The sequence below is a fragment of the Mchenga conophoros genome, linkage group LG12 (assembly GCF_057382185.1).
Source record: "Mchenga conophoros isolate Kocher_MC1m ecotype Shallow Benthic linkage group LG12, M_conophoros_male_GT1.1, whole genome shotgun sequence".
Lineage (NCBI taxonomy): Eukaryota > Metazoa > Chordata > Actinopteri > Cichliformes > Cichlidae > Mchenga > Mchenga conophoros.
The window spans coordinates 5,349,185-5,421,273 of NC_140537.1; the positions used below are offsets into that span (position 1 = coordinate 5,349,185).

General features: G+C 39.8%; 1 pseudogene; it reads left to right on the top strand.

Annotated features, from left to right (window-relative positions):
• Nucleotides 1–36,413: 36,413 nt before the first annotated feature.
• On the top strand, nucleotides 36,414–38,230 carry LOC146561971 (uncharacterized; annotated as a pseudogene).
• Nucleotides 38,231–72,089: the final 33,859 nt, after the last annotated feature.

Below are 72,089 nucleotides of genomic sequence, written 5' to 3' on the forward strand. Positions count from 1 at the left end.
CAGCAAGAAAGTTAGATATGGTTAGTTGTTTTGGCGACAATTATTCAAAGTCAGTTCATTATATTCATTGGCCTAAGAGAAGGAAAGCAAAGGCCCAGTTCATGGAAGATGCCAATACATCTCTCTCTGCCTCCTACTGATCCCCAGAAAGTTGTTTATGCAGTAATCATTGTCAGCTAGCAAGTTAGGCTAGAGTTCAAAACACAGCAAGATTTAGAAATGACTAAAAACCTTAAAAACTCAATATAAAGCTTGTTTAAACACTCGTTGTTAGAGTTTGTATTGTTGATTGTCATTTATGCTTAGAAATATTTAACCATAGATGCTTAGAGGTGTATAATCAATTGTGTAGTGATAAGTTGTGTGATCTTTAACAGGCTACAGAGGCTTGGTGTGTATTCCACACTAGAATGCACACCTATATCCTGGGAGCATGGGAAAGTTCGTACCTTGTCTTAATTGTTTTATGGTAGGATTAATGTAGCTACGTCTGTTCTAGTCTAAGTGCTTTTCTGTTTAGATGAACTGCTGGACTTCCTCACCGGGGGGGGGTCTAGTCTACCCTCTTCCTGACCAAGGATGTTTGACCCTTTGATCAGCCACACACACACACACACACACACACACACACACACACACACACACACACACACACACACACACACAGGCAAGGTACTCTTTGTTTGTATGTAGACGTCGTATGTTAATGAACCTATGCATATTCATGTAACCTCAATAAAAGGACAGTGTTACGGGAGGACGGACGAGAGCAACTGGGGTCAAGCGAAGGGACGGCGCTCTGTCCGGTCTCTCCCGTGCACGAGTAACATGAAGAACTTTGCCTATTTGTGTCTTGCTTAGCAGTGTAATTATATTGTCTTCAACGTTCCAGCGGATGGGTTCAAGCTACAAACCTATCACTACCCTATCATAGATGTCAGTTCTTTTCTAATGTGCACATCTGTGAATTTTATCCAGTTGTTGCTTTTTGGAATCTGGTGGAAACATTAGCAGCACAGTAGCAATGTGTCAGCAGCGTTTTTATTTTAGTGTAATAATGCCAACTAACAGGTAGATAAACTGCTTTTTACATTTTGGGGTCTGTCATGTTTTTGGCCACAGCGATGTGAAAAAGGGCCGTCTTTAATGACGTGGAAAAAGGGAAACTACTACTGCAAATCGGGTTGATCAGTGTCCCACACCTGACCTGATGCCTCAATCATAAATGTGATGTTCAGAATTCCACTGCTGCTTTAATAACAGTGGATTAAAGTGATGAGTAATTACAGCTTAAAATGTTATGCTCAGGCTGAGTACATTACACTACAAGAAGGGCCCTCATAAGTTATGTGACCTTAACTTCACACACTGCAGTTATTGCTGATCAAACAAAGGAGATGGTGATTGACTTCAGAAAACAGAGAGGTGAGAAAACTCACACCCCAATTCAGATCTATGGAACCCCTGTGGAGAGAGTCTCCAACTTCAAATACCTCGGTGTCCACATCAACGAGGACCTCACTTGGAGTACACACACGGACTTCCTCATTAGTAAAGGCAGACAGCGCCTCTATCACCTGAGGCGTCTAAAGAGGTTTAAGATCTCCAAGAATATACAGAGGAGATTCTACACTGGTGTCATTGAGAGCATCCTGTGCAACAACATCATGGTGTGGTACGGGAACTGCACAGTACAGCAACAGAAAGCCCTGCAGAGGGTTGTGCGCACAGCTGAACGCACTATGGGAACATCTCTACCAGCACTGCAGGACATCTATGCTGAAAGGTGCAGATCCAGGGCCATCAGGATCATTAGGGATTCTAGCCATCCCGCCCACAAACTGTTCAGGCCACTGAGGTCAGGGAAGCGCCTCTGTAGCCTGAAAACAAGAACAGAAAGGTTCAGGAGGAGTTTTTACCCACAAACTGTGAGACTCCTCAACCAAAACACAAACCGGACAACATGATGGACAATCTCACACACAGTACATAATTTGCACTTTACCTTTCTTCTCTGAACCTTATCCGTACCTTATTATATACATCTGTACTATGTAAATATGTATATTTTTATAGTTTTCTCATTCAAATCATTACAGTGCAATATCTTGCATGTCATGGATATATATTTATAAGCACAAACATATGGACTTTTACATTGTTTTTTTATATATATATATATATATTTTTTTACTTTTAACTTTTGTTTCTTTTCCTTTTTTTTCTTAGCTTATGTAAAATCCTTTTTAGCATGTTTGCACAGTCGGGGGGAGTACTTTTTTAGCCAGAAAAAACATTTCACTGTATGTTGTACCAGCTATAACTACATGTGACAAATAAATAAAGAATTGAATTGAATTGAATTGAATATTCAGGCGATTCTGTAAATCCAAATGTAACTGATGTCAAGTTTAAACCAATATAATTTATTAAAAGGCTAATAGGACGAAGCAGGGAATGAGTTTAGCAGATTGGATGGCCAAAGGGGAACTAGGGTTGAGCTTGCCCAAGGCAAGGGCAGGCAGCTGGAGGTCACCATGGAGGCTTGAGCAGGGAAGCCCGGAAGCCAAGCTAAGTTAGCCAGGCTGAATAATAAATTAAAAAATGGGTATCAGCTGCATCAGCAGGCCACAGCTAGCAGCTGTTTTTAGTTGGAAAACACCACGACTACAGAAGAATCTGTTTCCAAAGTATTTTGTTGGAAACAGAGACCTCTAGGATTCATATATAATGGTTTGCTGTTTAATTAAAAGGCCTATCAACTACATCTGTGCTCTGTTTAAAACTTTTTGCAATGCTCCCAAGCATTTACTATATTCACTTAGCAGCGCTTTAAAGTTTTAAATACGCTTGCTAAATATATAAACACATTCTGCCTTTAATTTAGCAACATCTTTTATTAAAAAGAGGTTTATTGAGCTTAAAAACTGAAGTTGAATCTTAAAATCCTTGCATGCTATGTTTATATATAATATATTATATATAATTTAGGGAAACAGCTGCTTAGCATCCAGAATCCGTACTGGACAGTTGTTTAAAGCTCAGTAATATAACATTTCAAAGCACCTGATAATATTTGAAAATGATAATTTTGTTTGGTGTTTTTTTTTCTAAAGGGAAAAGAAAAAATGATGGCAATAAAGTCAAAAGTAATGAAGATGGGAATATGCAAGAGTGTGTGTTATCTGCACAGACAGGAAGAGGCATGACTGAAAAAGTGGAAAGATGATGACTAAAGTGGTGCGAAAATGATAGCTACACCGAAGCATGAGTGAAATATATGAAGATAAAGAGAAATGTGAAGCTGAAACGGGAAGAGAGTATGACAGAATAAAAATTGAGAGGGATGAATCACAGCAGAGGTTCAGAACTGCATGTGGACTGCGCTTAAAAAGGAGCAAGAGGAATCGAAAAGAGCGCCGAACGGAGTCGGGTGATAAATGATTCGAGTGGTGCACGGGTCGCTCTTGCCTCCTCATCTTACGCAGCTGACCTTGGGCTTATGAGCTGTAATAAAACGTGGCCAAGCACTCCTGAAATTGGTCCACTCGACGTAATGCTCTGCAGCCTTCTGCTGCATTAGCATATGGCTTTTACAGAGTACAGTGCATCCAACACATACAAATATTGCGCCGAGAGAGCTGCGAGGGAGATGATGACGGCGACGACGAGGAGAATGAAGACAAGAAATGTAGTCAAGGATCAACAGCATTCATGGTGGAATGAAGAGAAAACGTAAGAGGAACGGTTAAGTGAGAAGGAGAGCACAGTAGTGATATCTGTGGAGGCAGGAGAGGCGGTGATGACAGAGAAGAGAAGGATGAAGTACTGTAATGGAGGGAGAGGAAATGATAAGGTGAGGGAAAAATACGAGACTGGGGCAAGTTAGATTGATGGTGACAAGGAGAAGGAAATGCAAAGGAAGGGTTGAGAAGGAGATGATAAATGGTGATGAAAATGGAGAGAAGGAGAAAATACACCCAGTGATGTTTGTGGCAGTAATAATATGGTCTGAGACATCTCCAGAATCATCTTAGCGCTCATAAAGTTAGCAGTACTTCGCTGCTGTTGCGTCACATGAAAGATGAATTTGAAATGTCACTTCTCAGCACAACACGTTCTGTTCCGGCAGTGGCGGCAGCTGTGAGTGGGAAGATGAGGATGAGGAAGACCAAGCGCAAGATTATTCCATCACTTTTTTAACACCTTCAAATTTCTCTTCTGTGGCCTCTTTACACCGAGACAGCATCTACCTCTCCATCATAATCACCCTCTTCTTCTCTTCACAGGCGCAAAAAAACACCCCTGACTTCTTTTGAGGCTCTAATAAGAGCGGAACAAACAGCGTGTCTCTCTCTGGGCCAGGTTGGTATTATCTTTAGGCGTTGTTATATTTTCTGCGAGGTCTCGATGCTCCTCTCCAGAGGCTCCCGAGGATTTAATGGAGCTGTGGGGGAACCAGTGCTTGCCCAGTACAGATTAATTGCTCTATTTGTAGGGTTTATTAAGGGTGTAGGGTTTATTAAGTGAGCAATGTGAAAACGGGAAAAAGCAAAGAGAGATCGATATAGAATGAAAACTGGACAAAGGAAGTGATGCAAAGTGGGATTGGGAACATTATTATCATGGTAAAAAAAAAAATATTGTAAAGATGCGGTGGAGTACGGGCATTCAGCAGTGAGTGTGCTGTAATCCATGTTTTTCTTTGCTCAGTGTCCTCAGGCTCAGGTCACACGCAGGCATGTTGGTGCATGTGAGCCCCTCCCTTTGAAATTGCTGTCTATTACTGCCTTTACTTAGTGCAATGATAACGTGCAGAGTTCAGGTCAGAGCATTCATCCATTTTCCAGAAAAAACACAGATTTTAGGAAAAGGGTATTTATGCAGTATACCTAATTTATGTGCATTTCATTTCAGCTAAGGGTGTCACTTTCAAGGACAGCAGAGTAATCACAGTGGAGAGCACAATGATAAAGATACAAATACAAATACAAATACAAATGTTGGACTCGACATCAACTGGTGAACTGTAGCACATCATTTTTTCCTAAATTAGATTTTAAGAGTGTGGCTGAGAAAAAGCTCAACTATTGGATGGATCATCAAGTTTGAACAGACATTTACCACAAACCCTGATTACTTTAACAGTATCCTATAACATTATTGTATTTTCTGTTCATTTCTAGGTTTTTTTAGACAAAGTCTAGATTATTTAATGTAATGTTTGCTTTAAGTTTGTGAAAAGTAGAGAAAGATAAGAAATGTGGGGAAAAAAGAGAGCATGGAAATGGCATGCAGTAGAGTTTCTGGAGGTGTGCTGTAAAGTCAATTCCCGTCTGCTGACTGGAGCAGACGGGAATTGAACCACCAACCTTGCGATTAGCAGATGACCTAACAGCATTACCAACAATATGGTTTCCAAAAAGTTGTTGGGCCCAGCAGCTGCCGGGTGATTTGTCTTTCAGCTGATTCACGTAGCACTAACCACCTGCTATAATCGCTGACTGTGCAGTGGCACAGAGAGAGCATGGGGGCTGTCTATGTGCAGTGCTGCTCATAAGAGGAGAGAGGAAGGAGACAGAGAGACACTGGAGAATTCATTTCCAACTTTAAGTCACATTGGAAACATCAGCCTTGTTTGGATACAGCTGTGAATGATTTTGCCAAAACACTATCACTTTTAAAAAAATTCCTCACAAGTCATTGTGATGTTATGAGCTAAATAATTACAAAAACAAGAATCTATGACTACTGAAAGTTTTGAAGCATGTGACTGGCATGACTCATCAGTTTTCAGTTTATAATAAAAATCACTTGTTATTTAATAAGCTGTAAGAGATGTAATGGGTTCTGAAATTTGTGTAGATGGGTCCCTATATTTTGTATATATTGTTTATGTTGCTTTTATTATTATCAGTTATTTCCTTTTATCTAATTAGAATCTCCAGGTTGCACTGCTAGCTAACAGTATATGTCAATGTGTGTGTTGGCTACAGTACGTGCCCCAATTAAGTTTCAGGGGTCTCTCCTCTTTTACCATTATTCCATATTTCAAAACTGCTTGCTCTGACTTGAAAATAAAGGATAGATTATAAAGTGGTTTGGCTTCAGTGTGAACCAGTGCTGTGTATAGACATGGACTTGGCAAGCAATGACATCATTCAAAGATGTTCAGGGCAAACTCTTTTTAAAAAAAAATTAAAACAACAACAACAACAAAACAGGTTAATGTGTTTCTATGTAACATGTTTTATATTTTTTTGTCAGTTAAATTAGTCACAAGTGACCACTTGTGGGTTTATTGCAATCACAGATGCGTTTATTACAAAGTACTATAACATACCTTGTGATTCCAAATTATGCAAATATTTAGTAGGACTGAAGGATAATTTGCCCAATCAGTATTTTGTTATTATTGATGCAACGATGATGTAGGATCCTGAAAATCAAACAGCTATTATTCAGTGGAAGCTGTATATACAAGTAAACCTTCTTCCCCACAGACATTTTGACTTGTCACAGTAAGGAAAGCATTGGTGGAAATAATGATGGATTAGTTCCATTAAGCATCGTAGTAAGCCATTATAGTGAACCAGCATGAACAAACGCAGGACTTCCCCTAAGTAAAATACAGCCATCATTAACACACCTCGGCTTTCTTTACTTTGACAAGACAAAATGTCTACCATGAAAAAGGTCTATAGTTCTTTCCAGCATGCAGCTTTTTCAAGCCGACTCCTAAATGGCATTACATCCTATATAATTGTCCAAATCAAACCTGGAAATAAATACCAGACTATAAACTGCAGGCGATGTAATGTGAGGACATTTCAGCTCCAGCAGAGATTTCTACTCTGGTGACTGCCTTCGAGGTCCTGTATAAATCATTACCACTGCTCTGGCTGTGTATAAATTCCACAATGCACAAATGTCTCATGTTCATATCACAGCTATGATTTATTTTGCATTTTCTGTTCTAAGGCTGTGTAAATGTTATTTCAGTGGCTGTTCCACACTGGCAAAATTAAGTTTTTAGAGAAAGCAGCGCTTCTCTGATGTATAAATGATTGGAGATTGTGAGAACAGCAGTGTCAACTCCCAAATCACTGCTATCTGCTTGTGAAAATTGAATATTTTGATTCAAAGTCTTTCTGGATAGACTGTAGTACTGCTGCTATAAACTGCATGTAACTAACACATAGGGCCTAACAACTCGTAAAGTGAGCAATCATGACAACACAGTCTGAAAGGCAATTAAAAAACATCACCATTAAGGGAAAAAAATAACTGAAAAGTTTAGAAGGAGGGTGACGCATCATTAGAGTCACGAAAAGCAATAATATGTCAAAAAGAAGTGAAAATAGATACATTTCAAAACCATGTTTTTCGAACTTAAAGATAAGTTTCTAGTTTGAAAATATCACGGTTCGCTGCAGGCACTCATAAAATAATTGCTTTACATTCACTCTGCTTTGGTGTTTCCAACATTGCATTGTTTCCATTACAGCTATTAGAGAAACAATGCATTCTCATACTCAGGGAACCACTGGGTAACTCTTATGATGCTAGTGTTGGAGAGCTACGCACGAGGTATTCTTTGGGTTGTGCCTTGATACATTGTGCACTATGCATCAGATAGCCAGACCATCAATCGAAGACGAAAATGATGTTTCCTAATGGGTCCTTCATGGCCGTCCATATGTGACGAGCTGGTGCTCAGACTCATGTCACTGTAAACTGTGTCACAGCAGTGGCTATGACAAAATGCCATTACTGTAATGGCTTGTGAATGAGAAGGAAAAATGGTGGCTCACCAGCATCACTGCTTGTATACAAGGAAGTCACTAGAAAGTCTTCATTTAACATGGTGGTTATTTAAATATGGGAATCCATCAAACTGCGATATAAGGAATTCTACTACCAACACAGCTCTGATGTGGCAATGAAAAAGAGAAAGTCAGGAGTTAATGGAAATAGATGAGCAGGGTGTGAAATGTAACAGCAAACCTGACGACATTCAAATAATTAAGACCAACACAGACAGATACTTTTTGCTAATCACACTAAGAAATGCTGCGAATTGCCTGAGCAAGCTTTTGGACAGTAGCATTTGTAAAATCATGCAAATGAACACACAAGGTTATGTTGAATTTTACTTTATGACTGTTAGATCCAAATAATAGGTGTTGGAAAATGTACAGTGGCTTGCAAAAGTATTCGGCCCCCTTGAACTTTTCCACATTTTGTCACATTACAGCCACAAACATGGATCGATTTTAGTGGAATTCCACGTGAAAGACCAACACAAATGACTTCCGGTTTGGCGGGTCGTGTGATGGCTGTGTAGGATAGTTGCTCCCGACATTTTTTCTACCCCAATTTACCTAACTCGAAACATAAAAAGTTTGGATTTATCTTTGTGGGGTACTATACCAAGGAATAGAAATGCCCAGAAAATCCAAGAAAAAGGATGTAGGAGAACGTACTGAAGCGGAAGAAGATGCTTCGTCGCAAGCTAGCAGCAATATGGAAGAAGACCAGCAACCCGATGCTAACGCCACAGCGAAGGACCACCCAGCTACGATGGACATGATATTAAAAGAATTACGTGCTTTTAGAAAAGACACAAATGATCAGTTTAATGCTATAAGGGAGAAGGTCGTCGGCATTGGTATAAGACTCGACGAAGCAGAGGGACGCATAGACGTAATGGAGACTCGAATCCAGGCCTCGGAGGAGCTGCTAATTGAAATGGCAAATTTTCAGTTGCGATGCGAATCTAAGCTACTGGAATTAGAGGGACGGTCACGTCGCAAGAATCTTAGAATATATGGCGTGAGGGAAGGGGAAGAGGACAAATTTCCATCCGTTGTCAATTTTGTAGAGGTTCTATTTGAAAAGACAATGAGTCTCTCCCGCCCCACGGTGTTGGGAATTGAAAGAGCACATCGAGCCGGTGGCAAAAAACCCCCGGAAGGAGCCCCTCCACGCTCAATTGTAGTTAAACTCGCAAGTTATCGTAACAAAGAAGACATTATTAAGAAGGCCTGGCAGGCTAAGGGCTTCAACTTTATGGATTCTAGGATATATGTGGACAATGACTATGCCCCGGAGATACAAAGAAGAAGAAAGGAATATGCGACAGCGAAGAAGGTGCTTAAAGAGAACAATATTCGCTTCCAGACGCCTTTCCCGGCCAAGCTAAGGGTGTTCTACAGAGAGGGAATTGTGACATACAACACGGCGCACGAAGCGACTACCGATATGGTGAAGAGGGGATTATCGGTAGAAGTTGTGAAAGACAGAGACTCATTCTTGGATCAAATAAAACAGCACACTTGGCAAACAAGTACGAAGAAGAAAGGTGGAAACTCGACTCCAAAGCTGGGTTTCAAGGAACGCCTTCAGATATTTAGGCACCAAGATGACAGTGGATAAACAGCAAGTGTGTGACGGAGCACTATACTAGAGGTAAACTCAAGAATATTGAGACCTAAGATGAACTGAGAATATGAATTTTATTTCTTGTTACTTGTTTTGTTATATAATTAGTTAATCTTATAAAGAGGGCATATAAAATTACATTAAAGTCGGGTCATTTATTTGCACAATAAGTTGGACCCTACAGACCACTGGGCTTTCGGCCTGTGTGCCGGAGAGGGCACTCTTCCACAAGTGGACAGAAGAGTTTTTCCCTCACCAAATATAGCTAATATAGCGATTATGTTTTTGGAAGTCAACATGATTATATGTTTTCGTTGTATAATGTTTTTTTTTGGGGGGGGGGGGGGGGGGTGTTTTCTTCTTCTTTTCTTTTTTCTCTTTTTTTCTGTTTTGGGGGAGTACCTTTCGATCTTTGGCTATGTACAGAGATTGGAATTATATAAGGTCGTACATCAATGCCCTGTAAGGTAACTAAAATAGTGTCATTTAATGTAAATGGTCTGGGGAGCCATATTAAAAGAAGTAAAATTATGTCAAAAATAAAAAGAGAACAAATAGAAGTTGCCTTTATACAGGAATCTCACTTATCGAAGCTCGAACATGATAAATTAAAGAAATGGAAATTTAATCAGTATTCCTCTTCCTGCCCTCAGAGTCCTAAAAGGGGTGTGGTAATTCTAATCTCTAGTAGGTTAAATTTTGAATGCATCCAAGAAATCAGTGATAAGGAGGGGAGGTTTGTGTTAGTCAAAGGGTACCTGGAGGGTATACTGATTACTCTTATAAATGTATATGCTCCCCCAGGATCAGAGATAAAATTTTTCAAAAGGTTTTTGAATTGATTGTTGGAGAGGCACAAGGTACTCTGATTTTGGGAGGAGATTGGAATGTTCGCCTCAACCCGTCCTTGGACTCATCAAACCCACACGCTCCAGGATTGAATAAAACAACCAAAAACATCAAATTAATCTTAAAGGACGTAGGGCTCATAGATGTATGGAGAGAACTAAACCCCAACAAGAAGGATTATACCTTTTTTTCTCACCCTCATTCATTTTATTCTAGATTGGATTATTTTTTTATGTACCAAAAAGATTTTAGCAGGGTGATCAATTGCAGGATAGGAGTGATGGATTTATCAGACCATGCCCCATTGTACCTGGAAGTAGTGCTTGGATACGAAAGAAGAGTTACATCCTGGAGATTAAATACAAGTATTCTAAGCACGATGAAAGAACAAATTAGTCAAGATATAATAGATTATATAGCGGAAAATAATAATGAAGAAGTTTCCCCAAGTATTCTATGGGACGCCCTAAAAGCAGTGATAAGAGGAAAACTCATAGGTTACAGCGCTAATTTAAAAAAGAAGAGAAATGAGCATTTAAGAAAACTCCAGACACAACTACAATATCTTGAAGATGCCCATAAAATAAGCGCAGTTACAAACTTACAATTAGAAATACAAAAGAAGAAAAACGAAATCGATGAAATTTTTTCAAGTGAAATACAAAAAAATATGGTTTTTTTTAAAACAAAGATACTATGAGGTAGGAGGCAAATCTGCTAAATTACTGGCTTATAAATTAAAAAAACAACAATTAGAAAATACAATATATAAAATAAAGGACCCTCAAACAAATAACATTGTGTATAAACTTGAAGATATACAGTCAGCCTTCCTAAAATTCTACAAAGAACTATATACACAACCTAGAGTGGATATTAAAGGTATGATATCTTTTTTAGATTCATTCGACTTACCAAAGTTGAATGAAAAACAGAATATAACCCTAATCAAGGACATATCTGAATTTGAAATTAAAAAAGCTATTACAAAATTGAAACCGAATAAATGCCCAGGCCCAGATGGATTCCCATCAGACTGGTATAAAGAAATGAAAGAGGTACTGATTCCTTTGATGAGAACATCATTCAACTATATTTTAAAGACGGGAGTAATTCCCCCATCTTGGAATGAGGCTTCTATCTCTATAATAGCTAAAGAAGGAAAGGACAGGCTTGACTGTGGAAATTACCGCCCCATTAGTGTTCTTAACCAGGACTTTAAGATATTTACATACATTCTTGCCAAAAGAATTGAAAATATTCTTGTTCAGATAATTAGTTTGGATCAGACTGGTTTTATTAAGCAGAGACAAACGCAAGATAATGTTCGCCGAACACTACACGTTATTGATTATGTTAGGAAAAATAAAATTCAGATGGTCCTTATGAGCTTAGATGCAGAAAAGGCCTTCGATCGGGTTAATTGGGAATTTGTATACAAAGTCATGGATAAATTCGGATTCCATCAATCGTTTATCAGGATTATACAAGCATTATATAAATCACCAAAGGCAAGAATCAAAGTTAACGGGGCGCTTTCAAATGTTTTTAACCTACAGAGAGGGACACGTCAGGGTTGTCCTCTAAGCCCCTCACTCTTTGCTCTCTTCATAGAGGCCCTGAGTCAAAGTGTAATACAAAGCAATACTATTACTGGAGTCAAGATTAGGGGTCGAGAGCATAAGATTTCCTTGTTTGCTGACGATATTTTGATTTATTTGACAAATCCAAACACTACTTTCCCCAAGCTATTGTCACTTCTGGAGATCTTTAGTTCAATATCAGGTTATAAACTAAATATATCGAAGACTCAGATATTAACTTTTAACTATGAGCCCAATTATGAAATTAAGGCTAAAGCCAATTTGAAATGGGAAACGGAGCAGATGAAGTATCTTGGAGTAAATATTACTAAAGATCTGTCTAAGATATACAATGCAAACTTTAATCCTTTAAGTTATAAAATAAATGAGGATATTAAAAGATGGAATTTATTACCATTTTTAAATTTTGAATCACGTATAGATACAGTTAAAATGAATATCTTGCCCAGGATGCTCTACCTATTCCAAACACTCCCTGTAGAAATAACTGACAAACAATTTCGGGAATGGGACAAAATAATCTCTAGGTTTATATGGCAGGGGAAAAAACCACGGATTAAGTACCAAACTATTCAGTTGGCTAAAGACAAAGGAGGGTTGGGGTTCCCATGTTTGAAAGACTATTATATTTCTGCTCAATTGAGGACATTAGTGTGTTGGTGTAATGTAGATTATCAAGCGAGATGGAAAGAACTAGAAACAGTGACCTTAAAAGATTCTCCAATTCAGGCAATTCTAGGGGATGTGACACTTATTAAAAAACAAATTCATCAAGGAAACCAATGGATTAACCTACCTTTAAAACTCTGGTTACAATTTCTTAATAAGAATGATTGGATTGAAGAGGTTAGGATTTTAAGATGGTGCGCTTTTGACAGTGATTTTTTACCTAATGAATTAGACGTAAGATATAAAAAATGGTCTGGACAAGGTTTAACGGCATATTGTATGTTTTACGATAAGGGAATTCTTAGGGACTTCCAATCAATAAAAGATCAATACCAGTTAAGTAAAACGGACTTTTTTAGGTTCTTACAAATTAGGCATGGTAAAATGGTAAATGGCCTGTATTTATATAGCGCTTTACTAGTCCCTAAGGACCCCAAAGCGCTTTACATATCCAGTCATCCACCCATTCACACACACATTCACACACTGGTGATGGCAAGCTACATTGTAGCCACAGCCACCCTGGGGCGCACTGACAGAGGCGAGGCTGCCTGACACTGGCGCCACCGGGCCCTCTGACCACCACCAGTAGGCAACGGGTGAAGTGTCTTGCCCAAGGACACAACGACCGAGACTGTCCAAGCCGGGGCTCGAACCGGCAACCTTCCGATTACAAGGCGAACTCCCAACTCTTGAGCCACGATCGCCCCATCATCTAGGCATCATCTATATAATTTTATACCTAAGAGAACAGATCTTTTTTCTTTACCTGTTCTGAGTATATTTGTCAAGGCTTATCAGGCTGACACAGGCCTTAAGGTGATTTCAAGATTGTACAAGGGTATACAAGAGGTTAAGAAGTGGAATACTACCTACATCAAAAAAAAAAAGGGAAAATGAAACAAATATAGCAATATCAGATAACATTTGGTATGAGCAGTGCGCTTTTCAGTGGAGAATTTCTAGTTCTAATACATGGAGATGTTACGGTTGGAAGAGTATCTGTAGGTTTTTTATTACCCCTGCACAAAGTAAACATTATTTTAATCACTCTAATTGCTGGAGAAATTGTGGGGCCCAAGGAGTAAAACATTTTCATCTGTTCTGGTCTTGCCCAAGGATCAACATTTTTTGGGTATTGATCCACTCTGAGTTGCAGATTATTTTTGGTATGCAGCTTCCCTTTAATTGGGACGAACTTTTGTTTGGATATTTATACTCAGTAAATGTAGATAAAATGTCTAAGCAGTTGTATGGTATCCTGAGTTTGGCTGCCCGTAAAATTATTACCAAGAAATGGCTTAGTGTGAAAATTCCATCACTGGGTGATTGGCATGAGACTGTACATGGGATGTTTAAAATGGAAAGAATTACCTTCATTAAAAGACTCCAGTTTGATATATTTAGTGAAATTTGGGGTAAATGGAAACACTACATCCGGTTAAGGAGACCTGATCTTGTTTGAATCTCTGTAACTATATATGCCACATTTCTGAATCGTTATGTGTTTATATGTATATGTTAGTATGTATGAGACTACAAGTGAACACATATGTAAGTAGGTATGTGTATGTATGCTTAAGAATATGGGTGTGTGAGTAAATATGTGTGTGCGAGTACATACACACTAGAGGTTACACCCGTCTGTTTTTCTTATTTTCATTTATTTATTTTTTATTATTTACGTCTGTTCTTGATTATATGTTTATTTTGGATTATTTGTGTTTATATAGGTTGTTTAATAAAAAGAGAATAACAAAAAAAGAAAGACCAACACAAAGTGGTGCACACGTGAGAAGTGGAACGAAAATCATACATGATTCCAAACATTTTCTACAAATAAATAACTGCAAAGTGGGGTGTGCGTAATTATTCAGCCCCTTGAGTCAATACTTTATAGAACCACCTTTTGCTGCAATTACAGCTGCCAATCTTTTAGGGTTTGTCTCTACCAGCTTTGCAGATCTACAGACTGAAATCCTTGCCCATTCTTCTTTGCAAAACAGCTCCAGCTCAGTCAGATTAGATGGACAGCGTTTGTGAACAGCAGTTTAAAACTAAACTGTAAAACTAAATTTTAGAGAACCCCAATCACTTGGAGGTTCTCTAAAACTTGTGCGATGTGCGATCGTGGCTCAAGAGTTAGTCAGAGGCGGCACCAGTGTCTGGCCGCCTCGGTTCTGTCAGTGTGTCCCAGGGCAGCCGTGGCTACAGTGTAGCTTGCCATCACCAGCGAGTGAATGACTGAATGTAGTAAAGTGCTTTGGGGTCCATAGGGACTAAGTAAAGCGCTATACAAATACAGGCCATTTACCATTTTTTGGAGCCTGCAGGACAATGACGGCTGGAGCAGCTATTAGTTGGACTGGGGAGTTAGCTGCCGAGTGCATCCTAACTACTCTATGATACTTTAAACCTGATGCTAAGACTTCTTTTGAAAAGGTGTGAAGTCTATGATAATAAATAGAAGCTTCTCGGTGTAATGGGCTCAACACTGCCAGAGCCAGTTTCACACCTTAAAAAGTGTTTAAGCTGAAATCGTATTAGTTACATATAAAAATGGTTGCAATGAACATGAAATGTACAAATGAAGCCAAAGCTATGAGAAGGTGTCAACACATGAGTGTGGATGTTACACTAATGCATGGCTTCTGCTCAACTTCCTGTGCTGTGATTTAACTTGTTGAGATCAACTGGTGTTTATTATTTACACTGTCAAACTCAAAATTACAAGTAATTAGAAGTAACACACACACACACACCTACACACACCCACACACACACACACAATGACTGTGATTGTGTTAAAATGGCATTTGACCAAGACAACACAGCACCAAGCTAGCAGGACATATGTGGAGGAGGCTCAGCATCTTTAGATCTCTCCACCTTCAGTCAGCCCTCGTTGACACAAACACATTAAGACACTGAGATCATTATAGTTAACTAAAACTAGATGTGAGGAAACAAACTAAAAAAAAGGACTGTTGAAAAAATTTATACATTTGAAAAGATTCTGTGAACTTTGAAAACTACGGTAAAATAAAAACATGAAGAAAGCCGTAGCTTTAGTATCTGTTGGAGATCGTTAAAGATTTGTGTTACAGCTTTCATTACTGATGAGGCATTGATGAGCATGCTTATTGATACTCTGTATGTCTAAAGGGCTGTGAGTCAACTGCTTTCAAAAGGTTTTGTGCTTTCATTGTAACGCCTGTACTGATTTTTCTGACTGTTGCCTCTGACACGTCTAAATATGACGCATGTTTATACAATAATACATTTACCGGAACAAATGCATGTGCTGCAGCAGCAATTATTGTGTTGTTTAGTTGTTTCAATTCTTTCTCTCACCTCCTGATTGTGCAAAATGTTTTATTAAGTTTTGAAAGTGTAATTTCACAATGTTTTGTGTTGTTTATGAGCCAAAGAGTCGCATTTTGTAGCTCTGTAGGGGTATACTCTTGCTGTGCAGCAGTTTGCTCCACAGCAGACCAATAAAGTTGAACTTAAACGCGACACAGCGTGCCCATGTGTGTGCTTGTATGTGTGTTTCGTCTGTGTTGGTGTTGGGTGTGTATGTGTTTTCTGAGTAAGTGTTGTTTGTGCTAAGTTCAGCTAAATAAGCAAGAGACGCACAGTCACAGTCACAGCTACACATGGCAGCTTGCCTTCCAGAAGGGGTGTGTGTCCATCACACTCTCCTCTCGGGCAGCCATTGCCAAAAGACGCACAATTTCACAGTGAAACAAATAAGTCCTATTTAGTATTCCTCCCAAAGTGCAGCAGAAACCGAGCATACACTGTACACCTACCTGTCAAGTGATACAGCCTGATTTTGTCAAAATCTCTTTGCATCAATGACTCCAGCATGGAAGAACTACATTAACTGCGATTATTCTGCCCCTCGTTTGTGGCTTGGTTGGGTTTCTTTGGCTGGCGAATTTCTCAGGTTCCCCAATAGTGGGCAGTATTACCCCTTCAGTTTGTGGCTTCTTCTTTGGTTATTTGGTGTGCACTACACTGCCCCCTTTGGTAATGGGTTGTAAGCAGCAGGCAAAGTTCACGCAGGCAGTGTGAGAAAATGCATGGAGCAGAAAACAAGCTGCACAACTTTAAGCCCAGTTTACATCGTTGGGGAGTTTGTTGAGCCATAATCTGTAAGTAAGCAATGTCTAGCTTCACTTTCTGTAAGATTTGTTACTTTCATGTTACTTAAAAGGTTATTTGAACGTATGGTAAATGGCCTGTATTTATATAGCGCTTTACTAGTCCCTAAGGACACCAAAGCGCTTTACACATCCAGTCATCCACCCATTCACACACAGGTGATGGCAAGCTAGATTGTAGCCACAGCCACCCTGGGGCGCACTGACAGAGGCGAGACTGCCGGACACTGGCGCCACCGGGCCCTCTGACCACCACCAGTAGGCAACGGGTGAAGTGTCTTGCCCAAGGACACAACGACCAAGACTGTCCAAGCCGGGGCTCAAACCGGCAACCTTCTGATTACAAGGCGAACTCCCAACTCTTGAGCCACGATCGTATAAGGAAAGATGTTAATGATGAATGTAAAGCATAAGGAAAGCTATGTTGCTAACTTCTGTTTTGTTTATAAAATATGTTGATACTGATGCTTACGTATTATTTTACTGTATGTTCACAGTCTTACAAATTAAAAGAGGAAAAAAGGGTCTTCAGTTAAAGACACAAAGACAAAGCGATGTGTCCTGTCGTTCCTGGAACCATCTCCTCTTATGTTAAGCTCGCTGCATAGGGTGAATAGCCATACATTCACCTGAGGGCAGCAGAGTAAGAAGATTATCTATCTATCAAGCACCCAAGATGTCTCAGCCTGAAGCGTCTCTCCCAGATGGTGGTCCGGTCAGAGTGCCACTCACGCTCTTCACGCTCTTCACGTCGTTCATCCACCAGTCAAGCTGCAGCCCGAGCCAGAGCAGAAGCAGAAGCCGCCCGCACCAGAGCACAGTACGCGAAACGCCAGATCGACATGGAGGTTGAGAAGGCACGCATCGAGGCAACACTAAACGCTCTAAAGAAGGAGGGTGAGGCTGAAGCCGCGCTCGCCGCAGCTCATGTCCTGGAAGCGGCAGCCGATGAGGAGCATGACGCCGTTGACCTCACAGAACAAGGAGTCTCCTCTAAGACACCTCCTTCCATCAGACGTGCTCAAGATTATGTGAACGCTCACTTCGCTAATCGCAGCTTGGTAGTTAATGAAGACGGAAAGCCTGATACAGGACAACTGGTTGGTAATAACAACGCTCAGCATCTACGACAGAGTCAACCACCAGTTGCCTCCTCTCCAGGTGAACATCTCACTGATTTTGTAGATCAGGAGCAACCAAAGTCCCCTCCTATAAACAGAAAAACTGACATTTCAATCCAGCCTAAACCTTCATTGCCTCCAAAGACTGAAATCTCAGATTTCACAGCCTATCTAGCACGTCGTGATCTGCTGACAGCGGGATTCAAGGTTTTCGACAACCGTCCTGAGTCTTACTTGTCCTGGAAGTCCATTTTCCGCAACGCCATAGAAGGCCTCAACCTCAAGTTAAGCGAAGAGCTTGACCTTCTCAACAAGTGGCTCAGCGGGGAGTCACTACAACATGCGCTGAGGATCAGGGCGGTCCATGTGAACAACCCACACGCAGGTCTTCAACGTTTGTGGCAACGTCTGGACAAAAGTTTTGGTTCTCCAGAGGTAGTCGAAGCATCACTTTTCCAACGCTTACAGTCTTTTCCAAAAATATCTAATAAGGACACTAACTTATTGCAGGATCTTGCAGATCTCCTGTTGGAGTTAGAGTATGCACAAAGTGAAAATTATCTACCTGGCCTTAGCTTTCTGGACACCCCAAGGGGGATAAACCCGATAGTGGAAAAGCTCCCCTACGGACTCCAGGAGTCCTGGGTGAAACAGGGGACAAAATACAAAAAAGGACAACGGTGCAGTTTACCCACCTTTCTCATATTTTGTTCAGTTTATAAATGATTATGCAGAAATGAAAACAGATCCTAGCTTTATGTTACAAAGTTCAAACATAGTAGCTCCAAAACCTGATAAGCCATTGTTGAAACCAACTAAATACAGAGGTGCGGTTGCAGTGAACAGAACAGATATTAGTCAAACAAATGTCACAGCTCGAACGTCAGTTCTCAACCCAGACAGACAATGTCCTATTCACCACAAGCCCCATTCACTTGCCAAATGCAGGGATTTTAGGTCAAAAAAACTAGATGAAAGGAAAAGCATCCTCAAAGAACATGCTATTTGTTATAAGTGTTGTTCTTCCACAGGTCACCGAGCTAACGATTGCAAAGCCATTATCCAATGCTCGGAACGTAACAGTGACGCTCACGTGTCTGCCATGCGTGCTGGCCCACCTCTGTGGGCAACCAAGGACTCTAACCTCCTGCCTCAAAGCCACGGCGGGAAGTCTGATCCTTCAAGCCCTGTAACCACAACTGCTTGCACAGAGGTGTGTGGCCCACGTCTAAAAGGCAAATCCTGCTCTAAGATTTGTTTAGTCGACGTGTATCCCCGCACAAATCCTGAAGAGAAAAAGAGGATGTACGCCATGTTGGATGATCAAAGCAACTCATCCTTAGCCAGGTCTGCTTTCTTCAACATGTTTAATGTGAAAGGCACTATGCTCCCATACACCATGAAAACATGTGCAGGTTTGTCAGAGGCTGGAGGACGCAGAGCAACTAATTTCGTTATTCAGGATGTAAATGGGGAAGTGTCCATGGTGCTGCCCACACTGACAGAATGTGATCACATTCCAGATAATAGAGATGAGATACCCACCAAGGAGGCTGTGTCGGCTCACCCTCATCTACACGCACTCGCTTCACAGATCCCTCCTCTGGACCCAGCCGCGGACATTCTCCTCCTCTTGGGCCTGGACATCATCCAAGCTCACAAGGTTCGCAGTCAGATAAATGGTCCAAACAGTGCACCTTATGCCCAACGCCTCGATCTGGGATGGGTGGTTGTAGGCGATGTCTGCCTCTCAGGTGCCCACAAACCCACAGTAAACTCTTTCAAGACAGACATTCTGAATAACGGGTGCCCTACCTCCCTTAGCCCCTGTGCAAGAAAAATCTATATAAAAGACAAATACACAGAAAGCTGTCCTAAATTCGAGAAGACACAAGCAGAAGTAGGCAGACACATTTTCCAGCAAACAGCAGATGATGACAAAACGGCTCTTTCAGTAGAAGATGCATTATTCCTGGAAATTATGCACAGAGACTTTACTAAAGATGAGGTGAACAATTGGGTAGCTCCACTCCCATTCCGCTCCCCCAGACAGCGTTTACCCAACAATAGGGACTAGGGGTGGGTTTTTATAATCGATTCATCGATTAAAATCGATTCTGGCTTGGATAACGTAAAATCGATTCATTAAAATCCTGAATCGATTTTTTAATATAAATTTATTTTGTCCGAAATGCCAGAATCTCTGGTGACATCTCACAAAATTTCAAGAACCACCAAACAGTAAATGAGAGCAGGTACAGGGATTCTGCACATAGACTTAAACACACAGCGCGACCCGCGGATCAGAATCAGTTAGATGTCGCCTTTCTCACAGTCGGGGCTGAAAGCCGACAGCTCGCTGATCCGGGTCCGCGCTTTGTGTTCACGCCCTTTATGCGCTGATTCTAAAGCTGTTAGTTTGATGTCTCTCCAAACAATATTGACCGAACCAGCAGCAAAAGAAGATCCAAACGCTTCACATAAACATCGTCATGAATTCACTCTTTTACTGTTTTGCTTCCATTGCGATGCGCAGCTCTCTCTCTCTCTCTCCCTCTCTCCCTCCCCCTCTCTCCCTCCCACCCTCTCTCTCTCTCTCGAACAGTTTCGCTTTCTTCATTATTCGCTTGCTTGTTATGCACAAGTCTACTGTTGTTTACAGGCTGTCGGCCGCTGTTTTTTTCCCTTTTACATTCTTCCGAAAAGAAAACCTCATTTCTGCTGTTCAATACTGAACAAATTTAAACTTTTTAATATTATTCAAAATGCAAAATGCTTAGCCGTGTGTCTAATAAAACCGCTGTAACGTCAGAGGTAATGTTCATTAATTAATGGTTTTCTTTCGTTTTTGATGTACTGCAGAATATTTTTATAAAATCCCAGGCCAGGAAAATCACCTTCATGTTTTTCTGTGTTTTATCTTCAGCTACTTTGACACAAAGGCATCTGCTGTGATGCTCACACCTTGGATAAAGTCTTGCGAGTGTCAGCTTCCTTTTTATAGATACAAAAATATGTAAATGTTCTGATCTGAATTATACTTCTGACTGTCAAAATTTCCCAGATTTAAATCAAATCGAATCGAATTAAATCGAATCGTGGATCGAATCGATTTGGGACCTTGTGAATCGGAATTGAATCGATTCTAGAAATCAGTGACGATACCCAGCCCTAATAGGGACCAAGCCCTTAGTTGCTTAATGACGCTCCGCAAAACACTGAAAAAGAAACCTGAAATGAAAGAACATTACATTGAGTTTTTAGACAAAACTTTCAGTAAGGGCCACGCTGAACCAGCTCCAGCTTTAGCTCCAGAACAAGACTGGTATCTCCCTAGTTTTGGCATTTATCACCCTCAGAAGCCAGGAAAAATTAGGGTGGTTTTTGATTCAAGTGCACAATGTTTCTCTCAGTGATGTGCTACTAAAAGGGCCAGATCTCAATAATACTCTTGTGGGAGTTCTGATGCGTTTTAGGTCCGACCCATACGCTGTCATGGCCGACGTGGAGCAAATGTTTTACAATTTTGTTGTCAGAGAAGACCACCGCAACTACCTTCGCTTCTTGTGGTTCAAAAACCATGATCTGGATGGAGAAGTACAGGAATTCAGGATGAGAGTCCACGTGTTCGGGAACTGCCCCTCCCCATCAGTGGCCATTTATGGACTGAAACGAACAGCGATGGAGGGAGAAAAAGAACACGGCAATGATGTAAGAGAGTTCATTGAACGCCACTATCCATTATGTGGATGATGGACTAAAATCATTTCGATCATGGTGCTGTTTTTTTTTTTCTACCAGCAGTTTTTTTCTCTTGTGCACTTGAACCATTTTTAAATAAATATACTGAGACAGTTTTTGCTGCAAAGTGTGTAAGGTTCCAGCTTAACTCGAATCAAAGCCACAAGTGTCAGAGACTGGTGCTGTTATTGGGAGTTCAGCTCGGTGCATCAGCAGCCTTACCGTACACCACACGACGTTTGATCACAGTTTCGACAAAAGCAAGTATAGATTGTCGGGTGTGCAGTAAGTAGGAGTGGGAAAATGTAGCACTGTAAAATGTTCACATGATTAGGCATTGTAGTTAAGAATTGTTGTCTTCCCCAAAGAGCTGAAAAGACATTGTGTCTGCATTAATTTTTTAAATGTAGAAAGTTAGGGAGCCTTCAGTAGGAAGATACAAAAAGCTGTTTTTTACAGCAACATATAATTCTCCATTTATAGTATTTTCCATTTACCTGCTTTCACAGAGTCATTTACTTGGACACAGTCAGTACTTGTTTCAGCAAAATTGCCACCAGTCTGGAGTCAAGTCGATGCTTTTGTGCCTATCGTCTCTCTTTCTCCTCTCTGTCTCTGTTCTTTAAAAGTATTACTTTCAAACAGCAAACTGTATTTTTGCATTTTTTAAATTCAGGCTCACAGCTTCCATTGACATCCCCAAGTACTATTAAAGATTTATATAAGCCTGTAGCCAAAAAAGTACTTTTCAAGGTAAAAGACAAGGCTTTCTGCGACAGTTAGTCCGGTTTGAAAAATTCCAAAATAACAACGTACTGTGGGATATAAAAAAGAACATTAAGTTTTAAAAAAAGCAAAAACTGAATCTGAGTTCAATGTTGCTACTGTCCACAACAAGGTTGTCTTATTTTGAAGTGCTGCAGTGCTATCACAGGCTACATAACTTTCTGCACCGACTCCATTGTTCCAGCTCAGACTGTTCATTGTTACCCAAATAACAAGCCGTGGGTGACTAAGGACATCAAAGCCCTCCTCAACAACAAGAAGAGGGCTTTCAGAGGGGGCAACAAAGAGGAGGTGAGGAAGATCCAGGTGTTACTAAAGGACAAGATCAGAGAGGCTAAGGACAATTACAGGAGGAAGCTGGAGTGGAAACTCCAGCAGAACAGCATGAGAGAGGTGTGGAGGGGCATGAAGACCATCACTGGATTCAGGCCAACCAACAGCAGGGGAGCTGAGGGAGGTGAGAATAGAGCCGACGAGTTGAATCTGTTTTTCAATAGATTCGACACCACAGTGTCTGCTCCCACCCCCACAACCTCACCTGCAGTCAGCCTGGAATCCAGAGCCACACCACTGTGCCAGCCTCTCTCTTCACATGTTGCCTCCTGTGAGATTCCTGACACCCCTCCCCCACCCATCACCTTCACTCAATACCAGGTTGAGATGCAAATGAGGAGACTTCACTCAGGCAAGTCTGCTGGACCAGACGGAGTGAGTCCCCTTGTCCTCAAGGCCTGTGCCCCCCAGCTGTGTGGAGTCTTTCATAAACTGTTTATGCTGAGTCTGAGTCTGCAGAGGGTCCCGGTGATGTGGAAGACATCATGCCTCGTCCCTGTACCAAAGACGCCTCGTCCCAGTGGCCCCCAGGATTACAGGCCCGTGGCACTGACCTCCCACATCATGAAGACCCTGGAAAGGCTCATCCTGGACCAGCTGCGACCCATAGTAAGACCACATCTGGATCCCCTTCAGTTCGCTTATCAGCCTCGTCTCGGAACAGAGGACGCCATCATCTACCTGCTCAATCGTGTCTACACCCATCTGGACCAGCCGGCGAGCACTGTGAGGGTCATGTTTTTTGACTTTTCCAGTGCTTTCAACACCATCAGGCCGACCCTCCTGGGTGATAAGTTAGCAGCGATGCAGGTGGATGCTTCTCTGGTGTCCTGGATTGTTGATTACCTGACAGGAAGACCACAATATGTACGTCTCCCACAGTGTGTGTCTGACAAGGTGATTAGCAACACAGGGGCACCACAGGGGACTGTCCTCTCCCCCTTCCTCTTCACCCTCTACACCACAGACTTCAGCCACTGCACAGAGACCTGCCATCTTCAGAAGTTTTCTGATGACTCTGCGGTGGTTGGATGCATCAGCAGGGATGATGAGACAGAGTACCGGGCTGTGGTCGACTCCTTTGTCACGTGGTGTGAGCAGAATCATCTGCAGCTCAACGTGGCAAAGACCAAGGAACTGATCGTGGACTTCAGGAAGACCAGGAAACACTTGACCCCTGTTTCAATCCAGGGGGTCAGTGTTGACATTGTGGAGGACTATAAATACCTTGGAGTACACATTGACAATAAACTGGACTGGGCTAAAAACACCACAGCACTTTACAGGAAGGGCCAGAGTCGTCTCTATTTTTTGAGGCGACTGAGGTCCTTCAACATCTGCCAGAAAATGCTGAGGATTTTCTATGAGTCTGTTGTGGCCAGTGCGATCCTCTATGCTGTTGCATGCTGGGGGAGCAGGCTGAGGGTCGCAGATGCCAACAGACTTAATAAACTGATCCGTAAGGCCAGCAATGTTGTGGGGATGGAGCTGGACTCCCTCAAGGTGGTGTCGGAGAGGCGGATGCTGTCCAAGATAAAGACAATGTTGGATAACACCTCCCACCCACTCCATGACATGTTGGTCAGTCACAGGAGCACGTTCAGTGAGAGACTGAGATTACAGAAAAGCACCACTGAACGACACAGGAAATCATTCCTGCCTGTGGCCATCTCCCTGTACAACGCATCCACTTAACACACTGTTTGCTGCTACAACTACACATGTTTCTTTTCCAAATATTTATTTATAAGTGACTTATGTATGTATGTATGTATGTATATATATGTATATATTGTACTATTCTTAGTTAGCGTATTGTCTGTCTTGTCTTAATGTTGGTTTAAAATGGAGCACTGTAACAAAAAATAATTTCCCCCAGGGATCAATAAAGTATTCTGATTCTGATTCTGATTGATTCTGATAGGGTTCTTGCTAAGCCAGCAAACATGGTAGAAACTCTAACGTCATCTCCAGGGTCATTCGACGTTCAGTCAGCTCTTTCTTAAAAATTGAGAAATATACATCAGATTATTGCAGTAAAAGAATTAAATTATAATTAAATTGTTATTTTATTTATTTTAGTGCATTTGCTTATCCACTAAAATAAATGCAATTAAATAAACTTCAAATTGGTGTCCACAACAACTTTTATTCTTTGACAACTTTTATTTTGAAACAACTTTTCAAATAGGACTAGATGTAGACAAAAAAATCAAATTCAAATTCAAATTCAAATTTTATTTGTCACGTACACAGTCATACACAGTACAATATGTAGTGAAATGCTTGGACAACTGCTCGTGACCTAAAGAAAACAAAAAAGGAAAAGGCTATGAATAAGATAGGAAATAAATATGAAAAATTAAAAAGGGTAAATTTAACTAGGAAGGAATAAAATATAAATTAAGGTTAAAAATGAAATAACTGTACAACACAAATTAGAATGAAGGGTAAATTTAACTGGGAAGAATAAGATAAAATATATAAATTAAAGTTGAAAATAAAATAACTGTACAACAAAATACACAATACACAATATAGAACTATATAAGAATGTATGAAGAAATCTAAATCTAAATAAATATATACACAATAACAGCAGCTGTACAAGTATTAACCGGAAATGAAGAATATAGTGACCAGTGTTGTGCAAAAACAAAGTCCAGAAAGTCCAGTGTGTGTCACAGGAAATTCTGCTATATTTGCCCTAAAATGAATGTCACACCTTTTACATAGATAAAAAAAATTATATTATAAGCACAGCAGCAATGAAGCACAGAACTAAAAGACAAAGTATAGTTGATTTTAAATTCTACAGCTTAGACTAAGTTGAAAAGAAGATAAGCCTGTGAGTCAACGACAGCTCCGACAGAAGAGAATGGGGCACCTCGTACGACCGGCAGATAAAAGATGTGCTGCGGACAGACAGACAGAAAGAAACGTGTCTATTAAAAACATCCATCATTGTCTAAAGATCTGCTTCATGGTTCGATCTCTCATAGTTTATTCAAAGATGGATTATTACAGGCACTGAAGGTGGGCTTACACTGAATAAATGTGATTAAACGATTTATATCTCTTGCTCTAACTTAGTTCTTGCAGCTCCGTCACCACAGCTCTTCTCTTTAATGAGAGCAATGTTTTTATAATGATTTTTAAATTACACTTTGGGATAATCAGCAGAATTATTGTCATAAATAAGCAAGATTTCAAAATCACAAAATAGCAGGTACTGTACGTTGTAGACATTTATTTTCTAAAATGTCCAATTTGTATTTCTTTTCTCCTTTTTTCTCTCCTAAAACTAATTGTGCCTTCATCTCCAACACAAAGCAATTAAATGAGGAAGAGGCTGAGGTTGGGAGATAATGGAAATTTATTCCACGCAGTAAATTGAGAATTACAAGTATATGCACTGTGCGTGAACGTGATGAAATAAAAATGGACATCTGCATTTTGGAAGTGAGTGCACAGTCACTTGAAGGACTGGATCTTACGCTCTAGTGATATACTGCTACTGTCAAGCCAACCCTCTGTTTTAACCTGTTTGAACAGCAGAAGACGCAGATCCAGCTCTTCTCCGCAAAAACACCGTGTTTTCAGTTTACTCTTTTCAAACCTAGAAGAAAGTATGAAAAGACAAAAGGAAATGCAGCTCAAACATTACTAATCCATCAGATGCAGCATATATCCTTAAGCAACACACTCAAATACTGCACAAGCACAAGTACATCTGTTTAATGTAAACCCGCAAAGAATGCACACGCATGTACACACATTGGGCAATACATCACTATGCAAAGAAAACAAGGATGTCCAGCCATGCATGTGCATTTAAATGAAGTGGCTCTCAGGCATGCACACAAACATACAGATCACTTAATATAAACTCTGCAACACGCACATAAACACAAGCTCGCAATAATACACAGTTAAGTACATAGACACACATCAGCTCATTTCTCTGGGAAATAAGATTGTGGAAGGTGTCACAGATGTCAGCAGTGACTGTCAGGCCCCAGGGGATTCTGGGAAATGAGAGCGATAAATGAAAAAAAAAAAATTGGGGGAGTCTGACTTTTGCAGGGGAGAGGGAGATGTGAGTACAAGCCAAGGAGATGAAGGCGAAGGAGGAACAATCAATTCTCTGACACCTCTAAATGTGCACTTGATGATGCATACCTAAACAGGCCTGAAACGGTCCACAGGGAGAGTGAAAGGGAGTGAAAGAGGTGAAGGAGGAAAAGGTGGGTATAGAGAAAGTGAGAGACTAGATTAATGAAGAGAAATTGGGAAGGAAGGAGATAAAGGAAGAACTAAGTTGGAGAGATTGTTACATACGTCCATTTGAGCCTTAAATGGCACTTGGTCCTCAAAGGACTCGGATCTAAGTGAAGCGGTCAGCCTTGTAGATTGTTCCTGGGTCTGTAGAGAATGAAGAGGGAGAGAGGAGTTGCATGAAGATGAGAGGGAGGTGAAGGAGCGGCCACAGATTGGCCGTGGGACTCGCAAGTGCTCTCACCCTAACCACAGTCCATTTACCGCAAACCCTCAAAAAGCTTTTGGTTAATCTGCATAAAGACTGAGATAAGAAACCTTGCATAAGCCTATTTTTCCTCACGATTATCTTCAGGGCATTTTCTACACTTTAGAAAGAGAAAGGCAATGTAATGATAATAAGTCACCTGAGTTAATTAGAAACATGCATGCAAAATCTGGCCGACTAAGGAAGAATTAATGTGCAATAGTCTTTAAAATGAGATGAGTGAACCTTTGTGTAACAAGTAAAACCTCTGTTGAGTGGATGATGGCTGTAATAATGTACTTTTTTAAGTACTCAATGGAATGTGTACCTGCCCTGTGACCTTGGGGTATGAACATGAGACCTAACAGAGTGTCCAGCCAAAAGGAAACCACATCACCAGTGGTTTCCTTTGGGTTGAACATTTTTTGAGTGTCCTGATTCTTGATTAGGAAATTTGTTGGGTGACGTCTTGGACTCTGTTTTGTTCATCGGGGTCAATCATGAGCAGAGTCTACAGTGTTTAGATCAGAATCAGCATGGCAAAGACTTCATTCCGGCCCACTGTCATGTTTTCCAAAGCCATCCAGAGAGCATAAATTTTGGAATTTTAACAGTATTTTTAAAGGTTTTAGTTTTTCCTGCCCATAAAAACCTCCCTCATGGTCATTCACAACACACCAATGTAATTCAGTTATACATTTTTGTGATTTTGAACAATACTTTTTCCAACCAAAGTTCAGAGGCAGATTTCTTTCATTTACTAGAGCAGCATTTCTTTACCATGTAGAAAAACGTAATGTGGAAATTGCTCTTCTTTGTCTTATATTAAGATAACTCATTAAATGCATAGTGAAACTTTTTACACTGATGGAAATTAAAGTTTCAACGCTCTGGCCCACTTCATGCCATAACATAAAGTGGGCTGTATGTTGCCTGTGATATAAAATGAGTTTGGCATCCCTGGTGTAGGTGACACATATAGCATACAAAGTAACAAGCAGAACATTGTGCTGTTAAAAGATAACCAATGTTATTCTCCTCATGTGGTTTATTAGTAAAACTGTACTTGTTGCTAAGCTGTTTAAGGCAGGACTGCACTATAATAGTTCTGCGTATTTTAAGAATACATAAAATCATAAAGAAACCCGGGTGGAAACGACTCACACTAGAATATGTGGAATGACCTGAAAATGACACTGGTGGGGCCATGTTTAATAGCCTGGAGGAGCTAAGAAAGAAAATGTCTTTCCTGCTTCAGAAAATGTGGATTGAGAAAACAGAAAGCTTTCAAAGCTTCCTTCTCTTTGTCCTTTCTATTGTTATTGTACAGTCAACTAGAGGCCACACCGACTTTCATACCGGCAGTAAATGCCTAACCAAGATCTATGAGATCATCAGCCTGTTTGAGGTTTATGATGGTCTCATTTAGGGCTGTTTGATATAACGATATATATCGGATGACGATATAAAAACGTCTATCGTTTCATTTTACGCTATCGTTTGTTTCGTGGTGTCGCAAAATAAACTGTTTACGGCAATATTTTTTCATCGTTTTGATGGTCACTGTAGTGGCTATATTAATTTCTTAAAGTTCTGTCTTTTTCTTATGTTTAGTATGACCTCACTATGGACAGACAAGCAACTGTTTTTACTCGTTGTCGTTAGCAACCACGACGGTAAAACAATGGCATGGCTCCGCCGTCCGCTTGTTTGTTTTGCATATTAACCTTTCACAATAAAGCTCAAGATCCTTTTCAAAATAAACTAAATCCCGTGAAAGAGTATGCAAAAAGAGGCGTTAGGTGCCAAAAAATAAACCTTAGACTCAAACATTAGAACAGGCTTTTCCCCGCAGCACGCCGTGTAATAAATATTCACAAAGAAAACGGCGGCCGTTACAACTTATGTCTAAAAATGTATCGTTTAATGTATCGGTTAAAAGTCATAACTCCAGGTACGCAGCGCCTAGCTGAAAACACTTCACGCAAGTCGAGCTGCCTGAGATTCACAGAATTTACAGAAAAGTTTAAATTTTTGTGATTTATACGTCATCGGGATGATAGATGTCTTATATCAGGATTTGGTCATATCGCACAGCCCTAGTCTCATTGTCAAATAGGAGTGATAGGACATGGTCTGGATAAAGTAAGGGTGTATGCTGCACAAATAACTGATAGTACCTCTTTTCTTTTACAAACATGGTGAATAGCAGCATTATATTACAATCAAAGCACCACTAATAATGTTGATATGCCAGCAATAATCCTGCATTAGGAGGTAAAAAGAAAAACTGGATGTGGACATCTAAAACAAAAGCCTAAACGACTTCTGAATCTGGATGAGATGATGGTGTCTTTACTCTCTTTGCTGTCCAGATGCCTCCACAGGAATGTGAGATAAGAAGGAGGGTGTGAGCCAAGGCTTTGTTCAGGACAAATCCAAATAATCGAGCTCTGGCAGCATAGGGAAGGAAGATAGGGAGCTTGAAAGGGAGCTTGGCCTTGCTTGTTGACACTGTGAGCCACTGCAGGGTCACAAAACTTTAAGTTTAGTGTCTGAGACATGCACTTTTATGTCAATGTGTTTACAGTTTTATATGTTGTTCTTATGTCTGACTTGTAACATTTCTTTGATACTTCCTACATGGTAGAAGCTTTAATTAGAGAATGTGAACTATGAAGCTAATTACTGTTGCATCATGCTACTGTCAGCACTGCATTTTTTTGTATGGTTAGGCACATTGTGTGTCAGGGCTAATGACCCTTGAAGCTCTTCAAATTGGACGAGACTTGTCCTTTGATCCTTTTAGGGTCAGGTGTCCTGTGATTGAGAATAATATTGTGAATATTATGTCAGGAGAGGGTTTCATTCATCTTTAGAGAAAGTAAGTACACTCCTTCATACCTTCAAACCTCTAACATTAGAATCAAGGGTCAGATTAGATGACAGTGATTAGAAACTTCTTAGGGAGTGTCTTAATCCTTCTGAGAACTAGGATTTGGTGTTCTCTTTGCCATCAAAGTGAGTAGCGTCACCAGACCGAGACTTAAAGAACTCTAAAGGCTTTCAAAAGAAAAGATTGTGGATGACTTTGAGTCTGGCAAAGGATGTAAGAAATCAAATAATTTGATGCAATTCATTCTCTAGATAAAATAATCCCAGTGGTAGCCAATGAACATATTGAATGTTCCAGATAAAGTTGTTTGGTCAAAGTAACATTAGACACTGGTGCAGGTAAAAAGCATTAGTCAGGTCGTCAGGAATGAAACTCAGTACTAAATGCAAAGTACGATTGAACATTATGATTTCGATTTCAATTGAAATGTTGCATTTGGATTTCAAATGGAGAGTGCATGCAAAAAAAGACCCTCAAATATTTTTCAGCTGAAGAAATTTCAGAGTATTCCAAAATTGCAGCTGCTGTCAGAGACTGCTAAGCAACGATACAAGATGTGCAAAGGAAGTTATTTTTACTGATGACAGTATTAGCTTTAGGAGAAATGGGTGTATTTATATTTTCCACAGTTGAATATTGTATCAGTTGATATTTTTGTTGACTAAATGTTTTAAAAGTTTCCTTGAGCATCAAGCACACCCTGTCTGTATCTGTAGGCGCCTTTTCAAAGAGGATTAAATATTTGCTTCTCCTAATCAAGGCAGAGCTGCTGGTTGATCCTACAGGGATGAAAACCTGGATGGGGCAACAAAAAGAAACTATCTCAATCAAACTTAATACTGTACTTTTTCTTTTTCCTTTAAATAAACTTATACTTATTGCTTTTTATTTACCATATTTTAGATGAACTTTTCTGTCTTCTTACCCCATGTTGTCCTGCTTCCTCAGACTTAGCATGGGTTTTAACTTTTTAATGTTTTACCGTGAAAAAAGAAAGTATGATGAAGGACCTTAACTATTTTCCTCCGGGTGTCTGGGGTGGAAAGCGAAAGCTGTGACTCTGTCTTCTCTGCAGAAAGGCAGCGCTCCATGTCTGGGCTCCTGCCGGGGACTCTGAAATATTCATGGTATAAATATTGCAAGGCTATACGCCTAATAAAAGCACTGGTCTTTATTAACGAGGTGACTGAGGGATCCATTGATCAAGCTTTCTGTTTTATGTCATGAAGACTTTCTCCTCTGCCACTTCTTTCTTTGTCTCCCATCGCCTCACTCTCACTGCTCTTTCTCCATCTTACATTGACTCCTTCTCTTATACACATACTTAGTGGCTCTCAGGCAAGCTTTCAGTCTCAGGACACAGCGTACTCGCTGCTTTGCAAGTCACATGTTTATTACCAGATGACACTTTGTCTCTCTCTCTCACCATCATTTCATGTTTCTATCACTCCTCTGGCAGTGAGAGCAGCGCTAGTCTGGGTTTTAATGGCAGCCCAATTAGTCAGCCTGTCTGAAAGAGAGCTGGCACTTTTTGATTTAGCTAAATGGTCGGCACGCCGGCCTAAATGAGAAGCCCTTAACATCAGAGCTCAGTGATAGAGAACGAGACACATTGGATGATGATAAGTTTGCTGCTCAGGATGTCTGTAACCTCATTTCACTGCTGTAACGGTGACCTGCAAGTAAGTTGAACTATGAACTTTTACTTTGCGAATGTGACAAGCAAGACGTGTCCTACAAACTGTGGTACAGGACTCAGACTGTCCCCCCCCCCCCCTTTTTTTTTTTTAAATTGAGTGCATATTTTACTTTTTGCCCTTTTGAATAGACTCAGATTTTATATAAAAATGCATGAACTTTACATTTGACTCACCTGGGTCAGATAAAGCTGAAGCGTAAAAGAGCACACTGAGTTAATTTTAACAGTTTCTATAATCACAGTTTTTAAAAAGGTCAATGTACAAATGTTATGGTAACGGGGATGGATTTACATTGCCACTTTCAACCTTAGCTCGGTCGTAAACAGCTCTTTACTATGTGTTTTGCATCCACAACACACACATAAACACACACGCGCACCCTTTGGGTCACTTTTGCTACGCGGAGAAGCAGCTCACCCTGCCATTAGTGTAAAACCCACTCCACCCAAACGGCAGCCAAAAGAAATGATCAGTCACTAGCAGTGGGTTTTACAGCAAGGCACTGCATGAAAGAGAGAACAAAGGCAAAGTGAAAGTACAGATCTGCTGTCCTACCTGTAGCTGCTGAATCTCTTTGACTGCACTTTGCCGTTTTTGCTTTAGCATTCCCACAATATGATATATAAGAAAAAACATATACTTACAGGAAAGTCCCAATGAATGGTTTTAAGAGTGGTGAGAATTAACTAACTGAGACTGTTTTGATGCACTTGTACCTTACTTAACCTCCTAAGACCCGAACTCTTCCATGGCATGCATTTTTAATTTCTCTTTGATATTTCGGGATATTGGGACCCAATGAATGTAAAAACAAAGAATCACCAGATTTTTTTTACTCTATTTTTGTTTCTAAGAAAAATGAGAGCCACATATGAAGACATTCGTTTTAAATTTTGATAAAACAGTGGCAGTATAATGTCCTCGTAAGTGGATATCAGGCCCCTGTAGAGAAAAATGGAATATTTTGGTCTAAATAACCCAAAATGTGATGTCCACATATGTGGACGCCAGGTCCTAGGAGGTTAAGTAGTACATGTTTAAATACTTCTATTATACTTCCCAGATTAAAATTTGACATTATTTGATGTCAAGTGCAACTTGCACACAAAAACATAAAAATACAGTGTTACTTGAATAAATCTGTAGTTTTGATTTGAATAGATTTTTAATGTATAATAAGCACCTTTATATAAAATTCAGTGTTGTTGGCTGGTAAAACCTTGGCATGTAGTAGTAAAAGTCTGCATCATGTGAATTATCATGTTTCACAGTACAAGGCCACATTTCACATAGAAACTTAAATTTTGTTTCAGATCCCTTCCATTGAAATTGTGAAATATGTCATTGGCCTCGACGTTGTCCTCAAAAATAAACTGCCATAGGGCCACAATGCACTCAACAACACATCATTTGGTATTATTTGCTAGTGAGTAAGACATTTCAGACGTTCTCTAGGAATCAAATAATAGCAAACTGCTTTCAGACCCTATTGTCTCATATTTGAGACATTTTGAAAGGATTTGAAAAAAAGCAGTAAATGCACATAAAATCACTGCAAGCTAAGTGTGGTGAATAGTAACGGAAATATAAGATTATTTATATTTATATTATTTCTGCTAGAGCACAAAAGAGCACATTATTAAATTTGAGGCACAGGGTGTACTTACAACATGCTGAGGATAGGAAGCTATTAATCAAATCCTGTTGAGGAGTGAATTTAGACAGACCCTGAACTTATAATATATTTCAATAAGAAGAGCTCATTTGGAAAATAGTGAACACGATTTATTGAGATAGAAAATTCAATAGTGTTATCTGCTGATTAGACTCCAGCAACCCATCGTAACAGAATGGAATCTCAGCAGAGATAGCAGCTAGGACAGGACCCCCCAGAGTCTATACCCACTGGTGGTTGTGAAGCTAAAGATGTAGGCTTGAATGGGCCTGAGTGACCGGGGTATGGTGTAGATGGGGTGGAGGCTGGCTGCATGAATGAATGAGTGTGAAAGACGGAGTGACAGAGGAGCAATAAACTATAAAGTACCGAACAGAGGCTGATTAGCTCGCAGAAGGAGGGCCAGAAAATGATTGGACTAGAGTAATGATGTCATTATATTGAGTTTGACAGCACGGGAACATGGAAGTAACATAAGGAATAGACTAGTAGGAAGCAGGCGGATCAGTTATTACTCATATTCCTTATTGAACTTGTGCATACGTTTTAATTTTTTAAATTGCATTTTAATTAATACAATTTTGTACATTAAGTGTTTTTTTTAATCATACACTGCTCAAAACAGTTGAAGGAACACTTTTTAATCAGACTACAGCATCAAGTCAATTAAACTTGTGGGATATTGATGTGGTCGGTTAAGTAGCAGAGGGGGTTGCTAATCAGTTTCAGCTGCTTTGGTGTTAATGGAAATAACAACTTATTTTGTCTTATTTTCATAACAGTGAAAATAAGAGGGGCAACAGTGAGGAATGGTTTTACAGATGGAGGCCACTGACATTTTTCCCTTCTCATCTTTTCTGACAGTTTTTTCACTAGTTTTGTATTTGACTAGTGTCAGTGTCACTACTGGTAGCGTGATGTCATACCTGGACCCTACAGAGGTTGCACAGGGAGTCCAGATCAATATGTGTCATTGCCAGATAGTTTGCCATGTCTACCAGCAAGCAGGAACCTGATGAGCACTAGCAGAGCTCTAAAATGACCTCCAGCAGGCCACTGGTGTAAATGACCAAACAATCAGAAACAGATTTCATGAGGGTGGCCTGAGGGCTCCATGTCATCTAGTCACCAGAATTGGCAGGTCCACCACTGGTGCCCTGTGTTTTTTACAGTTGAGATGTAAGGTTCAAATGACAGATGAAATGCTTGGACCCATTGTCAGACCCTACGGTGGTGCAGTGGGTCTGGGTTTCCTTTTGGACTCATGTGTGCAGGCAGTTCATTGAGGATGAAGGACTTGGTACCAACGACTGGTCCTCATGCCTCCGTGAGGTAAATCCAGCAGAGCACCTCTGGGACATTATGTTTTGGCAACAGGAACTCAGTGAACCCCCAGGTCCAGATCTAGGAGGCCATCCTACTTTTCTCCCTCTTAGATGTTCCTAGAATTGCCCTCTTCTGGATAGAGATCTGTGATGTTATGCCTGGAGCCACTCTTCCAGTTTAAGCATTATAGCTTTTAATACTCATGTTACCACTGAGACCACTTCAGACTTTATCTTCCACATCTACTCCAGTTGTTTCTTCTGCCCTCGGTAATTCTCTATTTTCTCATGTTCCTTCCTCCATGATGTTGCTGTCCACTCGGATTGCCACATCCACTGGGATTTGCTCTGATGATCATTTATTCCCACCATCCTTCTTTTGGTTGCTCATAGAGATTTGGGGTGCTGGTTTTCAGCTGGCGACCTCTGTGCATTGTAAGAAGCTTTCATGTCTTGAAATCATCAGAACCTATCAGCTTATTATTCCACCTTGGTATACATTGTTCTATGAAACAGTAGGTCTGAAATTTGAATCCCTGCCAGGGCATGCATCCAATAAGGGTCCCCAGGTTAGGTCCCCCCATGCTCCTCAACCCTACCTCAGAACATGAGCAAGACATACATCACTAAATCCATACCAGCTTGGATGTCGCCAGGGTTAACATGTTCAATGTCAGGTGTTGAGGATACAGGAACACTGGACAAGGTGTACATGGACAAGAACTGATAATATATAATGCTACTATGCCAGCTGACCCAACGAGAGGGATTATATGCAATGCATACAACAACACATATTTTCAAATTTATTCACTGTCCCTTTCATTGGCAATTGTTTTCAGATGCCAGACTCAAGAATCACATCTGTCTGCAGTAGTCTTTAAAAAACTGTTCTCTGACTCGAGCCCCTTTATAAGACTGTCATTAGAGATCTCTCTGAGTTTTGAAAATGTGAATTGCACAAAAAAAGACTGCATGAAGATCTTTTCTTTTGAAACAATGCATGATAAATATTTATTTAAAAACTGTACATTGACGTCCAGACCTTGCCTTTTTATGCTATGGTGGTGCTATGCTATCTTTTAGAATATCACCTGCAAAAAAGGTTTTCATTAATGTGCATGTTTTTCTTTTCTTCCAAAGAGTACGAAAGGTCAATGTTACCCTTTTATGCCAAGAAAATTATAGTAATATGGCTACACAACCCATGAGAGCTGTCCACATCAGTCTCAGCTGATTATAAATTTTGAAAGAAATAGTTTTTCAGTATTTATCTTCCACAAATGTTTCACATTGCAAAAATGATGCATACTAAGCAATATGCAAATATTTTGGTCTGTCTTTTGATTCTTTTGACAAAAGGGAAGATTTCAGGAATTGCCTTTGATGGGAAAACAAGTTTGTTTTTGTTGTTGTTGTTGTTGTTTTTAAAAAAAAGAAATCACAAATAGAGACTTCATTGGCCAGCCAATCAATCATATTACATATTTTGAAAACCAAACAGCTGCCATAAGTGCAATCAGAGCTGACACCGGATGTCAGCCAACGTATGAAAGATGTGAATTTAACCCTCTGATGCATAGTGGTCACTGGAGTGGACAGCTACTAAAACGTACATATCTCTTTAATGCATTGGTTTCTATGGTGGAACTGCATATTAGCCTCTAGAGTGCTCTCTGCTGCCATGCTCCATTGAGGTCAATTCAGTGTTCAGTTAGTGCAACTGCAAGTAAATTTCCTCTGAATCAAAGATGGCAGACAAACTGTCACCCCTGCCGACCACTGCTGGCATATCCTGTCAATCCTTCTATGCTAAAAGAGCCCAACAGGTAAAAAAAATATGATGATATGCAGTAACATCTAGGGAAGGATATTATCTGTTTGGAATAAGAAATTGTTATGTCTAATATGTAGAAAACTACAATTAACCATGTGTCCACTGTAGTGGACATCATGCATTACCCACTATATTTTTTTAACATAAGTCATAAATTGTCTCACTGTTTTTTGGGACTGTTTTGGTTATTATTAAGCATATAATTGTTACATTTATAAGCTACTCATTTAAAATATATATTTCTGTGCAGATCAGCTGTAGTTTGAGTTACTATAATAATTATTTTATCATATTTTGTAGACTTCAAATGCAGCAAAGAATAAGGCAGCGTACAGAATAGTCCAGGAAATTCCATCCAGCTCCAGTGATGATGATTTCATTGATGAGTGCAGTGATGAGGAGTTCAGTGATAAGTCCAGTGATGATGAGAGTGGCTGCCAGAGCAGAACAGAGACATAGGAACTACGGATGATGAAGACACAGACAGTCAGGATGCAGAAAGTGAGAACGATGAGGGGCAGGATGAAGAGGAAGGTCAGTATGATCAGGGAGCTGTGGGAGATGGGTACATGGCACCTGACCATACTCAAGCCCGCAAAAATATTTGGAAAGTCCAAGACAATGACTTGGTTGGAGACTTGCCTCCTTTTCTAGGAGAGTGGAAATTGAATGTGGAGGGGAAGGATCCCATAGATTTCTTCAGACATCTGTTTCCAGCAGATCTAATTGATAATATAACATACAACACCAACTTGTATGGGAAAGAACTGTCAGTAACAAGAGAAGAGATTCACCCTCCAGCAATGCAAAAGAGGAAGACCCAGTGGGACCCCACAACCCGTGAAGTGGAGAGCAGTCATCAAAGTAGCCTGTGAGGTCAGGTTTGCCACAGGATATCACTGGCCCCAACTGACCGAGGTGAAAAATGCAAACAGGTGCCATGATGTTGCGTGCACACGGAAGACCAAATACATCTGCATGCAATGCTGTGTGCCATTGTGCCCTGGATGCGTTGCAAACTTTCGCACAGCCTAGGTGTGATGAACATAGAACTGTTTGGAGATGCAGAGACTAAGATGTCAGTTTGTGTTTTCTTCCAGCATGCTACTAAGGGCTTGGTAATACTGTCCTGCATCGTTATAGAACTGTGTAGACTCAAAAATGTTTCTCTTGTTGGAGATAGTTTGCCATATTCAGGTGTAGGATTCACAGCTAGGACTGTTGATTGGTTTTGTTATTTACGTCTAAACATTGCGGCCTTATGAGTTGAAAGTTCCAAAAAAATTGCTGAGATGTTTTTCAAAGGATACAAGCAAACAAGTGTTTGTATATTTACAATAGAACACGAGGTAATTAATTTTTACAGTAAATTCACAGTATTTCATGCTAAGTGCTCAGGCGCATGTAGTCCACTGGAGTGGACAAGTTTATAACTTTATAAAAAAACATATTTTTGGAAAAAAAAGAGTTAAACATTTTTTTTCATGTCCTGAGAAGAATAAAAGCACTTAAGAAAAAAATCTTGACCAAGGCTTTCATAATTCATGCATCAGAGGGTTAAAATAAAATTGAAAAAAAATGTGGCCAGGCTCCAGTTTCACTTTCAGAATAGGAAGCATCCAAGAAAACTCCAAAGACAGACAACACCATGCAAGGCTTTCATCAGCTTTGCAGAGGCAAATACAAAGAAAGAGAGAAACTGCGCAGCGCATCCTCTCACCTGTGAAGCGGGGAGGAGGCCTTCAGATTGCAGTATGCATGGCTGCCTCTGGACTTGGCTCACTGCTTTCTATGATGTTACTGATAATGGCAGCCAAATTACCTCTGAAGCACACAGAAAGATCTTGTCTGCACTGTCACGTATAATTAAGGAGTACACTAGGAAGAAAAGATGGGAAATGTGGGCCAAGTCAATTCTGATCATTTAAACATCTAGTCGAATCCTATGTTTCTATGAGGGCTCTATTTCTGATAAATGCTCAGTTACATTAAAAAAATGTTTCACACGTACGGGAGAGTTTCAGCTGAATTTGTTAAAAAATGAATTAAAATATTTATTCTTATGGCAGCCGAGATGTCAACATGTCAGCTAAGATTTTCTGAATTACCTTGACATGTGCTTTCTTGTCCACTTGATTTAGGACTTGGGAAAACTTTTTCTTTTCTTCTTTTTTTTATTGATTTGAAAACTTTGTCTGTAATTGGAGTAACACTAAAAAATGGCAGCTTCAGTTATTTTAGTGTCTGAAGAAGTGATTAACACATTAAAGGCATAATTCAATTGCTGCTATTTCAGAGGTTTACCTATAGAAGAACACTGCATTTGCGTGGTTCGTCAAAAATCTCAAAAGGAGAACTTTGAACATAATTGTATCTGATCTGGATGCTGTTGTGGTCAAAAGTTTACACACATGTACACCCATCATGGGAATGAGAGTCATGGTAATTTTGTATTTCTTTGAAATTCCAGGGTGGAATAATTATACATCATACATCTTTAATGACTTAAAAAAAAAACATGGCGCACAAGGTTGAATTTATTACAGAGTGTACATAAACCCCCAGTAATATCTGGTGAAATATCCCTTAGCAAGTTGTACATCAACCAGACATCTTTAGTAGTATGAACAAGCTTCTGCCATATTTCTAGCTATTGGGATGGATACAAATTTTGCGACTCAGATTCCATCACCAATATCACTTATCGATTCGATTATGTATTGATTATGGGACATTTCTAAACAATTTCATGTTTTATATGTCCATTTGTTACCGTCACATATAGGATGTACTTGGTTAGGATCATCCCAAAGACTGGATAAAGCATTCCAACATAAAAGCCAGACCTCACCCCTATTGCAAATTTGTACACTATGTTTAAAAGCGAGGTTATTGCCAGGAAACCAACCAATTTCAATTAATGCTGCCAAGAGGAGCAGTCAAATATCCAACCTGAAGAATGCCAGAAGGTGCAACTTGCAAAGGGACAGTTAACCAAAATTATCGGTGGTGTAATTAAAGATGTGTGCTGTGCAATCCTTCCACCCAGGAAAAAGAACAACTCAAAGAAGTCATTAAAAAGACCACGGCCATGCTTATGATGAATGTATGTAAACTTATCACCTAAGCTGTATATATGCTTATATATATATATACACAACAACAAAAAAACTGACATTGCTACTATCATTCCATAACGTTCTCTACGGACTCCATCCTCTGTGTGTCCTCCTGTCTGACCTCCTTCTTCTACCTTCAGGTTGGTGATGTTTTTATATATATATATATTAAAAAAAACTCTCTCTCGGCTGGCCTGGGAATGCCTTGGTATTCCCCCGGATAAGCTGGAGGAGGTGGCTGGGGAGAGGGAGGTCTGGGCCTCTTTGCTTAGGCTGCTGCCCCCGCGACCCGGCCCTGGACAAAGCGGATGAAGAAGATGGAAGAAGAAGATATTAAAAAAACTAGACAAAGAAAAGTTTAAAACACAGATAATTTTTTTCCTTTCCCCCCCAAAGGAATCAGCTTAGCTTAGTAACACATAATTGTGCTTGTTACCAAGAAGTTTTTTGGGTTTTTTTACTGACCTTTGAGGTTGCACTTTTTATTTGTATTTAAAAGTAAAAACTGACCTGACATCGTAAATGGACTGGGTTTGGATAGTGCTTTTCTACTCTATCTGAGCATTCTACACAACTTGTATATTCACCCATTCACATCCTATCTAACCTTCACATTCTGATGGATGCTTCAGAGAGCAACATGGGGTTAGTGTCTTGCCTGGGATCAAATCACCAACCTTCCGGTTAGTGGGTGCCCTGCTCTACAAGACACCCCAAAAGACTTTTCCTTCAAGCCGGATTTGAATCAGGGAGCTAAGGCTTCCTGTGCTTTCCACAACAGTCCTCCGCTCGACCAACTGAGCTATCGAAGGTTACATGCTAGCAAGTTCGCTAACGTAGCATCTCCAGAGATATATTTCTCCTTTTCAATATGCTTTAAATTAACCAAACTGTTTAAACCGGGAACTACTTTTACTAACTTGCAGCTAGTTCATCAGTTAAACCAGTTTCCCATCAGTAGTCAATACATCTCTGAGCTTCTCTCCTCTTGGTGTGCTGCTATATGATAAATTGATCCTGTCTTCATGTCAGAGATATTATTAGTAACTGATAAAGTTACTGCTGTTGTGCCACATTTTGAAATGCGCAGTACTCTCTTTGTAAACTTCGATGAAAGAACTGCTGATATGATCCTCCAGGTAAGGAATTAACCTACTACTGGAAAGACTTGTTAGTCTGATTTGTTCCAGACTCTTTCTTTATCACAGTAAATTTCAAACTGCATATTTCAAACTGCAATAGATGTGAAGTTGTAGAGCAAGATTAATGAGAGAAAACTCAAAATATGCATGAAAGGTATTTGGTCATTTTGGATTCAGTTCAAGCGACACAACTGATAAAATAACTATCAAATAACAGCTTTGACATGGGGGAAAAATGTAAAAACGTATGTTTTGTGTTTGCAAATAAACCTGGATTTTAATAAAAGGAAAACAGAATATCCACCAGCTCAGGGCTTCTGAACCTGAGGACGCTGGAGTGCAACAAATTATTCATCAGTAAAACTGTGACTGTCACCTTTATCAGATGTAGAAAAGTAGACTGTTATTTACTGTTAGGTCATGGTCCATCCTGGTCATAGGTCATGGTCCATCCTGCGTCTGTTTGGAATAATTGACTTCACAATTAATGAAGTTGCTGCTATTGTGTCAGATGCATAAATATGCACACATCTCTTGCTTTGCAGGTGCACTTACGCATCTAATGAAGCTGCAAGTGCTTAGTAGAGTCAGATGTGCACAGGTGTCAAACCAAAGCGATGGGCCTTCAAGTCAAAGATGCAACCTGCTGCTGCTTGGTTTTAAAAAATGCAACTTGTGCACAGGAAACACTCGTGACGAGAACCTGGTGACTCTAAAAATTCAAGTACAATGTGTAAATAACTACTAGAGCCCCATGTTAAACTTTTTTTTAATCCAATCTTGTGATTTGTACACTATGCACTGGCTAAAAAGTAAAGTTTGAACCGTAACATCTGTTATCCATGTAGGTATTGAGAGTGAACTAAAGGAGAATCAGGCACAGATGTGCCAGATTGATTTTCAAATCAAGAAGTGCACGCTAAGTCATATAGCAGCTGCAGTTTCGAGTACTAGACGTGGGAGAGTAATTGCCTTGGATGGAAAGTGAATCATCACGCAACAGGAAAACATGTATGCAAATTTTGGATCAGCCTTAATGCTACATCTGTCTCGCTGAACACAACCCTCTTTCTGTTTCCCTTATACAAGTTTATTTGAAGTATCAACAATATCATATTCCAATAAAATGTTACAGGGTACAATTTATAGTTTTTTACCTTAAGGAATGACCATTACAGAGTTCAGTACTAATGGCGAAGAACCACACGTCAGTCATATTATCACACGATGGCACCTGATGTTCTGTAGTTGACTTCATTATTGCTTCGTTAGCTCACAACAGTTCAAACTGTATGTATTTTTTTATTGTGCCAAGATGTAAACTTGAAAATGATTAATATTACATCTAATTAATATTACAATAAAAGTCCAGCCCCATCTCTTTAAACAGCATAATTTCTCATAGAAATACTTATGTACATCTACTCCTGTACTTCCATGGGGGAGTTCACAGCTACTAATATGTTTTTATGGAAGTGCAATAGCACACACTTAAACAAACAACAACAAAAGGAAACAAAAATACTATATATTAATTATTAACGCCAATCTGGTATAATTATTAAAGAAGTCCACATTGGTTCTTAAAGGAAGTCTTCCTTTCCAACTTTCCAACTTGAAGTAAAAGTAAATGATTTGGATATTAACTGATATTAAATTAAATTAATTAATCATTAATGAATTAATGAAACTTAAAGAGTTATTTTCAATAATAAGGAAATAATAATTAATGGAAATGAAGCCATCTATCTTCCTAAGTGCTCATAGAATTTAGTGTTAAGGTGGAAAAGTAGACTATAGGTACTATAGGTTATCCTAGCTTTCCTAGAATGTACAACCTTGAGAGGTCATTAGTCTGTCACAAAGGAAATACAGAGCTTCAAGAGACAGCCATTTACATTCTCATTTATGCCCACTGCCAATTAAGAATCACCAGTGAACCTAACGAGCATCTCTGGACTGTGAGAGGAAGTTGGTGTAATGGGAGAGAACCTGCAAAATCTCATGGAGGAAATGTACAGAAAGGCCCCTGGGGTTTACACATTCACCTCACAAGTGAAAGTTCCCCAGGCTGAATCTCAGGAGGAGGCACAAATCCCTTTGGGGTTGTGTCAGGAAGGAGTCTGTCAAGTCATACATTCCGAGCCACCTGTGGTGGCGACCCGGGAGAGGCTAAAAAAACGAAGCTTTACTTTTTACACAGAACGCCCCCCGCTGGCAGGTTTGAAAAAATAACCTTCTTGAAGTGAGGTGATAGTGCTAACCGCTGCACCCATGTGCCGTAGGTAAACCATTGTTGAAAAGTTGCAAGTATTAAACTTTGCAAAGGATTCCTCAGTTCTTAGCAGCATGTTTAGAAACATTGTTTGAATAACTATATATTATTAAGAGTAAAAGTGGCAGCAGGTGGCACGATGTGAACCACATACAGCCTACTTTGATCTTAAGTGGGATGAAACAGCAAAATCCCCTCTCTGGCAGCGTAACAGTGTTTAACTACATATTTAATATATTTAATAAAAGAAAAAAGAGCAATCTCAACAGTGCATCTCCGTACATGATAAGAAACCGCTGCTGTAGTAAATGCAAGAAATCTACAGCACAAATGTTTAAAATTGCAAAAAAAAGTTCTGGTATAGAAATTTCTAAGAAGACAACAGGAACTTTGCTGTTTTAACTGTTACTGTTTATCTATTACCTTATTACTTTGGTGCAGTCTGTTGGAGGTCTTCACAGTAGGAAAAGCTCTGAAAATACAGTTAGAAATAATAAAATGTTTGCCCTCCTTCACATTTTCAGATTTGAGTCTTTGCCAGGTCTGTTCTGGTCCCCGAGCCTTGTGTTTGCCCGGCCTGCTCTAGTTAGTCAGCTCTGGGAAGAGTTCATGGTTTATAATGTAGCCAATCACAAGAGTGAAAAGATGTGGGCTCTCTGCTGCATTCAAATGTGACACCAACAGGTTCAAACCATATGTGAAGAATTTGGAATGAAATCAGTCTCACTGTAGCATCATAGCACTGGGGACACCTCGCGCTGTGATCTCAGAACTGCCCAAGGCAAGGACAAAAACGGCAGTATTTGGGAATGAGCCAGGGCTCACCAATGGACAAGAACATCTGGTAATGATTAACAAATATATTGTATCATTTACAGCATGTGTGAAGATGTCATTTGAATGTAATTTTAACTGTCTCTTGTTACCTGTGATGCAATAAATACAATATATAATTAATGATGCAACTGCACAAACTGGTGACAAAGTGACATAAATAAAGCTAATAAAGCTGTATTGAGTTAACAGCTAAGAGTAAAATAACTTTACAGAAGTATAAAGAACTACATATACTATACTGTAAAGGACTATTTATTTGCAGTTTAGTAACAAGTGCTATTATAAAGTGTTAACCAAAGGAATATATAGAATAGGTTACTATACATTCATATTTGATAAACAGCTGTGGTCTGATTTTGGGTCCTGCCTCCTTTATCCATTTAGATGCACTGTTAATACAGCAGCGTTGCCTCGTGAATTTCAGTGCATACAGTCAAAATGTTCATTATTATTTTTGTGTTATTCCCTAACTGACAACCGCCTGAAGAGAATTTAGTTTGTGTCTCATAATAATAACGAGATCCACAATTTATATGTAGCAGGCATCCGATTTTCAACCTTTTTGTGTGTATTCCAGGACATTAATTACACTATTATTCAATGAAAAAAATTAGATTTATTAGGCAGTATTAATGGGTGAGACAGGGAAAGTGTGAGACTGACAAACAGGCAGAGGGAGAGAGAATAATATGGCATTTGTGAGGGACCCATCATGTTTCCCGAAACCTTGATAAAGCGCGAGGCTTGGCGTTTCGATACGGCCATTAATTAGCTCTCTCTCCCTTGTGGGGTCTGCCTGATTGAGCGACTAATGGTTTGCTTTAAAGTGCTGAATGAACAAATGTGTGTGCGTCTGTGGGTCTGTGTGTGTGCGTTTATCAAACAGAGTGTGCGCTTGTGTTTCGGTGTGCTTTGTTTGTTTTCTGTTTCCCTTTGTATGGCTTATTTCCTAATGCGTGTATATGTGCTGATGAGACTGTCTGTCTGTGGCTGTCTGTGTGGGTGTGGAGTCTGCACGGTGCTCGTGTCAGCATTTCTAGATGCTTGACTGAGATTTTTTTCTTTGAGGTTATGATGGAAGTGGATTGGCAAAGTGCACCTTGAGTGGAATAATCCCATGTTTTCCTTTAATTGCTCGGAAGTGGATTAGTTGTGCTACGGCGCTCATGATCTCACTTCCATAGTGATGGTCATTTAAATTTGGCAGTGGTAGTCTATTACTACTCTGTTATATTTGTTCCACACAGATTGACAGTATTTTTTTACTTTTTTGCTCATTCACACCCACAGGTTTGATCAGCTTTAAGGGAAACATTTATATGCATTTTCTGTTGAGCGTTCAAACATCTAATGACACATTAAAACAGAAGTCTTTGCCTTGTACGGGCGATAAGTTTTCAGGCACCGTCTCTTGCGGATAATTAAATAATTATAAAATAATCAAAAATGAATTTAATAATATGCACATATACAGTGCATCTGGAAAGTATTCACAGCACTTGATTTCTTTTACATTTTGTCATTGTCACTCCAAAATCCATTAATCCATCCCCGGGCCACCACCATCCCTACAGTGAAGCATGGTGGTGGCAGCATCATGCTGTGGGATGTTGTTCTGCATATTCCAGCAGGACAATGACCCTCAGCACACAGCCGAGGCAACAAAGCAGTGGCTTCGTGACGACTTTGTGAATGTTCTTGAGTGACCCAGTCAGAGCCCAGGCTTGAATCTGACTGAATATCTATGGAGAGATATGAAGTTGACTGTGCATCGACACTCTCCATCCTACCTGACAGAGCCTGAGAGGCTGTGCAAATAAGAATGGGAGAAACTGCCCAAAAATAGGTGCCAAGCTTGTAGCATTACATTCAAAAAGACTCGAGGCTGTAATTGCTGCCAAAGATGCTTCAACAAAGTATTGATCGAAGGATGTGAATACTTTTTTTTCAGAGAGACTTGATACATAATAAATTTAATATATTAAAAAAATTGAAACAAATGAATATAATCAATTTTGGAATAAGACTGTAACATGACAAATCATTAATGTGTGTAATAGGTTTTACTTTTTTTAGTCACTTAATAAAATGACAAACATTCTGAAAAACTACATGGAAGCAAAATGTCAAATCCTTCAAAATATATTACTCAGCATACTGCTCCTAACATCTTAATGACATGAGGTAATAAAATACAAAAAAAGTGCACATCCTTCAGGCTAAAAAAAGCACAGAATGTCACTGAACAACAGTCAAGTTGCTGGAACGGATACATAATCAATACTGGGAAACTCAGTTTCTTAAACTGAAGACTCATCATGATCTGTTTGATCTATTGTATATAAGTGTTAGGGCAGCCAGCCATCCACCTGACAAGGATTGATTGCTGAGCTTACAATAAACCGAATGCTGTATCATTTAACTCAAATGGTGAAGTCGGTTGTGTTACTGAGATAGAGCTCTTACAGGAAAACTACCAGGAAGACAGGACAAAATAATTTAATAAATCCTGTTTTAAGTGTTTTCTTTACATTCTTAATCTTATCTGACTGAAAAAAAAACCTGAACAGAGGGTTTTGCTTCTATGCTGGCAATGACTTCATCCTCCGGTAAGGGATAAATAATGACATCATCAGTATCCAGAGCCTAATTTGGTACTTTGGAGGAGCTGCTTCCAGCATCAATTACAGCTTCTTGAAACCTGACACTGAGACAGCAGTTTGCCTTTCAGCACAGGAACAGGTCCTAAAACCAGTCCAGCACAGAGAAGTGCATTTGGTCAGTTTATTTCACTCCTGCAGGCTGGTCTGCTGAAGCTCTGTCATATTTGTTGGGCAGTGTCACTTCTGTCATCTTTAGGTTCCTCCACAGATATTTCATCGGCTTTAGCTGGATCACATGAGGACAGAGGGGGACTTGTCCCAAAGCCATTACAGCACCTTCAGTTCACTGAATTTTCCCTATAATCACAGTTAATGGCACTCTGGACATGTTTTGTTTCTGTAAAGACCTTTCTTTAGTTGATTGTATTTAGCTTTCCTTTAAGGCTACATCCACACGTACACGGGTATTTTTGAAAACAGAGATTTTCCGTTTTTGTTTTTAAAAAAAAAAAATCTCTGTCCATACATGCAGTTTTGGAAAAATATCTCCATCCACATGTAAAGACCAAAAACAAAGTCAATCACTGTCAAGAATATGCCAAATCCTAACAGTGTAGAAATGCTGGCCAATCAGAAGTCGAGTTTTTGTGTTTTTCTGGAAAGGCAGCTAATTTTGTACCTTTTCAAGTGCCTTCTTCATTTCAAATGTTAATAACTAAAGACAGTATTTTGGATTTCGTCTCACCGGGTCCCTTGGGCAGAGTTTATTCAATAATAAACTTAAAATTTTACATTAGTCTAAGTGATTCATAATCAAATCATATCACATAATCCAAGTTCACTCTGACACGTCTGTCTTTCCAAATGGAGGAACAGTAAAAGTAACAGTAAGCATGATGTCAAAAAAGGCGCACACCTTTGACCTTGTCCGACTGAATCTCCGTTTTCCTCGAGTGCCACAAGTAAAGGCAAAAACTGAGTTTTTGAAAATCTCCACCCCGGCAGGAGTTTTCAAAAATCGTAGTTTTCAGTGATCCATAACGCCGTTTATATGTGGACAAAAGGCCCAAACGGGTTTTTAAAAAATACCCGTGTACATAGCCTCAGTCTGATCAGCCTGCCTGTCCCCACCGATCAGAAGCACCCCTGTAATATAATGCTTCCACTGTCATGCTTCACTATAGGAATGCTATTAAAAAGGCGATGATTAGTGCCTGGGGCCTGACATACGTGGATTTTTGGGGGGTTTTGTGTTAGCAAAAAATGCTCCACTATGCTCCATGGAAAGTTTTAAAATGACTTTATACCTTTTCCATGACCTATGCCTTGCCACAACTTTTTTTAAAAAGTCTACAACGTTTCTTGAACTTATTGCTTAGGTTTTGGTGATGTGTGCAATATAAACTGGAGCTTTTAGGTGTGTGCTTTTCTAATCTATGTGTGGGCAAATTGCCATTTAAAATATGGCTTGAATCTGTCTAAACACATCTCACAAACAAGCTACTTTCAGCTGCTCCCTTGTTCATAATGGGGTCACCACGTCAGGTTTAATTTGGCAGATTTTTACACTGAAAAACAGGGAACTTTCACTTGTTAGGCAAATATGTAAACCACTGCACTAAACAGATCTTGTGATTAATTAAAGCAAATAATTTTTGAGGCTTTAAAATGACTGAATGCAATGATAAGAGATTACAGAGCTCCACTGAACATAAGTGCAAAAGTGCACCACGTCATTACAAACACGGAGTTTTATGCTGATACATTGACGACTTTGATCCTCTCAGCCAAAAGCCAGCACTCACTCCCCACATCGTACAGTCTGCTGCTTTTATAATGGATTATGGAACCCGATGCGACTGGATATTATTGAGGCTCACTCTCACTCCATATGCTGATTTCCGAGGTCTTCTTCTCGATAATGTATTTGTCCTTTTCTCCATGTCGCATAGTCTCTCAGCGCTCCTAAAATTAGTTAGTCACACTCATATGCATCAGCAATTGCTCTCATGCTGAATTTGAGGAAACTACATGTCTCAGAGGCCTTGGGTACATTAGCTCTTGTGACAGCGCACTCCTTTCCGGCTCTTTCGGGCACAAAGAGTTCCTCTGTAATAGGGGAAGCAAGACTTAACTTCTCTCCATCTCTCTGCCTTTTTCAAGTTACCTCACTTAGCCTCTTGTTATTATCTCTTAGCACATCTCTCATAACTTTTCTAACAGTGTTCTTAGTAGTGATGTGTGGATCGATCCTGAAATATCGATTCCTCCGATACCAATCATTTATGTTCTAGAATCGATTCTCACATTAAAATATTGATATTTTAGTAATTTAGGGTAAATTTTTAGTTTATCATTAACAGGAACACAGTGGAAAGAAACATTCAGATTGTCTACATTCAAAGGAACTACTTCCTCTTCCGCCTTTCATAGTCATGTGCGAAATACGGCTATCTGTCTCGCAGTCCCTTGGCGTGCTCACTCACAACAATGGCTGAGCGTAATTGGAGTCATGTGCGACCGTATTTTATCTCCACAAAAGCTGAGACGTGGTTTGCGTTACATGTGGCAAAAACGTGAGGTGTTGTTGCCACACTAGGGAGACATTCAAAAGGGCTGTTGAGGGGATAAATACATTTTACAGTGTTTATTTATCGGATAAAATACGTTAAATGTACGGAAACAGCGGGGGTGTCCAAATTCAGAGGCTGCTTCCACCTGAGGACCCGGCCTTCGCGGTCTAAAGAAAGCCGGGTAGTACGTCACGAGCTATCTAAAATATAACTGGGCACCATAGCTGGACTGGCCATCGGGCATACCCGGTGGGCCGATGGTAATTTTTTGTTTTAAATGGGCCGACGTTTTGTTGTTGTTGTCTTTTTTTCCGTAACCGTGTAAACAATGAAAGGTGGCGGATTGGACAGATGCTGGCAGACGTGTAAAAATAACTCAATTGTTTGGTAGTAGCTATGGTGGAGCTTTCAAAGATTCAGTAAAATTAGCAAGTGGTGGAGGCCAGCAGGTGGATGGGGGAAAGGGGAGGTGGAGAGACCCAAGGTGGCCGCCGGTCCAACTGTCAGGTGAAATGAGCTTCAGGTAAGAAGTTATGAGCTGCAGTCTATCTGGGTCAGATATAAACCAAGTTTAGGTGGAGTTTATTTTCGCTGTGCTAACTTTTTACAGTTACAATAACTCGTACTGCGTACTAGCTAGCATGACGGAGTTTCTATACAGTTGGGTGGGTGCTATGATGTTACTGGTGAACTTTATTTTATTCATATGGTTAGTTAGTAGAGTTGCCTACCGTCCCATAAAAAACGGAATCCTCTGGTATTCAGAGTTAATATTATGCGTTTCGTATTGAGCTGAAAATAAACGTGATTTGTCCCGTACTTCAGCTACAATGAAAAAAAAAAAGACAAAAAGCTGGAGTTATTCTGTGTCTTTACGCTGTCAGCTGCCTCTTCTTCTCTCATTCTCCCCCCTCCCTCTCCTGCTGCTACTTCAATCATGAAACTGATCAATGATCAGCTGATCGGGGTTTCTGCCGCAAGTCCCGTCTTGCTTGTTTATCTCCCGCTTTGCGCCAGAAAGAGGAAACTAGCGGAGGCCGCGTTAAACAGCAGAAGCGCCTTTAAACTTGATCAGCTGTTGTTAGAATTTACTTAATATTACTTTCTAGTATCAACTGATGTTTGTTGGAGCCACAGCCGTAAAAGCTGCTGGTCATGATATGGTTTGGTTATCTGGGAAACATGAAGATGAAACCAGGAGATGTCTTTACTGAATCATCAGAGCTGAACAGGTGATGGAGAAACAGGTTTACCTTTTAGGTGACAGGAATGAGTTGAAGGGAAGCTATGAACTGTTTCTGAGAGACAACTTACACCAGGATCCCTTTCTATGTAGCTGACAGCTGGTAACTGTGCAGGGGCGGGTTTAGCAATGTTTTGCCATGGGGCCAGGTAGGGCATTAACAGGGAAAGGGGGGCACAAAGAAATACTTTTCTTTCTTATTCTCATTTAAAATTTCTAGCTTTTAACAAATAATTATCCGAATCTTACAACCAAAGTTTTCATCTGATGTCAAATTTATAGAAATCCATTATTGTACGTAGTAAGTTTTTTTCAGGGTCCCATCATAATTTCTTCAGAAGTAGCTAAGTACTGTATATGATGCCAGTATTTTCCCACATTTTCTAGATTCTGTACCAGTACTTTGTGTAAAATGCCATCAAAAAGTCAGTTAAGTTTTATTCTTTTATTCTGTCTTTCTGTCTCCTTTCACTTTTAAAAGGTTGCCATGTTAGAAAAAATATTTTGCCCTGCCATGCTGTTTATTGATGTGGTAAATAAATAGTTTATGAAAATATCACTAAATCTGTCATTTATTATTTTTAATATTCAGTAATGGTCATGTCTCACGTCTAGTCTTCTCTGTCTTAATTTCATGTTTCCACCATAGTTCAGGAGGTTAACTCGACCAAGCAGTCTTTGGGTTTCGGCTAAGTACTGTTTAGAATACCAGAATAGGGAGGATGGTGTAGGTTTACGTTTATTAGATTGATACATATGTACCAACAAGACAGTGTACATCACTGTCACAACGACATTTGTTTTCATTCAAAGGCTTTATGGTTTTTCTTATAATACCTGGTGGGCCGGTTTCTAGTCAAAATGCCCGGGCCGATTTTTTGTCCCAGTCCAGCCCTGCCGGGCACTGACGTAAACTCTTCTGTTTAATCATTTTCTGTTTGACGTTTATTCAGCTGTGTGAAAACCCGGAGGAACCCTCCTGAGGGATTAATAAAGTTTGATTTAATTTAATCGAATCTAATAACTTTAATCTCAGCCAAACCGATTTACTCACGAACAAATAAAACACTGAAAAAGCCAAACAATAACATTTTTTTTTCTTTCTTTTTTTTCTCGCCTGTCCCATTTGGTTCTTTAGCCATCAGAATTGTTGTCTGAAGACCAACAAGGATACCCAATGGATTTACTTTGCCAAATGGATCATCGTGGCATTGCCGTATTGGTCCATTTGGTCGATCTTTGTTTTTATTATTTATTATATTTTATTTTCAGATGTTACAGACGGGACAGACATAAGTGAGAGATAGGAAAGGGAGAAAGAAAGAGGAAGGAAAGGAAAAACAGAAGGGGAGAGGGACAGTGAGAAAGGGGGGGAGAAAAAAAAACATTTATAACAAAATAACATAACAAAACAATAACATTTTTAAGTTATCAAAGTGACCTATATATCATGATTAACCCGCGTAGCGAAAGACCTCGGGGGTTTGAAAACGATGTGTCGGTCGGCTCAGATATTTGAAGTTTACACAGCTACATTCTCACCTGACAATATGTTAAAAGGTTTTTTGCGACCCAGAAAGAGAAATAAGAGTAATATTAAAACTAATTAGCTGCCGCCATTGTTGGAAACTGGAATTGGCTGGGCCGCGCTATGAATTCTGCGATATGGTTTTTCAATTTTGTTGTCCAGGTGGAAAATAGGGAGAATGGTGGCTCCAGGTCACTGAAATTTGGGACTCTCCCGGAAAAATTGGGAGGTTTGGCATGTATGGTTGTGGCAACATCACTAACCTTGTCAAACACCTCAGAGTAAATCATATCACATAATATGACGAGTGTATGTTGAGGCGAACTGAAGAGGAGGAGAGGGACAGGTGCTGCTAGGGCGAGACAGACGTCTCTCAGGGAGTCCTTTAGAGCTGCAGGCAGGCAAGGTGTTGAAATAGTGCACAACTTCAGTTTTTTTTATTTCTATATGATGAATTCTGCATTATTAAGTGATAAGAACAAGTAATCTGATGTCCTGTAATCATTATGATGCTATAATTTGAGATAAAATTAATAAAATACGTTTTTGTACAAAGTGTCGGTATCGGATCAGTATCGTCGATACCACCCTGAATATTACTTGGAATATCGGAAAGGAAATCAGTGGTATCGCACATCACTAGTTCTTAGCTTTGTTCTCATTCCGCATTTTAACAACTGTCACCTTCTAGCAGCATTTAACCAACATAATTTATTCGCATTTTAAAGATACAACACACACACACACACACACCTTACGGTCTATTTTACTTGCTTCAAGTTAATAGAAATACGCTTGACTTACATTCAAAAAGTTAGCTTTAAATTCACTTGACAGTAATATGGAAATGCACCTTCTGCAGTCTTCTTTCTGCCTCGCCACATAATTGCTGAAACAGAAAGGCCTTGCTGGAGTGAATGCCACGGCAGCAAAACTGACCGACTGGAGTCTATCCTCTGGGCTTTTTTACTGTTTCATTTAATCTATTTTTGCACGTTTTTGCTTCCTCCTAAAATGAGCTTTAAAAAATATATTCTTTTATTCTGTCAACTGCAGAAAGACATTTGATCTTCTTTGTCTCTTCTCACATATGCTGTCAGTGTCTGCCGTTCTCACCTATAATTTCACCTTTCCACTATCCTCTTGCCTCACATTGTTGTGCACTCTTTACCTCGGGGTTCACCTCTTTTATTCAATTATTTCCTGACTTTTTCATCGTCTCTTCCTTAGTAGTCCTTTCCTGCCATCTGTGGCCTCTCTCTCTCCTGACTCTTCTAGTGCACTATTCTCTCTTGCTCGCTGATAGTCATAGAAGAGTTTGTTTGTTTTTTAAGAAAAGAGTTAAATTATAAATGAAATAAAAAGTTTATGGAAAAATCAATCAACAAAATGTAAAGAAAAACAATAGATATAATATGAAATGACATACAGAGATCTATAGTGAAATTAGCATTCTTACACTAGGCTATCTGTCCTGTCTCATTAAAGCACTTGAGGCAATAGTACTTGTGAGTGATAGTTACCTGCAGTGACTAGCTGGGCTTCTGTCTAAGGGGATGAAGAAGTTAAGCTAGACAGATGGTATTATCTAACCTCTTTTCATTAATACTGTTTCGAAACTAGTAAAGATTTACAAGAGCTTTAGCCATGGTGTTGCAACTCACCACCAAATACTTCTGTGGCAATGAAAAGCAATGACAAGCGTTCATACTACAGGCAAACTGCTGAGAACCATGGTAAACTGCTAGTGACCAAAGCAAGCTCAAGGGAGTTTTTAGTGGAGGACCAGTGTCACACGAGTGACTGCCTGCAACCTCAATCAATCAAGTGGTCACAGAATACAGACTAGCAGCAACAGGTTGCTTACACTCTAGGCTTATGTGAATGGAGCTTTAGCAATTAGTTTCAGGACTGCGAGCAACTTCCAGCAACCATTTACCAACCAGCTGGAGAATGCACATGTTTGCTCTTGCAGTTGGTGACAGCTAGATAGTGCTACCACAGCCCGTACTTATAATAATTAATAATTAATGAGTATATGGTTGCTCTTCTGCTCAGAAAAAAGATCAGAGAAATGAAGATGCTATGAATCACTGTGTCCTTTTTAATAGATATCAAATGCATGATGACATACAGTGAACAGTTATTAATGCTGGCCTTTCTCAGTCTCCAGGTGGTCAGTCAGGTACCTGAGCTGGTAGAGAGCTCTATGTGTGTAGTGGTACAGTACGGTGAAAACATTTCCCTGGATGACACGTGACTTCAGAAAGTTAGGTTAGTACTTGGAAAAATGACTAAAAACTGGGGAAAAGTTATTGAGGCTGTAGATGCTAGACCTAGTGTCTTTGTCAGTATTCTTAGCGATCATGATACAAGAAGCCTGGCTCTTCTTCTTGCTGTATTTCATTTGTATGCATTAAATCTCATAGTTACTCATTTCCTTTACAATACAATTATAAGTATTTATATTTAGTTTGTCTTGGGTTGCTTGGGTTTTGAATGTGCTGTGTGAACTCTCATGCCAACCTTATGCCAAACTACTTAAAGTTTGTCGCAGACAAATGATGCAATACAATCGTGATAGTTTTGCTAAAGTTGCGGTGCGGGCGCTCCCACTATATCAATCATTTATAGTGAGGCGGTCATAACACTCAGAGTTGTCTTGAGTAGGGATGGGTATCGTTTAGGTTTTATCCGATACCGGTGCCAAATCGGTACTTTTGAAACGGTGCCGGTGCTCAAACCGGTGCTTAAAGAATGGAGAACACAAAATTGGTCCAAAAACCTCTCATGTTCAGCTGGTTTTTTGTAAAAAGATAACAATGTTAGCCTTTTCTGCAGCTATGGGGCATATATGGTCTCACTCTTGGCTGGAAGCAGTGCTTAATCAATGGAAAAAACACAAACTTTGTCCAAAAACCTCTCATGTTTAACTGTTTTCCACTTTTTCTTTGGTCATTTTAGCCTTTTTGGCCAGGGTGAAGGGAGTATCTGCCATCAAACAAGAAGACAGCCGCATGTAGCTATGATGATGTTTGCTAGTTCACCTTACATGCATTAATGTAATAACGTGGTTAGCCTACTCAACATAAATTACACACGAACAACATTAAGCTACTCACGCAGAGAAGAACGGCTGCTGCTGCCATCATCATCCATCATCATTTCTGCTACACTGGCAGGGCTAGGGGCCAGGACTCTACTCTTCGGGGTTTTTGGGGGATATTGCTAACTCCGGGTCAGATAACAGGCTCGGTGTGAGGTCTCGCAGCAAGCTATCATACGGCGCATTTCTGGGCTTTTAAAAAAAACGCTATGCGTCGCCAGGTGTTTCATCGGATTTGAGGTGTTACCTCCTTTGACAGTATCACAGTATCAGCTTAAAGCACTTGTTGCTGCTGAGTTTGCATATTTTGCTGTGAAGTACAGCCAGAGTTTTGACCGCTTCACCTTGGGCATTTTTAATCTGTAGCTCTGCTCTAAAAGAACGTACGTACCTGGACCCGCCTACTATCCTCGGAAACGTAAAATGATTGGCTAGAAGTGTATCACAGCTCAGGAAAAAAAAGCACCGAAATAAAGCACTGAAATGTGCGCTGCTTTTCGGTCTGGTTACTACCGTTTATGTCAGAACCGGTGCCATCATGGCACCGGACACCGGTACCCATCCCTAGTCTTGAGTCTTTCTTTTTCTAGTCGTGATGTTCTGTTGACGAACGCTCCTTATGTTTCTGGTCCTATTAAATTCCTTCCAGGTAAATGATCTACAAGCCCAATTCAAAAATAGCTGCAATGTTATGTAAAATTTTAATAAAAAACAGAGGATGATTTGCAAATCTCATAACTTTTTTTTCTTACACTTCAGTAAACAGTTATTATCCTTTTACACTTTCACTTGAACAGATGAAATCCGTTAAAGCTTGCAAAAAATTCCAAAACTTTGATCAACATGTTTACGAAACACATGCAGCTCATCACACACACTCCAAAATTCAGAAGGGGATTCAGAGTATAAACACTTATTTCATGTCTGATTTGGGGATAAATCAATAAGTATACAATGCTCCGTTTTGAGCATTTTTATTGAGGCATCTGTGGTCAGAGCTCCACCTTCAGACCACTGCAGGCATAACTAATCAGTCACACACATCATTTCTTTTAAAATGGTCAGCAAGTAGATCATGAAATAATTCTTGACAGGTATTAATTTTGAATTTATTCGAATAAAGTTATGAACCCTTTTAGGTGTTTTAAATTTTAATGAGACTTTTCATTTTTGTTTATAGATTTACATCTTTTGCTCACTTAGAATATGTCCACTTGACTATTTTATTGCCTATTTCAGTTTTATTGATGATTAGTGTTATGATCAAATCAATCTATCACACAAGCTGCCAATTCCACAGGCACTGACACACCCCCATGCCACCAGAGATGCAGGCTTTTGAACTGAGTAATGGTAACAAGGTGGACGGTCCCTCAACTCTTTCGGCCAGAGGACGCAGCATCCATGTTTTCCAAAGAAAAAAATTACATTTGGATTCATGCGACCACAGAACAGCTTTGCACTTTGCTTCAGATTATTTTAAATGATTTTTGCCCCAGAGAAGATGATAGTGTTTCATGTACAGCTTCTAGTTTGCATGATAGGGCTTTATCTGTTGATTGTATGGTAAAATGTGTTCACAGAGAGTGATTTCTGGAGCTGTTTGTGAGTCCACGCAGTGATTTCCACGACACAATTATCTCCGTTTTTAACGCAGTGCTGCCTGAGGGCCCAAAGGTCACAGGCATCTAGTATTGATTTTCGGCTTTGCCTCTTCCGCACATGTAATGTACTGTATGATGATGAGTGTTTGCATTTTTACATTATTTTCTTCTGAGAAATGCTGCCTCTCTAAGATGCTGTTTTTAGACTCAGTATGTCACTGACCTGTTGCAAATTAACCTAATTAGTTACAAAATGTTCCTCAAGCTGTTTTTTCTTAGTACCACTTGCTTTCTCACCCTTTTGTTGCTTCTGTTGCAGCTTTACTGAGACATGGTACTGCAATCATATTCAAAATGAGCAAATATTTTTCATGAAATAATCAAATGCCTTGGTTTAAACATATGATATTTTTACCTAATTATATTGTGAATAAAATGTGGGTTTATTTGCAGTGCATTGTATCCTGCAAGATCACCAGTCTTTGCAATATCTTATAGTCTATGCTGGCCTAACACAAGTGCCCGACTTTAGTCTTACAAAAGTAGTTCCAAAGTCTTCTGGTCTAGTTAGTATTTATGTTTCGTTCATAGCGTCTATTGTATTGTAGACCTGAACACAGACAATAACAGGACAGAATACACCTATGTGTAAGTAATTCAATGTGGCAGGAGCACATCGATATAATACTGTTGGTGGCCGCAACCACAAAAAATAGAGCAACGCAGCAAAGTTCATAGGGAGCAGAGGAAGTGAACACAACTGCGGAGATGAATTTGACAGGACAGTCCAGGGGACAGAGGCCACAAGTTACACCCACTAAAGCAAGCTGCACGTAGGCTGGACAGCAGGGGCAAGCTGGGTGTGGAGCAGCAGTGGAAAAGGATTCACTAGGAGCCGGACAAGTGGCTCACTGGAGAGCAGAGCACAGTGGTGTACTTGCAGTGAGCTATTGCTCTTAAAAATGATCTCTTTTTTAAAACTCTTATCTTAACTACTTGTTATTATTTTAACACTGACTTTGCTTTATTCTGCTACTTTAGTGAACTTAGACTCAGTAATCACATTTAAAGCATACAGTTAGGGCTGGATCATGCAACTCTGAAGCCTCCTTTATGCTACAATTGGCCTAGCATGCTGTTGGTTTCAAATAATGCACTTCTAATGAGCGTTTCTTCTTCACTCATCTCTTTTCTCTCTCTGTGTGTTTACACACTACTCTGCATTTAATCTTTAATCTCAGGTTTCACAGCGTGTTTTTGTCCCCTCTCATTTGGCTGCCTCTCCCTGAGCCTGGTTCTGCCGGAGGTTTCTTCCTGTTAAAAGGGAGTTTTTCCTTCCTGCTGTCACCAAGCGCTTGCTCATAGGGGGTCATCTAATTGTTGGACTTTTCTTTGTGTTATTGTACAGTCTTTACTTTCGGTATAAAGCACCTTGAGGTGACTGTTGTTGTGATTTAGCGCTATATGAATAAAATAAAATTGAAACTTTTTTTCACCTTGAGCCTGTCTCTGTTTTGATCATTCCTAGTCCTACAAGTCTTAGGGCTTCTCTGCAAAAAGCTTGCCTCAAGGCTCAAGGCTTTAATAATGGGTCTTTATTTCATTGATGCATCCATCTTGATTACTGTTGCAGTTTTTGCAAAACCATCTCTGTGGTATTGTGAATTAAAGTATGCATTTTCATATGTTTGAAAATAGCTAATCTAACACCCTGCTTCAGCTGCAGTCAGACATGCATTCCACTGGGCTGTGATATGTAGACTGAAAAATAAAATGATGAATGGCAATTTGGGAAAATGTGGAAGGTACGAGATCTAAACCTGCTTGAAGCTGCAATCAAGTTACAACAGACACTGACTAGGATAAAAACAGTCTGTTATTTGTCAAATCACTGCAGAGTCTCCAGGCAAATTTCATGGCAATTTGTATAAAGATATTATGTTTCATTTCATTCAGAAGCTCATCTCAGTCAGTCTTTTCTCTGGCTCAACATCCTGACTTTTTGCTCCAATCCTGCATACATGAATAGCATGCAAAGTATTGGTCTCTTTTATTTTACTGGATACAACTGGTTAAAACTGTCTTATGCATAAAGCGCCTGTAATACTCTAATATGCGTGATCTTTCAGACTGTATTTCCGTTTTTGGGAGTTTAATGGTTGTATGGAGGGACAAAATGTTTGGGGCCTTGTCTTTACCTGGCAGGACTGACCTAATAAAAGAAGGTATTAAGCTGAACTGAGTGGAGTACACTGTAGTATTCAGCAGTTCTGGAGTTTGCTGCATGTTGATTTTGGAGCTTGGACTAGAAATTTATAGCCTATCTCGACCACTGCTCCATTAGGTTTGGCCACATTTTCCACTTGCTGCAAGTGCATAATACAAAGTCTCTGGCTCTTTCAATTACTTTTTATAATTAAGTTTGTTTGTTTTATGCTATGCAACCACATCCAAATTCAAAAATATGCAGTGCATACTTGTGTGTCATGATGAACTATGATCAGTTTATTCTGCTATTTTAATTACAAATATGCATTTTGCTAGTAAAATCTACACTACCGAATTTACTGGAATATGTTTTCGTTGGCATTATATTTAAACAGTAAAATAACCCAGATTTTACATTAATGATATGCTTTTATGATGAAACACAGCTCAAAACACTCATTTAGTGTTACACACTAGGAATTGTATTTACCTTCTACCCTTCACAAAATCCAATTATTTACTTTTTCTTTGCACTATCAATCATTTTGAAACTGCAGCTGTCACTTTTTTCTAAGAAGTGGATATCTTATTCGGAACGAAACCCGTCAATGCCTTTCACCACGGACAGGCCTATCATTCCTTTTCTTCCTCCATTGTTTATTTTCTTTTCCTCCTTTTCCTCTCCATCCAGTCAAGGCCCCAGGGCCGGTCCATTGGCCTGTCAGCCAGCTAACCTGGATCTGACATGTCCATCAGGGCTGAGTCAGCCTGCGAAACACTCAGTCAGTCAATTTTCCTTCAGACTCAACTCGGTGAAGGTAAACATTAGCGGGAGGGGGAAGTTGTATGGAAAATATTTCCCTTTTTGCCACCGCTCACAAATGAGCACATTAATATTCCACACAGCAAGGCACTTTCCAGTGCTCGCTAATTGCTTGACATTGCGCAGCTTCCAACCAGTGCAGAAAATCAGTGACATCATAGCCACATAATTGCACGTTACCAAGAGAGGCACGAGACTCCTGCGCCTTTTTGCATGCTTGTGTGTAAGAGAATGTCAGTATACTCTAGCGTACGTTTGTCTTCAAATACTTGTAAGGCAGCATATGTTCATTTTGTGTGCAAAACAGTGGAGATCATAGGATTTATCCCCCAAGCAGTCTGAGTGATGCATGCAGTCTGCATGCGTGGCTCTCTGGCGAATACGAGTGTGCTGCTGAATGGCTGTAAAGGTACCAGAGAATAGAGTACATGCTCACACTCTTGGTCTCCTGGGCTTCTTAATATCTGCAGGCGAACACTGCACCATCTGCACTGCTCAGAACACGGTGGAGGAGGAGGAGGTGGAGGAGAAGAGAAGAGAGAAGGAGAAGAGAGATCACTCTTATAGTCAGATAGTAGCATTAGCTCCAGTGCTGAGCAGTGACCTGCCACTCTGTTTCCAATTCCACATTCATATGCAGAAGTCCTCCTTGGGGAACCTCACCTTTCTTCCCCCTCCTTTGTCTCTCCCTTTATTCCCATCTTCTCTCTTCTTGGCTTCCCTCCTTCACTCCCTCCTTCTCATCCCATCCTGCTCTCAATTCGCCTTTTCAATTTCAAAACGCTTTGAAGCCAGCACCAGCCACAGGATCCCCATCCCCCTCCTCCAAGACTGAACTCTGGGACTCCTTACCTTTCTTTCTCCTCTTTATATTTCTCCTTACTGTGTCATCAATCCTCAGCACTCCCTCCCAACCTGGCCCTGCCTATCTCGCTCAGTTTCTTTTTCTACTGGCTGTATTGTTCTTGCTTGAAGAACTGGTTTCTGGACAGGGCTGAAGTAAATCTTTTGTGACCATTCCCTGCTGGGCCTCTCCCTCTCTCCATGTTTGACTCTTTTAGTTAAGCCTCTCTGGGCCCGACATAGGCACCAAACTGTAACGTGATACAGATGGAATAAAGTATAAACAGAAAAGCACTCCCAAAAACAGAAGGGCCCTCCGACCCTGTCCTCCCCCATCTGTGTGTTCTTATCTAGCTGCACCCCCTCGTCATCCTTTCTTCTTGAACAACCAAGTTTTTGTTTCAGCTGCCTGATTTCTTCAAGGTTGGGTCAGTGACTTTCTTTCTGTTGTACACTGGGTTTCATAAGCTTCCTTGATTGTTCATGCTGTGATACTTGGCACAGCTATATGTCAGAGAACTGATATAACACAGACAGTTGGTGTTTTCCAACAGTGCATGAGATTAAAAAAAAAAAAAAATCAGACTAAAAAAAGTGGACTTGAATTGTGATATCAGTTTTCATAGCATGCTAGATGTGAACCTAACCCTAATCCAACACCAGGTGGGAGAAAATACCTCAGATTTCAATCCACAGTAAAACAGATAGAAGAAGATGAAGTAACTAGATAGTTATTGCTGATATAAGCTCATGAGTTGACATTAATTTGCAGCCTGTCTGAGTTCTTTCACTAACTTTGTATGATTTGTGGTTTATTGTTTAAGGCAGATGTTGGTCTTTGCTGATCTTTGTCTTGATTTACATGATTTACCCTTGATTTAGCCTTTTTATTGTCCATGAAGTGTAACAGTTTTATTGCACAGCAGGTAGCGAGAGTGTGCAATTCCTCAGACAAAAGTGAGGTATCACACACAATGAAGGAAGCTGTACATGAATTTGACTCTTTTTTCCTCCCTCGTATGGTACACTGTTCCAAAAAAGCATCTTACTGTATATTTTACAGTTTTGTACTGTCTTTCTAGAATATCATGAAATTTACATAAGTAGACTGTGATTTTACATGTCAAAGGTAAAATAACATAACATTACTGTACAAACACAATTTACTTGTTTTTTAAATATATTTTTTGTACATATGCATATTTAGATTGTAAAAATCATAATTTCACAAATATTTGTCTGTTATGTGAGAGAATGATCTGTTAAATCCAAATGTAATACTATGGGAAAATATATAAAATGATCGAAAATTAATGAGAATAATCAATAATTAAAGGAGTATTTGAATTATAATTGTGCTTAAAATTTCATGTCATCTAGGTCTGATTCAATAATTCAGAGGTAACAAGTGAAAATATAATTAATAGGAATAAAAACTATAAAAAAAAACATATAAAACATTGCACAGCCACGCTGTGCTAATTATATATTTAAAAAAATAAATGTAGAGGTAGGAATTGCAATTAATATAAATCTCTAAGTATTCAGAACATTCCTGAACAGAAATAGGCCTCTGCACCTGGGGTGAGGGTGTGGCCATGAAAACAATGTGACATGCCATTGGATGTTGAGACACATAATAACATGACGCTAAGCATCGGCCAATGAATGTGAACTAACAACCACAAGGTCGCGGGTATGGCTGCACTGTAGGAAAAAATCCTAATATAAAAGTATTTTACAGTTGTGTTCTGTTCTTCTAGAATATCATTAAAGTTACGTAAATAGACTGATTTCACATTTCAAATGTAAATTAACGTTAAATCACTGTAATGTAATAAAACATAATTGTCATGATTATTAAATGTATCTGTCTGTACATATGCATATTTAGACTGTTAAAATACATTCACAAATGTATCATGATTTCACAAATATCTGTCCGTTATTTGAAAGATTGAACTGTTGAATTCAAATGTAATGCTATGGAAAAGTATATAACATGATCCCTATAAGCTTGTGTTACATCACATAAGTATTATTATCATTGCTATTTAGGGTGATCGTGGCTCAAGAGTTGGCAGTTTGCCTTGTGATCAGAAGGTTGCCGGTTCGAGCCCCGGCTCGGACACTCTCGGTATTGTGTCCGTGGTCAAGACTCTTCGCCTACTGGTAATTGCCAGAGGGGCCGATGGTGTGATATGGCAGCCTCGCCTCTGTCAGTCTGTCTCAGAGCATGCAATCCATTATTATTTAAACCAACCGTTAACTGTATGTTTCTGTACATTTACGTATTATGATTCATATTGCCACATTCATTGACCTTGTTTCTAGGTAATTTCATTGTTTGATTACGTTAAAATGTTCCTAATTTAATGTCTAAGAGCACTTGGAAAAGGCAGAATCCCATGTAAAATTAGCACAACAAACTCTATTTTCATTACTGAAAATGACTGTATTTTCATGAGAAAGTTATTTTCTATTATTTTACGGTAGTATTTTGGCGCCCCAGCTGCCGGAATATTACTGTTTTTTTAAGATGTTTTTTGTAACAGTGTACGAACACCAGGAGCATGCCTATAGCATAAGCAGCACACTTATTACTCTTATTTCTCAGTAATATAGAGTATTCACAGCAAGAAATAGTAGGTAAACACATAACATAACATACACTGCTCCAAAAAATACACTTTTTAATCAAATACGGCATCAAGTCAGTTAAACCTGTGGGATATTGATTAGATAAGTAGCAGAGGGGGTTGTTAATCAGTTTCAGGTGCTTTGGTGTTAATGAAATTTACAACACGTCCACTAGAGGGGCAACTCCCAAAACAGTTTTTACAGATAGAGACCACTGACATTTTCCACTTTTCATCCATTCTGATGGTTTTTTCACTAGTTTTGTATTTAGCTAGGGTTAGTGTAACTACTGGCAACATGAGGTGATACCTGGACCCTATAGAGGTTGTACAACTCCTCCAGGATGCCAGATCAATACACATCATTGTCAGAAGGTTTACTGTGTCTTCTAACACAGTCTCAAGAGCATGGAGGAGAATCTAGAAGACAGACAGTTACTCTGGAGAACTGGCGTCGTAAAAGGTCCTTAACCCATCATCGGTACAGGTATCTGGTCCTCTGTGCAAGGAGGGACAGGATGAGCACTGTCAGGTCTACAAAATAACCTCCAGCAGGACACTGGTGTGAATGTCTCTGACCAAATGATCAGATACAGACTTTATGAGGGTGGTCTGAGAGCTCAGTGCCCAATTTTCACAGATTTTCCACAGGTTCACCCTGACCACATGTGATAGACATGCAAGGTGTGGAGGACACAGACTTCTACAGGTAGGCAACGGCACCCTGGCTGCCATTAGGTATTGGGATAAACTCATTCTCAGATCCTACACTGGTGTAGTGGGTCCTGGCTTCTTCCTGGCCTAGTGTGGTAGGGGTATGTAGGGAGGATGAAGGACTTGATACCACTAATTGGTCCCCACACTTGTCAGACCTCAAACCAGCAGAGCACCTCTGGAATGCTGTGATTCAGCCAATCCGACATCAGCAGGTTACACCTCAGACTTCAGGAGCTCAGTGATTCTCTGGTCCAGCTCTAAGAGCAGAACCACCACCTGACACTGAGCACGCATGTTGTCAGTGATATATACAGGCAGGTGGACCTTATAAAACTACTGAGTATCATTTTGAGTTGCTGCAGTTAAATTTCAGCAAAACGGACTAGCCTGCTGAGTGATTTCCCGACTTTTTTCTTGGTATGTCGTTGAATTTAGTTCTCTGTAGGTTCATCATTTTCATTCCCATCCAACGATGTAGCATCCTTTCACTCCTAACACATTACCCAGTCCACATCAGGATAGATATCCACCATGATTTTTGAAGTTTTCACGGTGTTGCTGTATTTTTTGAGCTGTATATATATATATATATATACATATACAACAATCACAACTGAAGTAAACAAAACATTTCAAAGCTGACGTAAGACAAAGACAAGCAGCAGAACAAGCTGTGCATGTAGAAGGAAAATGTTCTAACTCATGGTGGCATTTTACAGAAGGGGAGCTGCGGTCTGAGATAACACTCACCGTAGCAATTCTTATCTCAGTAACTGTCATAAATTTGAACTAAAAAGATACAGTGTTATCTCTGCTGCCTCTCAGACCTATTTTAGAATGTGGAATGATTGATTAATGAAGTTATTGGAATAATATAGTATAGTTTCTGCAAGTAATAAAACCCCCATCGCCTGACTGGCCGCTAATCCAAAACGCCTTTCCACTTTAGAGTGGGCAGCCACCTTTGGCCACCTTCAGCAAATGTAATGTCAGACAACTAACTCTGTGATGCAGCACTTTGGCACAGCATGCTTTGACCTAAACCATAATTATAGTCCTAGCATGCTTATGTCAACTGTAGCAACAGTTGTTTGATCCAAATAGTGGATGTCCCGCCCCAAAACCGAGAGAATATGTGAATCTGACCCTGATGTAATGTTATTAAGCTGAGAGAACATCGGACACGGTGTTAGATATTTTTTGGTTCTGGTGTGATTTTACTAAGTGGAAGTACTCCTCTTCAATACTGTCTTTGATAAGTATAGATCCCACTCGCAGAGAACCCACACAACAACAGATGCAGATGTTCTGCAGGATGTTTTAGTCTGTCTCTGCTAGAAAAAACTGCTGCACTGTTCAGGTGTGAATTAAATTACCAACAAAGCACGGTAGTGGTAATAATTTTACAGATAAGAATTACTCAAATTAAAATTGTGACCCAGTGGTGGCACTAAATAAAAAATGAACGTCATTAAATAAATAGAACAAAAGTGGGTCTTTGGTTTGGCAGCATTGGTATTCCCCCTCTCTTCTTTTTTGTAGATGTTGCTGTCCTGTTTACGTCCTCAAGCCATGACATCCATACTTGTCGAGTATGAAGCAGCGAGAACGACAATTAGCACCTCAAAGTCTTTGGTTGTCATTCTCAGCCAGAAAAGGGTGGAGTACCCCCTCCTGTTCCTCAAATAGTTGCTGCCCCTAGTGGAGGAGTTGTAATATCTTGGGATCTTGTTCATGAGTTACAGGACAGTGGACCCGTAGAATGGAGGATGGATTGATGAAGTGATACAGGATGCTGCAGCAGTCTATTGTGGTGAAAGCAAAGCTCTCAGTCTCTGTTCCCACTCTCACCTTTGGCCATGAGCTCCAGAGAGCAACAGAAAGATATAAATGGCCAAAATTAGCCTAATCTGTAGCATCCCTGGGCTCGGCCTTGGAGAGAGGGATTTGGTAGGGGTTCGGTGTACAGTCACTATTACTCCACATTGAATGGAGGCTGACTAGCATGCCTCCTCGGTGCCTCTTAGGTCAGGCTTTTGTCCAGCCTAATCTTAAGAAGGAGGCTGAGGAGTTGAGGATCTGGATTTCTCTGCTTAGTCCTCCACCCTGTGAACCAGACCCGTTGGTTATGTTCTCTGAAGGTGTGGCAGGGAATGGTTGTTTGTTATGCCCTGTGCATTTCCAGCTCAAGCTGATGCTTCACAAATGTTTGTTAAACTAATCAGCTGCTGCCTTTAATGACACTATAAAGATAATGCCTTTACAGAGTGCACACTGATCTTCCATCAATTCAAACACAGTAAATTCAGCAGGACTTTACAAGGTTTAGCTGATTATAAGCCAATTTTAAAGGCCTGTCAGTTAGCTTTTACTAAACTAAAAACTACAAAAAAAGAAAAAGTGATAACTGATCTCTCATTCTGGCAGATTAAATTATTGTATGTTTGTAGTATGGCTGGGTATCAATAAGATTTTAACTGCACAACCACTCGTATTGATATCATTTAATGATCTGACACTTTATCTCTACTCCTGCCAGTTGTACTCTGTTTTTGCACATTTGCTGTGCATAAGTGAACATTGACTAGCAAACAGGAGCAACACTGTTCTGAAAACCCTAATCAATAAGCTTTATGAATCCACTCAGAGCTAAACAATCAGCTAGCTAATGATAACTAATAGCCACTAACTCATGTTTGCTCTAAATATAAAATGTAATTTGCTCTAAAAAGTAGGACTAGGACTGCAGAACTCTGGATGTCTCCACCTGTGTATGATGCACTTTCACTACAGGTTTATCCAGATTGCTTGTGCTTTTGCCCTTGCATGCAAAAGTATTGTCAGCATTGACTGTAGGTAATCAAGAAATGCATGAGAATCTAATAATGACCGCAGAACCAATGATGTTAAAACTTATTGATAAAAATTTAGGCTTTGTGCTCATTTCATACCAGGACTGGATACCAATCTGGCAGTCAGTCTGTCACAGCTGAGAGTCAAAATCAGACTAACTGGCTCTGCGGTCTTTATCCTGAGGAGATTCAAACCAGAATAAAGGCTTAATTTAATTATATTATATTTTAAAAATTATTTTACCACATTTTTCAAGAGAGAGGGGGAGAGAAGCAGAATGTGAGTGTGAGCACAAAACTCAAAGGTCACATGTGTGGGAGAGTAAGTCATAGCATGTGAGTGTAGGAGAGAGGTAAAGTTTAAATGTTATTTAGAAATCAATAAATTCACTTCTGCCTAATACTGTGGTGTAACAGAAGTTTTTTCAGTCTACACTGCTAACTTTTTTTCTGTGACAGATACAGTTTGAAAGGCTGTGCAGGGATTGTGATATTAAAGTACATGGAGCCCAAAGATAGCAACTGCTGAACATCAGCTTAAGTGTATCCAGTTCTTATATTACCTTAAACTGTTAGCAGCTACTATCAGTTGCCATTAGTGAAGAATGCAGTTAATGTGAATGGCAACTGTTTACAAGTTTGACATATCAGTTTACTAAAATATTAGCAACAACATTTTATTATTATCACATCTAAAAGCACTCACTGTTTTTGTATCACATCACATGCATCTCATTTGTTTTTTAAAGTTTTTAACTGTTTTAAACTTCCCAAAGTTATACAGTGTATAACACTTAACACTTAAACAAGGGATATTTGTGTGAACTGTAATGAAACTATACTTTTACTTGACTGCTTTGGTGCTCTTCCTGTTGTGATGAACGATATAATATTACATCGCTGGATACACAACGTGCAGTTGGGTCAGTGTTAAGCCTTAGAAAAAGTAGTATCACTCCCCTTGTTCTTATTTTTGTTGTTCTGTCAAGCAGTAAATCTTTACTTGTACCTTGTGAATCAGCTCGTCTGCTATGAATCCTTTCTTGCGTGTTATGCATTTCCTGCTCCGTGTCCCGTGTCGCATGCTGCGAATCTCCTTTTTAGCGTGCACCCTGATTTGTTGGCCTTTTTTCCCCCATGTAACCTTTGAAATGTGCTTCCTCTATTTGTATGTTCACCTCAGTCCAGCTTCCCTACTGTGTGTGTCCCATGTGTTGGTGCTCTTCTGCACATACTGGCTGAGTCCACTCTACTCTCCAGCCAGTCAGTTGGATCAGGGCAGCAGTGCACCCCTCCCTTGTGTTTGGGTAATTGTGTTTTTGTAAAAGCTGTCCAGCTGCATTACAGTAGTCAGGACCCGGTGTCCACCCAGCTCTCATCACTGTGGTGACTGGGGATTTGGCTGCGAACACTGCTTCCATCTGCATATGATGATTTTAGCCAGATCTGAAACAACACCAGGTGTAACAACTCTGTCACTTTATTGAGACTTTAAATCTTGGTGGAAGTAAAACAGAAGCTGAGAGGATGAAAGTAAAGGCGGAGGTCACTGGAATGATTAGATTATAATAGGGTGGGTGTTATGTCTTCCTGTGCTGCTGCACAGATATGACAGAATGGGAAGCACAAAGAGATGGCAGACAGATAGATTGAGCACAAGAACAGGCTGATATGGAAGCAGACAGACAAACAAAAAGTGGGCAAGGAAACAAATACGCTGCAGAAAAGAAAAACACACTGACGACAAAAGATGAAGGAAAGTGATGAACAGGACAAAAAGCAACAGAGAGTCAGGAGAGGAATGACAATCAGAGAGACAGCACAGGGTGAAAAGGTAGGTGTCTGACAGACAAAGACGCTAATCTGACGCACTCCGATCCTGGGCCCGTGTGAGAATATGCTGATACAAGGCTTAGCTGGAGGAGGATTTTCTCCCTTTAGTTTGGCTTTTCTGCTAAGTAGCAGTGTGATACAATCAGCCACTGTACAAGCCGTCTGTGCGTACATATGGAATTCCATTAACCTTTCCGGCTCTGTTGGTTAAATGTCAGCATGGTGCATGAAATTGAATTGGTCATTGATTCAGAAGCAGGACAATTCTCCCACTCAGCTGTAGACAAGTACCATTCTGCCAGACTGAATCTGTATGTTCCTTGCTGGGAGCAAACTACAGCGTAAATAAGAATGCTCCAGGGAGCAGGATGTCTGAGAAGACAGCTGTGATATGTCTTCTTTACAGACAAACAAAGCCTACCCATCTTTTCAAAGAGAGCTTTCCTCCTTTCTAACTGCCGAATCACAATATTCATTATTAATGTGGCTCTGTCAAATAAATATGACAATATCTGGAAAATATATTGCACTCTAAATAATACATTTGTTCTGTAATATGCAAGTGGATAGATTCTTTTATGTATAAAATAGCCATAGAAAATGCTTTCCTGGCAACGCTGCATTCACGTATCCGCTTCATGAAGAATGCTGTATTGTCATAATCCTATAAGAGTCTTTTCAATAAGACCTGAGAGTTCTTTTTCAGCATTTTTACATTTCATTTTAATCAACAGAAAAGACTTTTGATATTATCCTAAAATGTTTGTGATGTGGCATTCTGCTGCATGTATATCACTATTGATTTACCACAAATGACACCACATTGCACAATTTTATAAGTACTGGATTGTAGGATGGAAGAGCACCAGAAGAACTGATTCTCTTTATTTCAGGTACACCGTGGATCTGATCTTTTTAAAATCTGTATTCAAAATTCTGAGTTGCAAATAAAAATGGAAGGCAGTGATTTGAAAATATCTTAAATCCATATGTTATTTGTAATAAGTTTGGTTGTAAAAAGAGCATCTTAGAGAGGCAGGACTCAGGTAAAGATGGGCAGATGTTCACCAATCTGCAAAAACATGCATTCACATATGTGGAATAATTTCAGGAAAATGTACTTCAGTTTGAAAGTCTCATCACCCACAGCTCATAATATCATCAAAAGAGTATCTGGGACAAGGTTGAAAATCAGTCCCAGATGCCTGTGATTTTCAAGCCATAAGTTAGCGCTGCATTAAAAACAGGCATGATTTTGCCATAGAAATCACTGCATGGACTCAGCGGCGCTTCCAGAATACACCGCCTATGAACACAGGTCACCGTGATAGCTCTGCCACTATCCTGAGGTGAGAAAAATCAAACTTATAAATATAAATACTTTTTTTAAATAGATGTTTTGTAATTAAGCTCAGGAGGAAGAGCATCTACTGATTGGAAGGTTAGTGCTACAATCCCTGGCTCGCCCTGTATCCTTGGAAGATACTAACCCCAAGTTGCTCTCCGATGCATCCATCAGAGTATCATTGTGTGTGAATGTTAGTGTTAGTGAGCACTTAAAAGCATAGAAGAAAGTGATTGTGTGTGGCATGTTGTATAACGTGCTTTGAGTACTCCAGAAGAGTAGAAAAGCACTATTTAAGAATCCATTTGGACCATTTGGGTAAAACCTGTTTTCTTTCTCAGCAGGGACTTTATTTTATTTTATTTTTTTGGCACTTACACAAATACACAGCAACAAAGAGTAGTAGCGCTATAGTCACCTCTCTAATAGATCTAGTCCATTTTTTAAATACTTTTTCATGTTTACAAATTGTTTTTATAAGAGTCGTAAATGTTCAGATACAAACAACAAACATACAAAAACCAAAAGCTTCCATTTATATGTTTTTAACCTGCCAAACGGTGTCTGTTCTTTAAATTATTCCAGTATAGTAATGATGCATAGACCTGTAGATCATTTGTAAATGAATAAACTTATGATAAAAACTTCATTAGGTTTACAAGAAACCATCAGTTAATCACAATCCTCACAGCAGAACGATTTTTAAAGATCCCCTCTTAAGAAAAGTGAGTTTTAAGCCTGCTGTATCTTGATTTTACACATTCAGCATCTTTACGTTGACATTTGGCTGTCCTGCTGAATAGATGTGCTCTACAGTCCTGCCGGATGCATAAACAAATCCTGACCTTTGTATTTGTTTGTGGAAGTTCAATATTAATGGTAGAGAGGGGGGTTTGAAGCTGAGATGCGGCCCGGCCCTATACGAATATATAGGAGCGCAGAAGGTAAAACAATGAGGAGCAGTAACAACCCTGCAGCTCAGGAGGTCAGTGGATCGATGTGCAAAGATTACATGGTGCGATGTGGATGTCGATAGGTCAAGAGACATAGTCGCTAATGAAGCTGAGTTATGACTCATTCATCAGCCTCCCGACTGCACACTCCACCCTCTGTTTTTATATTCCACTTTATTTTTTCTTGCTCTGCTTATCATCCTTTAATTTTCTATCTCCCCTTTTCTTTTAAGTTTACTTGCTAGCCATGAAACTTTCACATTTTGATTTTTTCTTTTTCTAGTTTCTTCTCTTTTGAAGAATTATTTTCCTTCTCTTGAATAAGAATCGACCTACCATCATGCACTCCACCCTCCATACTCTGCTTTAACCCTGATATCTTGTTTCTTTCTGCTTCATTCTCTCTCAGTGTTCTCAAGTTGCGTGTAACTAAATCTCAGGGTTCTCTATTTCCTTCCTGCTAATAATACCTCCCCTCCCCCCACAACACTTTCTGCCACTCTTTGTCTGTAGCTACAGTTGTGGTCAGAAGATACACTCATTGTGGGCATTAATGTCATGGCAATTTGGGGGTTTTCCAGGCAGAGTGATTGGATAGCATACATCTGCAATGACTTTAAAAAAAATACAGAATTTGGTGTTTTACTTTTCTTGAATCCACACAGGGTCAAAATTGTACATACAGGCTCAAATGTATATATTTTTACTAAGTGTTGCTGAAGATTCTAAAAGATCTTTTAACTTGACAGGGCTGAGGCCTATTCGTTCTTGTTAGTGGTCATTATTGACCACACCTGGTAGTTTTTCTTTACCAGCCTGCAGGCATTTATTAACTGACCAATACTCAGCGCAATGGGAAAGTTCAGTGAACTCTAGGTGGGAAGGTCTCTTAGAGTCATTTTATATGGATGTGTCACAGCTTTGTCTGGGGGAAGACCCAAACTTTCACCCACATAGAGAGGAAATTGGATGCTCAGGAACCACCAAGACTCAATCGCGCCATGAACTGGAAACTGCTGGAACACCAGCAAGCCAGTTTTACATCGACATGGACTGAGAGGCTGTCGACCAAGAAAGAAGTTGATGCTCCAGAATAAACACCTTCAAGCTCAACTGAAATTTGCAGCTGCCCACATGGACGAGCCAAATGCCTTTTGGAAAAAGGTTTTATG